At 37.0% G+C, this 60,948-nt stretch overlaps 2 protein-coding genes and 1 long non-coding RNA gene across 3 annotated transcripts; 1 reads left to right on the top strand and 2 right to left on the bottom strand.

Annotated features, from left to right (window-relative positions):
* Nucleotides 1-1,349: 1,349 nt before the first annotated feature.
* Nucleotides 1,350-5,462, bottom strand: NUDT7 (nudix hydrolase 7). Its single transcript, XM_062586423.1, has 4 exons — nt 5,405-5,462; nt 4,968-5,121; nt 3,814-3,972; nt 1,350-2,258 (listed from the first exon to the last, which is right to left on the bottom strand). The coding sequence occupies exons 1-4, from the start codon at nt 5,437-5,439 to the stop codon at nt 1,875-1,877; spliced, it is 732 nt and encodes a 243-aa protein (XP_062442407.1). The 5' UTR covers nt 5,440-5,462; the 3' UTR covers nt 1,350-1,874.
* Nucleotides 5,463-5,676: 214 nt separating this feature from the next.
* Nucleotides 5,677-50,198, top strand: LOC134146069 (uncharacterized). Its single transcript, XR_009959773.1, has 4 exons — nt 5,677-5,769; nt 7,690-7,789; nt 30,648-30,793; nt 49,271-50,198. It is a non-coding gene; the product is annotated as an uncharacterized LOC134146069 (long non-coding RNA).
* Nucleotides 9,359-14,261, bottom strand: LOC134146127 (hypoxanthine-guanine phosphoribosyltransferase-like). The gene is given in 7 exon segments (XM_062586334.1): nt 9,359-9,433; nt 10,194-10,235; nt 10,237-10,254; nt 11,134-11,316; nt 11,784-11,891; nt 13,666-13,685; nt 14,120-14,261. Coding segments are annotated over 7 exon segments (588 nt in total).
* Nucleotides 50,199-60,948: the final 10,750 nt, after the last annotated feature.

The following is a 60,948-nucleotide window of genomic DNA, read 5'->3' as shown; positions in this document are numbered from 1 at the left end:
GTGTATTCTCTATTCTACTAAATAAGTCTTCCTTGCTGCAAATAATGTCTGTTAAGTTAGACAAATTTTGTAAAGTTAAAAATATTTAAAGGACTAGAACAGATTGTCTAGGGAACCTTAAGAAAAGGTTAGGTATTTATTGTAATATCATATAGCTAATCCCATCTTTAGGTGGCAAGATACTAGGCTATTTCCTGAGGCCTCTTCCAACCCAGTTTTGGGATTGCCAGTCTTACAAGTTTTTTAATGCCACAGCATAAAGAATATTTCAGATAAAATAATGTGGTAGGATACCTACCATTTAATTACCTCTGGGAAGAGGCAAATAGTAAGATCTACAATCTTGGGAAAAGAGGCAAAAGGAAAACTCAGTCCTTGCAAGGTTTGCATTGATTTTAGTCTTAAATTCTTTTGGTACATTTCCCTCAGCTGAGCATAACTCCAAAAATCTTTTTCTTCCTTAAAGGTCACCTTGCATTTATCAGCAAGACAAGTTGACGTTTCAGTGCCTGAAGGCTACTGCCCTAGCACAGTAGCCAAAGCATGCTATAGATGCAATACTGGAAACCATAAATCAGTCTTAGAATTCAATTTTCTAGAAAACAATAATTAGCTGTACAAGCCATACCTAGGAAACATTTATTTGTTAAAAAAAAAAAAAAAAAAAAAAAAAAAAAAGCCTTTTGCTAAATTTGCTAACAACCTCAAGTATACTATGAAAACTGCTTAATACAAATTTTATTTCTCCTTAACTACAAACAATTCACAAGAAGTGGCTGTAACTTATTTTATCATAAGAGAATAAAATATAGCTATCAAGATAGAACAGAGGCAACTTTTATTCTGGAAAAACAGCTTTCAACATTATCAAACATGATCAAATAAAGACAATAGAGATTCTGAATGCTTTAAACTCACACTTGCTACTTAAAAAGATTAGCTCTGATAACCCCTTCCCTTCTAAACTACATCTCAAATATAGCCTAAATCATTTGTGCTTCTAAAAATGGAATCATCTGGCCACAATATGAAGACCACTATGAATAAGCTGCTAGTCCACCAGCAACTACTAAACCAGGTTTTAACAGCATGAAGACTGTGTATCTGACACTGCCAGGGTGACTGGTAAAAGGTTCAGTAAGCACTTCAGTCTTTATGAATACTGAACTCCACTCATTCAGCTCGTAGAAGGGGCAATTTTAAAGAGAAAAGTAGTGATACAAAATGCTGAGGCAGTTCAGTATCATTGCCGATACGCTAAGCTTCCCATTAGCTGAGCAATAGGAATAAAACTCATTAAATCACCATCTTCCCTCCAAAACCCCACAAAAAACAAGACTGAAAGTACCTGCCATCTTCTGTATTTTTTATTGTGCGTTTCATAATGGTGCTTAAAGATACTAAACAAGACTATATGTATTATGCCATATGTGGTACTTCACAGAGTAAGAGATAGATAGAATATAAAAATCTTGGAGGATCTAATTCAAACAGATAAAAGGCAGAGAAAAGGAGGAGTATTATTTCACTATGCAAAAGAAAGGCAAAACAGAAAGAAAAGTCTTTGGTCACACAAGACAAAGGCAGAAATAGAATCTCTATCTTCCAAGTCAGTATACGAATATTTTATCAAAAATACTGTGTGCTTTTGACAACCCTGATATAGATACAGTAATTACATTAATCTAATTAAGATACAGTAATTACATTAATCTCATTAGTACTTCTTAACTTATTAGAACTTTTTAAAATTCAAGGTTCCCAATTCTGAAAAATGCAAATGTGAAATTAAATCAAATAGCAGGTACAAAGAGAATAAAGCAAAACTTTTTTCACCGATTTCATTAAATTTCATTAACTGACAGTCCAATATCTCATAGATTACTTTTCTTCGTTTCATATATTGATGCATATAAATTCATGAAGTTCTGCACTGCAGATGAAACTAAGTTGTCAAGATCATACTCAACTTCAAAGGTAGGTCTCCTTCCAAAAATTACAAGAGCAAGAAATACAGCAAAGTGTGCAGTAAGTCCCCATATCTTGAATGACATTTTATGCTCATGGTCATCATATGTAAAGCAGTGCATCCGACCTAAGTAACCAGATGAAGTTTTATAAGGCAAGGTCTTGTAATTTAAGGGCTGGATGAAGTATTCCAATGGCACCAAAAAAACATCGCTCACTTCATCTGGATTAGGAGTGGCCTGGAATGTATCCTCTATAAATCCTACAACTGGTGTTACCAAGTGATTCATCTAAAAGAAAAACAGACAAACAAGAAAAACACAAACACTAATTTTGTTTCAAATAAAGTTCCTTATTTTAAAAGCATTTCATATGACAAACCTGTGAAATACTCACACTTGTAACGCAATTTTAGTGCCTCAAAGGGCATGATATTTATATTTTCTTTTAAATATACTCTCAACCTTTAAATTCTGTTTTTATATTAATTAAGCATTGTTTTTACTAATATTCTGCTCATGCAGCATGATCATACAGCTGTTAAAAAGGTTTGTCAATCTGCTAGAGAAAAAAAAAAAAAAAAAAAAAAACAGAAGCATGTTCTGACATATCTCCTTGACTTATTTTGGGGAGTTCTGATTTTAATTCAAATTTTTCAAGTCACTTTATATATCATACGTGTATGCACATGTATATATATGAAATAAAAGTATATATGCACTGTACATATGATAAAATTATATATACACACAACACATATACTCTTTTAGAACTGCTAGTTTATGAATATTTTTAAAGATGATCTCTTCTTCCTTAGGAAAGTAAAATCTATTGAAATAGTCACTTGCATAACCAAAAGACTATAAGTGTCCTCTTCATCCTACTAATTCCAATTTTTAGTAACAATAAGAATTAATGGCATAGTACAAATGTTGAGCTTTTAGTGTGATGCAAGTCTGGAGGGACTCCATCTAAGTCAAAAATCACTTTGAATGTACATACAGTGTTGGACCATAAATTTTACCTGTCACATTCTGCTTTGTTTCCCATGTACCAAGTTCAACAATTTGTACTGTTTTAAGTAACTTTTGAATTCTCAATTTATTTTAATTTTTTTTGAGAAAATAGCTTCAAAAATAGAGAGTGCTTTACCAGGGTATTAAGAATTCAGTGTTTCCTGTATATTCAAAAGGTGCACAAAGAGTTCAATCAAAGTATGTTCTTCCCTATTGACTGGGGAAATTCACTGGAAAACACTGAAAACAGTCATAGAGGCTGAATTTATCCTTTTCACCTACAGCCTCTGAAGTGCGTAGGTCTGATGTTACCTATACAAAATAATAACTGAAAGAAATAATCATGTTTACAATGCAATTTTAAGACCAATCCTGTCTTTTTAATGTGGCAAGGATATTAACAACAGTAAGGAGCTAACAGATACAAAACCAAAGGGTAGTAGTAAACTGTTACATCAAAAATCCCCAATATCAAAAATAAAGTCTCTTACAACTTAATATTCTGTAATTCTATGTAAAAGGAGAAAACCAATTCCATATAAAATATTGTTAGAAACTAACAGTCTGTGAACCTTTGGGCTCTCAGGAGCCCATAACTGGTCACAGTACTCAGATGTTGTCTCACAAATGCCAAATGGAGAGAATCTCTTCTCTCATTTTGCTGAAGCAGTTTTTTCTCTCGCTTTAAGAAGCAGTTCTTAAGAACCTATTCACAGTAATAGGTTTGAAAAGATCATTATTAACCTTACAAAAGGAATATATAAGAGACAACAATATGATTTTAAGCTCTTCTCCAATGATATGCTGATTTGTTCAGTATATTGCTTACTTTATCAATTCCAGGCACAAGCCTACAGATGACTTCCACCTCCTCTGGTTGGAGTCCTACTTCTTCTTTGGCTTCTCTGAGAGCAGTATCAATTTCATCTTTATCTGCTGCTTCACTTTTACCCCCTGGAAAACACACTTCCCCTGGTGATCTTCTCAGCTAGAATTTAAAGGAGTATCACTGTTTAGTATAACACATCTAGTATTTCTTCTTAGATCTACACAGGCACTGGTTCACATTGCAAAACTACTTCATGTTTCATTTACCCTTCCAGTCAAATAAGCTGGGAACCCTAATAAGGGAAGATCTGCAGATCAGAAGAAAAGTGCTTTAACAAGAGCTACACAGGAAAACATTTAGAATTTTCTCCTCTCAAACTAGGCCTGTATCTTGCCCTCACTGTCAGAAATACATACTATTCTGTGTACTGCACAAATTGTGTGGGTTTTTTTTCCAAATCCACATTTTATGTATTCTTACTCGCATATGAGATTGACAGATGAATCTAGACAGGCAACTGGAACACCAACATTTAAATGCATAAGGCAGGAACAAGAATAGTTAAAATATACATTGAAATAATGCTACCTTTTTTGCACATTATGGGAATAGGCCTATACAAAGATTAATAAAAAGCTCATTTACTATGAATTTATTAGCTAAGTAACTAATCATCAGGGTATAGAATTTCTAAGCACGACAAAAAAGTCTCCTTTATTTTTCAGTAACAATAAGAAGTCATAACTAAATGAACTCTGAATAAAAGCAGATGTTTTGGGGCAGGGAGTGAAGGGGATTTTTAACGAAAACAAAACGCTGACAGAAAAGCCGCGGGGGATTTAGAGTGCTGCCTTTCCTATCTGAAAGCAAGGCAAGCAAAACTAAAAGCAGGTTCAAAAGCCACCTTCGTAATAACTAATTTCTTATTCACGCCGCAGCAAACAGAGTCCAGACTTCCTTTCCTGACCCGGAAGCCGCCTTTTCCCGTCACACGGATTTCCATGAATGCGGCGCTTTCCCGCCCTAGCAGCGGCACAACCGTCGCCGCCGCGCCCGTCTGCAGCCCGCCGCGCGCGCTGGAGCGGCGGGCCGGGGCCGGGGCCGGGGCGCGGGCAAGCGCCGGGCCGGCACCTCGGGCCGCGGCGGGCGCCTACCTGCGCGGCGCGCACGGTCAGCAGCAGGCACAGCTCGCCGCCCCTCACCACCAGCGGCAGCAGCACGGACGCTTTGGGCAGCGGCAGCCCGGAGAACTTCCCGCCGACGTCGTGCTCCCTCAGGCGGGCTCTGGCCGCTTCTTTTATGCTTCTCCTAGAGGCAACGAGACAGGGAAAAAGCGCCGCGACGCTCAGCGGCTGCCGGCGGCCCCCGGCGCGGCCCCCGCCGCCTCCCGCCGGCGCTGAGGGGAGAAGGCGCGGCGCGGCGCCGCCCACCCCTCCCGCAAGGACCCCGCTCTCCCGCGCCGCAGCCACCTTCCTCTCGCTGCAGGCGCGGGCGGAGAGGAGGGCGAGGGCGAGGGCGAGGGCCAGGGCGAGGGCGAGGGCCAGGGCCAGGGCCAGGGCCAGGGCCAGGGCCAGGGCCAGGGCGCAGCTACCTTCCCGCCGAGCCCTCCCGCTCCGCAGCCGCCATCTCGAACACCCCGTCCCTGCAGCCGGCTTCGCCCCACTTCCCCCACCCTCCCCTTACTGACTGGCAGGGCGGGCTCTCCAATCAACGCGCGATCTTGCCCGCAGCCGCCCCCTGATTGGCGGCGGCGGCGGGCGGGTCCGGCGCCGCGCCGTCACGTGGCGACCGCTTCGCCGGGGCCGCGTGAGGGCGAGGGGCGGGTCGCGCGCTCGAGGCGGGCGCTGAGGCGGCCCGGGCCGGCGCGCTGGGCGCTCGGGGACGCGAGGCCCGGGCCGGGCGGGCCCGCAGCCGCCGCGCCCTTTGCTTTTTATTTTATTTTATTTTATTTTTGAGGTAAGAGGCGCTCTTCGCTCCCACGGGGAAAGAGCAGGTTCTTGGAGCCGGTCCTAATGATCTGGTGGCGGCAGGAAGCAGTGGGGTGGCGGCGGCTGCCGTCCCGCAGGAGCGCTCGTCCTTCCTGGCGACCCTCGCGGGGTCGGTGCCGGTTCTGCCGACGGGATCCCGCGGGGGCGGTATCTCTAACAACAACATCGTTGCAGGTTCACTTCGATAAACAAGTTCGGTTGCTTAACTAGGAGCTCTGTGTTAGTGATCCCTCGGTCTAAATATACGTTGAACGTTTGAGTCTCTCCTGACCGTTGCAACGGTTGTCCCAGCGTTTACTCATCAAAATGAATTTCAAAACAAAACTAATGATCTTATTAAGCAAAGTTAGGGGTGTATGTTTTTTTTAAGCAGACTGATTGCCTAAGTTGCTCTTGCTCAAAGGCAGCAGAGAGTATTTAAGTTCCACAAAAATCCTTTCAACTCTTAGAAAGTTATGGCAAATTTACCCTTAAGTTAGCTGCAGTTTCTAGATGGAACTAGCTGTGGATTCTGATTAAGAGCATGCAGACAACTAGCTGAAGTATTTTCTTGGTATAATGGTTTATCACGCAGTCTTTACAGCTAATAATGAGTATGCAGGGGCACCTGTGTTTCTAGTAACGTCTCTCACAAAGGTAGGATCAATATGAACCCTCACCCCAACAACAACAACAAAAAGTTGCATGGAATATAAAGTACTGATATAGCTTTAATTACCTTGATGTTTACTTTTTTTCATTGTGTTAAGTAAACTAGAATGTCAGGATCTATTCTGCATATAGTAAGCACTCTGTAGAGTAAACTCAATTAACCTTGGGTCCTTAAAATACTCGTGCAGCCTATTTATTATATAAAGTACATATTTACCTACCTATTTATGTATTTATGCACACATGCAGAAATAACTACAGTTTATATACAATACACAATGATTTGTTACTTTATACAATAACTAGAAGCCAAGCATTGCTGTATACACATATGTGTTCTGGCTCTGGTCCCCTGTGATTCCAGTAGGATACAATACACAGTTAATACAAATTTTATAGCCAGTTGTCTGTTCTGGTTTCACTAAAACTTGAAGTCATTTGCCTTTGTTTTACTATTTTACAAAATATTATTTTCATCATTATAAGAAAAAATATACTGTCTTTAAAATGTTGCAGTTTGGCAGTGAAATAAATATGATTAATAGGAAATTACTTCTCATCATTCATCCGCACAGCTGTACGTGACACTGTTAATCCAGAGAACTGATGTGATCAGTTTTTATATTTCTCATTGGCTTTCTCTTTCAGAATGCAGATATGCTAAACAAACAAACAAACAAAATTTTAGTGAATATTTACCTTCAAAGATAATGCAAGAATGATTTTCAGTAGTGTTCCTAGGATTAGAAAGAGCACACACCAAAATATCACTACTTTGTCAGTTTTACTACTTGCAGTGAAATTGAGCTGTTAATACTTCTTACAACCTCATCTAAAATTTACAGAGAAGGTGTATAGTCTAGAAGGTTTACTCATTTGTCATGCCCTTCTTTACATTGCTTTGCAGTAGCACAGGTCAAGTTTGTCTTTTACAGAACAGTTTTGTCATGCTAAAGGTAGATTTGAGAGAGAAATTTTTCACTTAGCCAGGTCCTTTTTTAGAACTGGAGCAAAAAAAAGTCTTTCTATCACATAGGATCTCTCTGGGCAAGTCTAATATTCACTTCAGCCTAAAGTGGCTATAAAGGAGCAAAAGGAGAAAGGGTAGAGAAAAACCTTCGCACACTGTCCAGTATAGAGGCCTTTTAAAAACACTACCAGAAAAGAGCAGCATAGGATTTTGTTAAGATGGGTGAACGTGGAGTCAAAGACAAATTACAAATGAATTTCATTTCAGCTGGGGCCAGCAGATTATGTCCTGCCAGCTCTCCTGGAGGATTTGGAATACTGTACAGCAAGGCTGAGCGACGGTGCTTTTGGAATAGATTCATGAAAAGGTAAGGCAAATTGTTATGCATGTACATTAAATTATTAGCACATTAATAATATTTTTCCCATTTTAAAAGAAATCTTTAGTCAGATTTAAAGTTTTGTTACCAAAGCTCCCTAGGATAAGCTTATATTCTTGCTGCTTACTTGTGATAATAGTCATGTATGTAACAGTTAAGGCACACGTGCATATCCAACCACAAATTTATCTGGAATTTCAAAGCCTGTGTCTGTAACAAAATCCAATTCTCTTTGTACTTGAAAGATGTAAACAGTTTTTAAAACATGGGTTGTCTTCAACTACATCAAAGAAAATGCTTAACAGATGCTCATCTGCTTTCAAGTATTTAGCATGCCTAGCACCTTTAAGGCGGATTAAAATCCACACCATTCCTATCAGTTAATAATATAATTAAACTGTTAGTGACCTTTTAAGAGAGTTGTTTTATTTCTTAAAAATACATCAATTAAACCTACTTATGAGATAGCCTGGGGAGAAGGGAGGAAAGGGGGAAGTTTTACTTGTGAAGTAATGTAGCCACGTTAAAAATCTTACCTTCTGCCGTCCCTTTCAGGAGAGACGTCCAAAAGTTAGGCCACTACTCTAAGTTAATGTCAATATTGCATTTGTTTTTGAGAACGGGTTAGTTTTGAATCTGAAATTGAGTTCAAATTGAATTACAATCTTCTCTTTTTGGAGTAAATCTGAATCAAAATGGGATTTACAGTTTGAAAATAAGTTATATTTAAACCAGAGTCAAAACAAATGCCTTCTAGGGTCAAAGCCAAGCAATCAGAAGTTAAAAAGTTTGATTCTAATTCAGGAATCCAAATAGCTACACTCAGAACGAATAAAAAGAAGGTGGTTGTGAGGTTTCAGTATGGGCTAGCTGATGGTTTACAAGTTTTTACATATTTTCTCCCCATTTCTCCACATTTCTTTTGGCCTTCCTGATGTGCATATCTTAATGTGCAGACTTACTGCGTGAAATGAAATTCTGTAATCTTATTTTGGACAATGAGAAAAATGGAATACTTAGTCTTGTCTATAACCTGAGCTTTGATGTGTCCTTTTAATGAGCAGGCTGTAAGACAGAGGGGAGATAATCATGATTCTTGCTCCAAGCTGTAGATTTTGCTTCTCCCATCCCTCCCCTTAAGCTTCTAGAATCATGCAGTTACAGTAATCTCATTGTTTTAATTTACCAGAAAGAGAAGTAGTTCTTGCCTTTATAATTGAGAAAAAAACTAAGGGTCTGATCTAGGTACGTTCTGAAGCTCCATGTGACTCTTTTTATTGTCTTAGAGTTAAATCTCTTCAATTCTGTATCCCAAATCATTATTTTTTCAGGTAGTGCTGTATCAGTAAACTAACATAGCACATATAGGCAGATAAACTCAAGTGGCACGTAAAGATTTGGGGGGAGTAGGAAGGGAGGAGGTATTGTTTCCTGCTTTTACTTTCTCTTCCCCTAGGCATTAAAAAAAAAAAAAGGCAGTATACTCTGACTATTTACCTGAATGATTCTGGTATCTTCTCATTACGATATGCTAGTCAGTGGCCGTGTAATCATACCTTACAGCTTTTTTGGTTTGTAGTCTTTTAGTTTTGAAAGTAGCACCTTCATTGTTCTGCCAATCTGAATAATGTCCTCAAAGAGATTAAAAAATATGTATATAAGTCTGAAAGAAAAAAAAACAGACTGTCAGGGTAACTTAGAGTGTGTGATTGCACTACTGATGCCTCTGATTGCTTTATATGATATACATGCTTTGACATGATCAAGTGTTTTATGTACAAGAAGCGTTAACTTGCTAAGTGGTGAAAAAAAGTCAAGATCTTTACTCACCTCTACTACTAACATTCTGGAAAACATTATTCAGAGAGAGGAAGAAAAACATCTTAATGCCAACGTTCGCTGAATTACACAGCTAATAAAAAAAAGTTTGCTCTATAAAGTTCAGTTATAAATAAGTTGCAATTAATTTTCAAAGAAGTTTGTCACTTTACTACTTACATTACTTTAGTGCTTTCTGAAGAGTCTTTCTGAAAGTATTTATAGAAGCATAAAATATTATGAGAAAACCACTTATATCAGGTTTTATATAGTATTATGATATGTATAGCAATAGCATTTAAAAGAACGTGTTGCCTATGCCAGTTTAATATGGTTTATTTCTGGGGTTTCGAGGATAAAAGATAGAGTGGAATTCTTAGAAGCATTCAATACTGATTCCATTATGTTTTCACGGAGATCAGTGGGAATAATTTTCCATTTCAAGGCATGGTATTTTAGACCAGCTTTAAGTGACCGTAAATATGTAGAATCAAAATCCTAACACAGATGAACTTCCTGGAGGATGTGTAAGAACTGTTCTTTCCCTTTAAAAGCTGAAGATGCTACTTCATACCTTCCCATTTAATATAGACAGTTCTTCAATTATACTGATTTTTTTCTGTAGGTGAATCACTCTAGAAGGAGTGAAGTCGTACAAAATATCTTCATGAGTATTATCTTGAATAGTTGTTGCTATTCACATATGAAATGACACTTGCAACTTTATGCGGTATTCTTTCAGTGAAAGCTTTTAAGTAGTGGAAAGCAAGAAATACTATCCCAGTGAACTATCCCAGACAAATGTTTGAGCTGCTGAGCAAAAGTATAGTTGTATTTCTAGAATCAACTTTGTTGCTGTCAGCTATTTTTGTTACCACTGTTTCAGAATTCTATGATACTTTCATAGGATGTTGTAAACTGTTGTATTTAGCATGGGATAAATTTTGATCAATGCACAGAGCTTGAGTATTCAAAGAGTGGAGAAGCTAAAATATAGAAAACAAGATAACTATAAATCACAGAATTGCTTTGCAGTAGTTGGCTCAGGCCAGCTACAGTTAGCTCAGGTGAAAAATACCCTTTCTCCAACAAACAGATTACGGAAACAAATCTCACCAACATTATCTGTAAGAAAAAGAAATAATGCAGAGGAAGACTTTAGGCAAATCTCTAATGCCGAGCTCCTCTCCATACTCCCTCACATCAAAGAGTCCCATGGCAAGGACAGTTAGAGTAGAACCTGTAATGGAAGCTTTGAGCAAGACTTTGGAGACCTTAACCCCGCCCTTGCTTTCTCACTCTAAGTGTTAGGCTGTATATACATGCAGGTGAATATAAATACTCAACTGATCCTTTGAGCAGGGCAGTAAATTAGTTGCCTTTCAGTACATAATAGATTAACTTGTTTTGAACAGGATATAAACTCAATCTCATATGTTTTGCATGTAAACTAACAGGATTCAGAATGTCAATATACGGAGAGTCAATTTTCCAAGGAAAAGAAAGTTACTTACACAGTAGCTTTTTATTCTAACAAAATCCACAGTAATTGGCACAGACTTATCACCGTTTTGATTTAGTATGTTTATATGGTCCAGCAAATCGGCAAAGAATTTATATCCTCCTTTAAGGACACAGAGTGCAACAATGTGATGACATCCCATATCTTGCATGATATCGCTTGCCAAACTGGAAGAAAAAACAAATCACAAATTTTATAAAATATTTTGCATGTCATATTTGTTGGTCCATACAACAATGCCCAAGTTAAAATTCTGATCCTGCTGTTGAATTTTTTAACCAGCAACTTGTGACCACGTGAAGACACAGGAAAGTTAGTTACATATTGGCAGCTAAGTTCACAGGATGACGCTTACCCACTTGGTTTGAATAATATGTCTAAACAATTCAGGATAGAAAGGCTTAAAACTCTTTCAAATGACTTGGAAACCTAACTAGGGTTGTAGAGAGGTTCACTTCGTATAAGTTCTCTTGCATTAAACTCCCGAGCAAAACTTAAGTTTTATAGCTACAGGGTTTCCCTGTTCCTCCAAGCTTCCATCAGGGAGATTTTGCTCAATGTGTAGTGTATCAGTCTTTTTCTTTGGAAGGCAACTGGGGCCATTGGCATCACTGCCACTGCTCTTTGTTTAGTACCTCCATACCTGTCCAGAATGAGTCCGTGAGGAATCAAGACTCTTTCTAGATCTTCTTTGTTATGCTTAGGAATGCAAAAGAGATTTTTATTACAACCATTCTCTTCATCTTTTATCTGAAAGTGAAAAGGAAATAGCTCTTCAAGAACAAAGACAGAGACACACAGGGAAAAAAAAAAGCTTTCAGCTTTTGACACTGTGGAGCAAGAGAAAAACTGTGAACTCTGTATTAGTAAACTAGCTGTCAGTCACAACTTTGTCTCCTTCTCCACCTCCTCCACAGTAATGGCCATTACTGTGGCTTTGAAGGCCAAGCTTTGCCACAATAAGGAACTTAGAGGCGGAAAATAGTAAGAAAAAATTTTACTAAAGAGAAGTAATGAATGATATAGAACTATATTTTTGTTTTGACAGAGTATTTTACAAAACCAGGCTAAAACAAAGAAAATCTATGAGTTTCCCCACCTATAAATGTAACTGAGGTTTTGAGACCGCTACAATGAGCACACAGTAATGCTTTTCTGGGAATTTAATAAAAAGCTTTTGTGGCAGAGTATTAATTGTGGAAATAAACAAGACTCCATTCTTTCCACCCCCTCAAAGAAACAGAAAGTGTGTAAAATATATCTATTTCAGAGTTTTAGAACTTTCTGGTATGATGTTTTATAAATTCATTTTTTTCATTCTAGAGAAACACAGAAGAAATTTTAATTATTTCTTTACGAATAGGGACTACGTGTGAGAGTGGGAAATGTGACCTTTGATGACCACTTTCTTTGATACAGTCAGAAGATCTTTAAGAGACTTTTTCTTTCTTTCTTTTCTTTTTTTCTTTTTCTTTTTTTTACTGCTGGATCATTCGCAATTTTTGATAATCCTATTTTCTTCACCCTTGTAGCAGATTCCTCTTCAATACATTGGCAAATGCTTACTATATCAGAAACTGGGAATGTACAGCCTTTGTGCAGAAGCCCTTGCAGAGCACTCAGTTTAGTCACAGAGAAGGAAATCTCAACTGGTATGCAGTGTTGACAAAGCTATTCTCTCCATTCCTTCACCCTATTCATTCAGTTCTCCATCCCACAAAGGGAGAAGTAGAACCAAGATTATAAATGATCCTAATTAAACTTTTCCAGCCTGTTACTTCTTCTGTCATAGTGCAAATTAGGAGCTCAGCACTTCCAACTCTGATTACTAAAGCTGAATGTAAACAGGAAGCTTGGAACCTCTCAATGTATATGTGCATCAGTAAACAGCTACACTGCAGGCAGAGATGCCCAGTAATTACTTGGACTAAGAAATGGATTTGAAATTGATCTCCTTGCAAATACAAGTAGGAGAATTAATGTATTCCTGGAAGCAGAGAAATAAGGGCCCAACAGGTTATCTTCCTGAACTATCAGGAATATTATAAAGTATCAACAGTGAAGCTGTCAGTAGCCAAAGTTAATAATCCTTAAGATTAATAACATATTTTAAAATAAAACTTACTTTAACATGCTAAACTACACCTCACATGAAACAGGCTGCTAGATTGCATAATTGATGAACTCATCTTTTTCAGACACTTCAGGGAAGCATATGTTCATAGTGATATAAAGCATTAATAAAACTTGTTTTCCAGACTCTTGCATACCTTTTAGTTTTTGCTGGGGCAGTAAAGTTCCCACATCATAACAATCGCAAACCTGTTTTAACTGTTACAGGATCACATTTAGTACATGTCCTGGGAGAGAAACAACTATGTTCTTTAGGTAGGTGAATGTAGTATAATTAAAACATCTCACAGTGCTACAGAACAACTTGGTTCTTAAGCTGCAGGATGACTACAGTCTAGGTATGTCCTAGCAGAGTCTCTGACAAAACAAGTTTTAGAGAATGTGCTATTACAATGCCCAGTTTCTCCTCTTCTGAAACGGAAACAAGAAGGCAAAAGCAAAAAGCAAATAAGATGTATCTTCTACTATTATGCTGAATAATTCAGTAACTAGTATGCTTTTCTGAAATGAGAAGGGATATGTTCCTGTTCCACTCCAGTTATCATAGAAGAAAGCTTCAGCCACCATCATCCAGTTAAAATTAAAAGGGTGCTTATATTCTCCATTTCCCTTTTGCAGAAAAAAGTTTCTTGCTCAAGTAGTAGGCTTGGATTTTAATTTCTACGTGTCAGGTAAATTTAGATGAGGGCTGGTTCTGTAATCAGTAGATGAATTTAGGATGCAGCACTACCTTGGTCATCATTTTCATTGTGTAAAAGAGATAGCTGTGTTCTCCAAGTGTTGAACACTGGAGGCAGAGGCAGGATTCACAACTGAACTTTTGACAGTGGTGAGCACATACCTACCATCAACTGCCCCCAGAGGACAGGGGAGAAGACTGACTCCAAAAGAGCAACTTTGATATGGTAGTGTGAAGAGGGAACGCTGCAGAGTGTGAATCTGGGTGGGAGCCAGGGGCCTGCTGAGCTGCAGTCCGGTGCCTTCCATTGTGCTATATGCTCTGCTAGCAGATCACCCCTCAGCCTGGGGTGGATAAGCCATAGCTACTTTCCCCAGATCAGGACCTTAACCCTTTTGCCATCAGGGTTTAGGATTATAGGTCTTTTCTAAACATGCCGACTCCAGGCTGTTGGACTCAGAAATGTCAGGATATCTGGAAGTTATGTATTTCCATTTTGGATTCTCTTCAGACTCGTCTGTTGGCCCCAAACAAATCTGTTTAAAGGAAGCTGTGTCTTGGGATTCTACCACCCTTCAGGAAGATAATGGATGCTTCCTTCCTTGTTCCTTTGTGAAATGGTGGAACAAAAGCAGCCAAGGAAAATATAATCCAGAAGAAACGGTTGTGAATGAGAATGTTGACGTGTAGGTATTAGAAATAATTAGGAAACACCTGAAATTCATCGCTGAGATCTCTTCACATCTGTTATTATCCTGGTATTGTTAAAGAAATATGAGAGTAACTGAAAGAAAAAAATAAAAAAACGAATCTGGCTCACATCTTCACTAGTGCAAAATAGTTAACTGCAAACCAGTTAGAATTCAACAGAACTTAGTTCAGTATAATTCAAAATACAAGAGAGCTTATGAATTAGGAAAAATCTGTTCAGTGTGCTGCACTATGCAGGTTTCTTTGGTGGAGGAATACTTGGAGAAGCAGTATGAATAGAGTTAACTTCAAGACAAGCAAATTCAGAATTGCCTATGTTCCTAATATCATATAGTCTGTTTATTTAGCAACAAAATAGACTACTGCAGCAGAAGACAAAGTTTTAATGGTTTATTTGTGTTTAGCATTCTAGCAGAGATCCTATCTTTCTCTTCAGACTTGGCAAGCATAACACCTTCCTACCGAGAAGCACCCTTTGATTTACTAAACAAGCTCCAGAACCAAGCATTTCATGGCTTAGTAATGGACAGCATGGTGCTCTGAGTAAGGCAGTAATGGCATGAAGTATTCTGAGGGGGAAAAAAAATGGGGAAAAAAATTAACACCTACAAACTCTTTAGATAGATGAATTGTTTTTAATTCTGCCTTTTTGGCATAGGAGAGATGACTGCTTAGGAAAAAGGGAAAAATGGACCTTAGGGAACAGGAGTAAGATATTACTTGCAAAACTCACAGCAGCTATGAAGTGAGATAATTAATGCATTTTATTTTAAATTGGGTAAAAATTGGCTAGACTTCATTTGAGGATAAAACTAGACAAACAAGTGTTATCAAGAATTTCAAAAAAAGAAACAGAAGACTGTTGTACAAGGCACTGCAGACAAGATGAAATTCTATCTGTATTCTGCAGGTGGACAATACTGATAGGGCTTAATGATCCAAGGAAGACTTGGAGAGTATTCTTGCAGCTGAGCACTGTACAGTGTATCAAGAGTGCTATTTTTCCTGTTTTAGTTACTATTTTCTTCCTGGCTGAAGTCAATAAAGAAGTGAACTGAAAGCTCAGGTGAAAGGTTATTTTCAGATTAAGTTTGTTTGTCCTTTATTAATCTTGCAAGAGATACTGGCACTTACAGTGGTATCAGCTGAAGCTCAGGCTAGACAATAGCATTTATGAGCAAATTTTAGTGCATGCAGAATTGCTTATTGGAGTTTTTGAATATTGTATTAAACAACTTGATTAGCTTGAAATGGACTAATTTCTGCCTGTCTAAGGTAGCTGGTGGTGACAGAACACACATAGAGGTTATGAGATCTGACCAACAAGAAACAGTGACAATAATTCGTTAGAAGCATTGCTTGAAGTTAAAAGACAGTTTTTATTTAAGACTACTCAAACATGTAGGCATCCTATTTCATTTGGAGTGTAGGAAAAGCCTTTAGGAATAATCAGTTTACATGGTAAACAGTAGTTAAACAAATGCTGTGTATTTTCTACACTCTGTTTCTTTTTCATGCAGAGTTTATGCAGAGTTACTCAGAGAGCCAACGTGCACACAGGATATATGCAGAGTTACTCAGAGAGCCTACGTGCACACAGGATAGAGACCTAGCTTCTTCATGTTGATGATAAAATTAATGCAGGAGATATTTTTTTGCAAGACTCCCATCTGTATTGCATTCTACGTAACTACAGTTTAAATTCAATGCGTTACCATCGATTTGTGCAATTTATTTTATTCCAGTCTTGATACTGTTTTTCCAACTTTCTTTTTAATGCATTTCAGCGTTATAGTTCGCTTTTTCAGTTACAGTTTGGGATTTCGTTGGCACAGCAAGTTAAAGGTCAGCTGTGTTGCAAAAAAATTTAACTTCCTAATGGATTTGATGAGCGGTCAGCTTAAGTGAGGGCCAAGCTTTGATGATGTTAATACAGCTGTTGAACACAACTAATCAAAAATCTTGAAGTATACTGATAGCGTGGTGATTATTGATTATAGCTGTTCCAACACTACAGTTCAGTCCCTATTTTGGGTTAACTATGCTCATTCAGAATATTTTGTACAAACAAAATTTTCACTACTACATGAATATCTTGTTTGTTGCTATGTGTAAAGAATTTTGAAAGATTTACTGAGAGGTTCATAAACAGAACCTTAAGGGTTGCGTCAATTTGAGCACCACGTTACCATAGCAACATGCTGCCTATACCTTTCAGACTCATAAAAGTGTTTGTATCATGGCACATGCTAAATAATACAGCAGCATCCTATTATAATAAAGCAGTTTGACTACTAAACTATCACAGAGTCATTAAGTTTTTAAAACATGAGCTTACCATCTGAGGAATCAGTATTTTAAATTGAATTCATTCTCTGTTGCTCATTTACTGAAGCTAGCTTCTTAGTTTAAACTATCTTGTTGGGGTTTTCCCCTCCCTTTAAAACTACAGCAGTTATGTAGAATAAAGAGATACTTAAATAAGTATTGTTTCATTGGAACAGAATGAAAAAGTGTGGAAGTCTGATACATAATCTGTGATACATTAAGAAAGAACTAAGTATTTTAAGTTGTCTTGGCTTTGAAAGCAAGCTTTTCTCCTGAATATATAATAAGACTTTTTATTATTCAACTTTACTAAAGTTTAACTATTTTCTCTGAAACTACCTCCCCCCCAGAGCTCTGTGCAACAAAATAACCAACCAAACATAACTGTATTATGTTTTCTTATCTGCACAAGCCGTAATCTTACTTCGAAGTATATTATCTGAGAATGAGTTGATGTTATTACTATGGTCTCTCTAGCTCTATTTTCATCTTGCAGTCAGATCATGACCTGCTTCTAATAGATCAAATTTGCCGTTCTTCCTACAGGAAGCATTACTTCCTTATACTAATACACTGAAATCACAATCACAGGTTGTTACTTAAATCAGATTAACCAGAAATAAAGTAAGCATTAGCCCTACTGCAGCCAATCAGAATAACAATTATGGGGAACAAGGAAGGTGCAAAAACATGAATCAAATTATTAGGAAGGACTAGATAGAGTAGCAGTTTCTTTATTGAAAACAGAAATCAGGTACTTGCTTGTATAGATGGCAATTCCGTGATGTATTTATAGAATGTAGTTTTGTATATCAGTTTCTCACACAATATTTGCATGTGTGTTGTTGTGGTAAAGCTCCCAGCTTTTCAAAATTCTTGTGGTAACTTGCAGTCAGAAATCGATATTTGAATGAACAGAGTCATATTCTTAAAAATTACTTGAAGCAGAGGTCTGCAACTGTTGAGACACTGTAAACACTGCCTGGCATTCTTCCAATTCATGTTTTCATAGAAACAGAGGGTGATAATTCCAGTAATATGCTCTACATCATTTAGAATCAAATGACACTGACGTTCACTATAATCTGATTATGTTAGTGTTCCAAACTGCAGTATTATTCAGGATTAACGTTGAAGTCTTAGATTTCTAAAAATTAATCATACTAACTCAGTGAGTTAAGGCCAGGTTGCATACAACGTGTTACAGAATGCTCTTACCAGTTTGGGTACTTATTTTTAATTCAACCAGTTCAGTTTTCTGTTGTGGGGAGGACACATTACGAAAAGAAGGTTTTTCTCAGTTTCTTTGTATTCTCACAGGCACTTTTCAGATCATTGTTGTCAACACTTGAGATAATCCAGAAACACTTTTCAGAGTGGATTAATGAACATAGCCACGGCCTTCATTGATATGTTAAATAGTAATACTATTTGGAAGCTATTACTGCCTTGAGAACATTTAGGCTCTATTTTATGCAGTTAGCAATGGTTTCCTCCTCAGAATGTTCCCTCATATTCCCAACCTTACAAATGTGAGTTGCCTGTCGTGTGAAAAGAAGCCTCGCCAGGTAATTCCTAGCGTAAGGGATGCTTTTCTAGCAGGTAGCAATGTGGGTTCAAAACCCTGGAGAATTTCTCAAAAGAAGCACGACTTGAAAGGGAGCATGAACAGAAACAAACAAGCTAATAATGATGGCTCTTGCTGGAGCACAGATACTCTCTCCTCCTTATTCCTAAATGACAAAATACAAGTGAATAGCAGCACCCCTGAGGAGAGGTAGAAATTTCTTTTTTAAGCATTTGTGGAGAACATAGCAAAAAGTAGTGGCTCCCAGACTTGTTTTTATGCATTTCCTTTTGCTCACTTAGCCCTCTCCTGGGCTTTTCAGCACAGTGTAATTTAGCTGCCACACAATGATGCTGGTGCTTTAGAGAGCCCTGATAGACTGAACACACACTACGTAATTGGACTGCCCTTACCTGAATCCTTTTTGTGTAAATGAGAGCAGGATGTTGTCTAAGGGTAAACTGGTTTTTGTTGTTTTTTGAGCACAAGTTACTCCAATTACAGGGAATTAATATACATTGTGTGCATATCTGACATGATTTGTAGCACACCGCCTTGGTTGTGCTCTACCCTTGTTTAATATTCTTTTCTTCTTTGTATTACATCGTTTTTGGCATGCTTAATCTGTAAAGGGAAAACTTAATTGTAGATCACACTTACTAGGCAGCCTCCTCTTTAAAGAGACCACCTTAAAATACCCTTAAATGTAAGGAGCACACTTTGGCTCTGTCTTTATGCAAAGACAACCTCTGTTACGTAAATTACTTTTATAGGTCCTGGAAGTGGTCACTAGAGGCAGCTTTGATTCCTGTTTTGGACAATGCAAATCTTTGTCTACTTTAGACACCATAGTGTTTGATCTGATTTGAACTAGACCTAGTCCTGAAGTCCTGCTTAATCTTGTTTCAAAAAAAGATTGCAGAACTCCCCTCCCACTTCCTTTAATTATTTCTAAGCTTTTACTGCACTGAGATTATTGTCTGAGCTAGAAATGAGCAGTGCTTTATGAGCAGGGTCCATGTTAAGTCCATTCATAAAGGGCGTGTGCATATGTATGCCTTTTTTTATATACAGTAATATTTTTAGACTCACTTAGAAATACTAACTTCTCTTCAGAGAGACTGTCAATAAGTGACATTGTTTTGTGATTTTGACATCTGTTCTGCTGGAATGGAATTCCTGTAATTAAACTAAGTCTGGTCTGCTAAGATCCCAATAGACAGAAAATGTAGGACATGCTACGTTGTGGCCTCCAAAATTTCCTGAGAAATCAGACAGGTTCATGTCCCAAATGGGAAGTACATCTTGGAAGTTCTGTGAGAATGAGAATAGAGGTATGGTGTGGGGAAAACCATACACTTTCATTAAACTTGGCTGTTATGAGAAGCTTTTGCTTACTGTGTCTGAAGCATATTTCTTAGCTCATGTTTGTGTGAATGAGTTTAGGCTTCTCAGTGAACTCTGTAGAGCCTTAACAGTAACCTCATATCACTATCCCCTGAAGTTACTTGGAAGACCACAAGAATTGTGTTTGTGATCTCAGTTACTATTGGGCTGAGATTTGTGTTATGAAAGCTACTGCCACAATGAAAGCTTTCCTTGTCACTCTTTGAAGGAAGATGCTGGGATTTCACAGGTGAAAGGTGAGGAAGCAGTTCATGCTACTGAATAGCAACAGTTGTAAACTGCATCATCATCTTCCTACAGGAAAGTATGTAAACATAGTGTTTGTTCCCTGCAGAAACTATTTTTTAATTAGATATTTTGAGGAAACCAAAGGACTAAACAAATCAGCAGGTATCAATCTATTTCCCTCTTCTAAATAACAGGACACTGAAAGATCTAGTAAGTGTAGTCTGTACAAACAGACTGGAGATTCCTTAGATAAGCACTGATATATTGGTCAAACAGCAACTAGTTAACATTACTCCTATCCTTCAATCAATTCCCTGAACTATCGAGTCAGTAAATAGTTTTCCTAGGACATGATTTTGCTGTTTACACACCTCTAATAAAGTCCTACATTTTCTAAGTTTCAAGTAAATTATTTTGAGACTGCTGCAATAAGTTTAAAAGTCCTCACAAAATGCTGTAGAGGTACCAGTTATTAAATCACATCAAGCATTTCCTCTTAATTGCTTTCAATTAGAAGCCAACACATGCTGTTAGATATATTGTACAACTGTTCAAGTAAATTACTAAAACTTTACAAATAAAACAGATGAAGCGTCCACTAGATGGAAGCCTCTACCGCAGAAGATAATACTTGGAAGAAAAATACACTTTTTGTGGAGAAAAAAAAAATCTGGACTAAGAAACTTCTATTCACTTAGTAAGTGTATAGATCTCACTGAAATACAAATACAGTCAGGAGGTTTAAAGCACGCATCTTAAATATTTAGATCAGTTTCTGAACTTGTATAATCATGGATTACAGGAGAGCTGCTCTGATTTGCACCATTGAATACTCAACCCACACCCACATGGACTCCACGTTCTAAAAGACTGATAAAGTCTTAAATTAAACCTAAGTGCTTGTATCCAGTGATTGATTTGCTTTTAGGAAACTTGATTATGTGCTGTGAAAATGGCTTAAAAATCAGTAATTTGGAACCATCCTGGATGAGTTCTATTTTGCATTAAGTCATAGTTTTAATTACTCACTCTGCTAAAAAGTATTTTTGGGGAAAAAAGCCACATTGCATATCCTATGGTAAACAGTGCATATTCCAATTAGAAATTAGAAACAGTTTCACAGTGTTAAGGTCTTACCATACTTTTTATAGTCTACGCCTATAAACTACATAGCAAGTGGAAAGTTTCATGAGTTTGAACTTTCTTTTGTTTGCTATTTTCTGTTTGGTCTGTAGGTGCATTTTTTATTTTCACAAGAAATGGTCAAAGTCTTCACCAGTATTGGATAGTTATAAGTGTTGTTCTCAAAGAGGTCTTCTGCTTTTGCAACTTCTCTAATATTCCTTACAACATCTAGCAAACACATACTGATGGTAGAAATTGAAGGAAACACTCCAATAAAAGGAGACTCATTTAAATTTGAACATTTTTGGGAAATACCCCAACACCAATTCCTGAGTAGATGGAAGACAACTTATGCAGACTCAGACATTTTGGTTACTGATCTGGAAGAAGTGTGCAATACTTTTGAACAAACCTTTCCGAAGCAGAACTTAGTGTTGGAGGTGGCTTTGGGGAGGAAACCTTTATATATTTTCTACCGTATTTATTTTGTAGATAAGAACTGTTTCGGTCTCCTGGACTGTCTGTATTAGAAAGTGGTTTTGAGAGAGGATATTAGAGTAATAGAGCATTGAAGCAAGTAATCAGAACTTCTGGATTTTATTCACAGCTCTGGCACATGGTTTGTTTGCTGTATGACCCTGGCCAATTTATTTTCCTGACTACTCCTGTTGTACATCTGACCTTCCTCTACGCCTGCTTTTTCTCTCTCTCTCCACTCCCCCACCCGAGTTTTCTCCTGTAATCAGCCGACCTTCGTTTTCTGAGATTCTCTCCTTTGTGCTGAGGAGGTCATTGTTATTTTTGGGATAGTACCATTTAAGAAACACTGTTGCTGTCATTAGCTAATGATCAAAATAATTATTTAGAACAAAAACGATGTTGATTGCTGAATTCTGAATGTTAAAATATAGTTGTTCTGGTTTAATATGTCAGTGTGCAAAATGGAATTGTTTCAGATCCATCAAACTATCGACTGTGTCTGGTCAAGCAAGTTCCTGCCTCTTCCTTTCTGTCTTCCCCTCCTCCTTCTTCCCTCTCCCCCAAAAGATAAAGTTGGATACACTGTTTTACCTAGGGAGCAATGGGTGGTCCAAGAAGTGATCTGCGTTGCTCTTGGGGAGCTGGAGTCATTGCTACAGATACGCTTAATAAAAGTATTTGTTGAACAATGGCTTTATCTGAGTACACAGCTGTTTCATCTTAGCAATGTAACAGTAATAATAATTAAGTCCATATTCTTCCTTGGATATTTATTTTTTTGAATTAATTCTTACTGCATTGAAGGAATTTGGTGTGAATTACAAAGGAGTAAGTTAACAAAACTACATGTGTCTGATTCTAAGTTACTTATATTACTTCTATAGAATTATTCTATTTACTTGAGACCTTTCTAATTTACTTGAGACCTTAAAAAATTATAAAAAATTACATACCACAGAGAGGCAGTATTTTAAAATATTCTGTAATTTTTCCCTCTGTATTTTTTTTATAATCACAATGTTTGATATTAACAGTGTTTTGTTCTTCAAAGCCATGTTCAATTACTAAAAAAGCTGAGTGCCATCTTCCCATAACAGCATGCAAGAAAAATGTAAACTATGCATTTTGGTAAAATATAATACTGTTTTAAAACACCATGCAATTACCTTGTTCAAATAAATAAAGGAGCTAATCCCTAAATCTCAATTTTATAGAACTAGATATTTCAGTGTTGCAACTGGCTTTTGTTGAAATATTATTTCACAAAGATGACACTCTGTTTGACCTTGCATAGAAAGATTTTGCTGCTGATACTTCCGTTTACTTACAGGCAGTTTTGGTTGTTTGCCACTTGCAATGGAAACCACTGCTAGTACGTATTAGCTGTGCAGGTTTGCACAAAAAGGAAATTTAGTGCTGGTCCTTCTGTAAGGACATGGTTTCATTAGACAATGGAGGAAACAGAAAGCTTCTGTTATGATTCTGGTGCTTTCAGTTTTTTCCTCAGATCTCCATCGAAGTACTTCAATTACTGCATGTTGAATCTGGTGGGAAGGGTGAATCTTTGGAACCTATTTACATGGTTGCAAATGTGAATACCAGGGGGGACTTGCACTTTTACAAAGTCAGTCAATCTTATTAAAAGTGTTGTCTTTTTCATATTGCTGAAAATTTTCTGGTCGTCTTCCATTTCCAGCGCTGAGATTTTACACCTTCACTCTCTTTATAAGTTTCCTTGTAGTCTAGCAATAAGAAATTTCCTTGCCCTTGTCACCTTACTCACTAAACCCATTTCCACCTGGTTCTTGCATCTCACAACACATTTTCTATCCTAAAAGCATACTCAATTTCCCTCTAATCAGTGCCATATCTTTCTGTTCTTCCCATCACATCACCTCTAGTTTCTCCTCATTCACCAAGTTATCTTCTTGGGCAAATGTTAGGGCTCTCACCTACTAATTTCACGTGGTGGCTTTTGTCCTGGTTAACGTCTTCCTTCTTGAATGCTTGTCCTTGTTTTGCTTCTAATTTCATTAGCTCCTTCCTCTCAACATCTTCTGTTTTTTAGATGTTTTATTTTCTCTCTCACTTTCTGAGAGTTTCTGGTGTAACAGAAAAATGAACATTGTGCATTTTCAACGCAATTTCCTTGCATCTCCATTAAAGATCATGGAAAGGTCTCCTTTAATTGGAATCAGTGAATTATGCCCTTAATGCTTATCACACTAAGTAATTTGCTCTACCACTTTTATTTCATCTCTGATTTGTGCTGCAGCGTATGGTATGAAATGCAGCTTGTGGAATTACTGTATTCAGTTACTTCAGCTAGAGTCCCCTTTAAGCAAAAGCCTAAAATGACTCAGTAGTTCAGGGTCATCACATTTCTGTTCTGTACATGTACTCTAATACAAGTAGTTGCTTTTTCTTTTAGTCTTGTATGACCTATATCCCAGACTGACCGTTTTTATTTTATTCATTTATATATATTTAATATTTATATTTTGCCAGCCTAAAAAGTAAACATGGCTTGCTCATTATACTTGACAGCTACTATTGAAAAACAACAGAAAGTTGGAAATACGTTGTGCTAGAGGCTTCTTATGTTTAGTTTTGGATTATTTTCAAGTAAATCCTTCCATATTAATAAAATAATTTAGATTTCTCATGAAGCCTCCTTAGGCAGTTTCTTTAAAAGCAATAATTCTGAAAAACGATAAGTTGTCAGCACTGTATTTCTGAAATTGTTTTTTTTGCACCCTTTTAAACACTAACAAAAGGTTGTTGAAAGGGCAAATAAATCAGTCAGCATCAATGCAACGAAACGTTGTCTTCAGCTCTGCTTTCCTTTTTTAGGAAAAGTTGTCATCATTACGCAACGCGAAGTCCAGTATTGCTTCTATAGTATGTATAAAACATAAGTAAAAATTTTCTGTTATGCAAAATCACAAGTGAAATACCAATTTATGAAAAACTACATGTTTTCTCATAGAACCAAATCTGAAATTTTGTTAGAAACCACCTCTATGGTTTTTAAAGGTATTTAAGCAACTCCTGCCATCTATGAAGATGCTAGTTTTCCACTTACAGCCAGCTTCTATTCCCAGTTCATTATGCCTCAGATTTTTCAAGCCTAGGTACTTGAATTATTTATCTGTCATCTTTATTCTGAGCAGAATTTGGACATTAAGTGTTTAGTTTCATGGCTACGCAGATATTACTGAGAGAAATAAAAAAATATTTAATGCAACACATTGTTTCATGGTTTCCTTAGGCTGTTATGGTGGCTTTGGTCTGATAAAATTGGAATCTAAATTTTTGAAAAGTACTACAGTTCTACTGTAGTTAATTTACATTTGCTTTAAGAAATCTATATACTAATGATCAAACCTGTGGAATAGTCTATTTAAAATTAATTAGGAATTTGTAGTTAATTTTTAACTGCAAAATACATATATTAAAAATGTAATAGCTCAAACTGTTAGATATAAACAATTACAAACATGTATTTGAAAGCAATCAATAACATTATTCATTAATAAACAATCTTGTTTAATCTAGAAGTGCTTATATAACTAAAGTTTTGACATATTGTAGGACTGGTAGTGTGATACTCTTATGCCCCAAACTCCCAATGGGATTAATTTCCTATTCACTTGCCTAGTAACAATGAAAGTGTTGACTATACGAGTGTACCCAGAAAGAAGAACAAGTCAGGTTTGTTTCAACTGTCCTAGAAGCACCTTGGCTAAGAGCAAAGATTTTGTATGTCAGTAAAAGCAAGTCTACAAGCCTATTAATAGGGAACACCCATGCATATGTCTTTATGGCACGGTGGGCACAGCAAGAGTTTGTAGTTGTGTTCAGCCATTCACAAGAGTATGCTATAATGAAACTAAATCTCATGGCTAAATATTACTGAAGGCCAACAGCATTCTTTGCTCCTTAACTAGTCTTTTCCATGTTTCATTTGAGTATAGGCCAAAACTGATGTAAAACTAATAGTAAACATTGTGATGCCCTTGTGTGACATGGCAGCTTTGATTAGTTGCTATTAATTTACATTTCAGAAAGTGCCATACAGCACTGACCAACAGAGAGATGACTTTGTAGAACAAAGATACAATGCAGTGGTAGTCGAGAGAAAGCAGAATATCAGACTGTGGGCTCAGATGTTGGCTGAAGATCGTTCAATCTAGCCACAAATCTGAAAATGCACCACTGTATGGTAGAGCTGGAAAGTCTCTAGCATCTTGTCTTTTACTAACAAAACAAAGTAAAAAAGTTAAACTTGTGGAAGACAACTGTGATAGTTTTGGTCATTTCCAGATTTGTTAAGTTTTCATTTTAGCAATGATTCTTTCAATTATCTTCTAAAACAACTTTTATTTTAAAACATTTATTGTGATTGGCTCATTGAAAATTGATTTTAATCAGTAGGGATCCAATTTAGCAAAGCACATAAGCATGCAGTTAGTACTATCCCTATTGAAGGCAGTAGCTAAAACCATTCTTAACTTCAGGCATGTTTTAAAGGCTTCAATCTGGCTTCAATCATAGAACTAATGAAGTTAGAATGATTCAGGCTTAGGGTAAACTCAAACTCTTTCTCTCTCCCGCAAAAAGAAGTTGGTGGAACTTTACAGCTTTTAATCTTCTTTTACTTCTGAGAGAACTTCTGACAGCTGCATTGTGGAGGGGCAGAGGGAGGGTTGTCTGCATGTCATAGGTAGAGACTGAGAAATGTAAATCTTCAAGTTTCACATTGTCAGTTCAAGAAATTCCATAGTTTTCCTCCTCCATTGCTATTTTAACATGCTGATTTATCATCCACTTAAAGTAGTGAAAATAGCATACCTTCTTGCTAGACTCCTGTAACTTTCATATGCCATCCTCTTGTTTTTCAGTTGCCTTCACATAACACTGTCAACACAAAAACATTGTGTAAAAACTATCCAATCTTTGCAGATATTTCATAGCTGACCATTACTTTTTTTGTAAGCTCATTCTGTCAAGATTATTAAAGGCTTTTTCAAAAGTCAGTGAAATTGATGGCATGTGGCATCTTCCTTCCTAGTGCCTTTTCTGAAATTCTTTTCACGTTCTTTGCTATTTCTGTACCTTTGATTTCATGCACCACTGTCATCTCTTTATAAGCCTTTTTGTATTGACAGTGCTACCATGCAACACCATTTGTTTCAGTCTTTCAAGTCCCCTTTGTTTGGCAATTAGGAACTTAAGTGTTTGCCAGTTGTTCAATATTCTCCTGTGATTCTGTGCACAGTTGGAGGTACTGAGTAGCTACTCATTCCATTTGTGTGAGCAGTTCAGTATCTGGGGATATAATGCTGGGTTTTGATGCATCATGATTGTTGTGAACAGATTTTTCCCATTTTATAGTATTTCATTCTCAACTTTTAATGTCTTTTTCGGTCTTTCATCTCAAGAATTTTGGATCTTCAGTAATGCTCTGAGGGAAATGGGTTGTTTCCATAACCAGTCATCCAGAAATAGATTTAAAGTAGGAAGCCAATTGTGTCCCAAGCAATCATCTTGCATTTTGTCACAGCTTTTTTGCATTTGCTTTCCATGATGCATAAACATCCTTATGATGCTGAGCCAAATTAACACATGGGACCAGATGAGATTTCAAATCCATCCAAGAGAACTAAGCCATAAATCCCATTATTTCCTCTCAATTACTTTGTGGAGATGATTATCCTGTGTGCTTGCCTCCTGAACTCACTACATCTTTTTTCCAGATTTTTTTCTAGCATGAGGAATAGCCTGTTAATACTCTTAGAAAACCTCTTCCTTGGATCCTATACTAAGTTGTTTTCTGAAACCTGGTATGAAATTTTAAATTTGCAGTGGCTAAAGGCAGATGGAAGAAAGCCAGTAGATAGCTTCCAATTCCTTTACGCTCCGTAGAATAGAGCAGCTTCTTTGGTGTACCAGGTTTAATGGCCAAAGAAATTGACTTCTCTTGCAATCAGATTAGAGCTCTGTTACGCAAAACAGCCATGTGCGCATCAGATACATTCATAACCAATTCTTAAAGAAATTGCACTTGCAGATTTATGAAGCCATAGCCAGATTGAAGACAGGGCTTTTATGAGCTCTTGATGAAGCTTAATTAGATTGTATGATGCAGATAAGTTTAAAAAACCTAGAGGTTCAGTATCTGGAAAAAAACCTTAAAAATAAGTGATCTATGAACAATATAACTGTGCTCCATGTTTTTCTAAACCATAAGGAAACTGTTCACCAGGAGTTCAGTTTACAAACAAGTTAATTTAGTAACAACTTTTATGTCATATTCACTGAATAAATACTACTTTTTCTGCATATGGTATACCTGCAGAAGGACACAAGAGCTTAAGCACTCCAGAACAAAATGAATTATCAGAGCTCCTGTGTATCAGTATGCTTTATGCTTTGAAACATGAAGAAATAAAATCAGCTCTATTTGTTAGCTAATATTTGCAACATGGCTGTTCATTTTTTAAAATAATGTAAAAATTTGTTAGATGCCATGCAAAGAGTGTGGATGTTATAGCTAGGATGAAACATTAGCATAATAATATGTAAACTAGCGAGTATTAGAAGAAAGAGCTTGTGAAACTAGGAGAGATCTGTGAGCATGCTTCTCAGTGAGGCTTTTCACTTACTAATAGTATTTGGTCCTAACAGGATCGTTTCAGATGTCTTTTAAGGGACATTTGACTTTATAATCTTTGTGAGTCTGTGTTCAGAAATGAGTAGGGAAGTCCAGCTGAAATGACGTAATTATCATAAACTAAACAACACTAGTAAGAGCTTGTAGCAGTGGAGATTTTGTATGAATAACATGGTGCAAATAGTCTACCTAGAGAACACCAAACAAGCTATTAAACAGCATTAAGTTGCAAACAGTTAGGAGGTATGATAGGACTCACGTACGTACGTCAGTGGACTCAAAGCACAGGCTTCCGCATGGAGTGAAGATACACACAGCATGTTGCTATGCTCAAGTGTATTGAAAAATATTCATGATCTCAAGCTGTGTTTTCTAGCTGGGAAAGACTGAGGAATAAGCTATCAAGGAGCAGTAAGGGCCAGCTGCTCCCTAAGGGAAAGGGAGCTGAGCATATTAACACAGCTGTAGGGCAGGGATCTGTCCAGGCAGGGCCCAGTCCCACAGTACCTGGGTGACATGAGAGGGCAGGCCTGCAGACAGCAGCTAGGATCAGCTGCGAGTCCAGATTGCCAGACGAGTTGTGGAGATGAGGCAGATCCAAGCTCAAGCCAGGAAGTCAATCCACAGGTCAGGTCCAGTGATGTTAACCAGGGATAACATCGGTCCAGTCCAGCTGGTCAAGTCCATAGTGTCAAGGCAGGTCCATGGTCACCTTGTGGGTCATGGTCTGGATCAACAGTGTCTATGGTCAGGCATAGCTGGCCTTGAGCTAAAGATAAGCACCTCTGTGTAACTGAAGGCCTAGGTCTGATCTGTGTGTGTTTGAAATGGGTATTTGAAAGACTAGAAAAGAATGGTGAAAAAAGTTTTATTTACTTTAGCAAGAGAGATGTTCTTTGTGAGAGATCACACAGAATCCATTCAAACTGTAGAGGAAATATTCCTTTCCAAAAACTCACATATTACATTAAATATTCAGGTCTAGCACTGAAGCTTTGAATTGGGTAATAACAAGCTAATTCATTTATGTCAAATACTTCCATCTGTACATCTTAGGAGGAGGTGAGAAAATAAATGGCATGATGTAGAATAGGGCAGCTCTTTTGGATCCTTGTCCCTATACACTGAAGGAGCATCTGAACAATTATTACTGTAAGCAACTCATCGTGATAGCATTAAAAGAAAGTATATCTATCTCACTGGTATCTAGTGGATTACATACCTCCCAAGCATTGTCAGAGACGTCATTTGTATTCCTATCCCATGATTTTTTCTTTAATCATTGTTCAGAAAAACTGTGAAGAAGACAAACATAGTCTTTCATTACCATAAGTCTTCCCTGCTGTTGACTGCGATTTTGGACACAACATAGTATTTTTTGTCTATGCATCCTAAATCTGTGTAAAGCTGCATTTGAAAATAATTTATATTTATATAAATTATATAATTTATATAATTTCCATTTTTATGACTTTAATGGAGTAATGTGTTATATTCGTGCGCATCCAGGTGTGTTATTCAGGATATTGGGGAACTGGTATGCATCAGGTAATTGGAAACAGGCATAATATTGTGGGATATACTGAGGATGTCAGTGCAGAGATATGCCAAAAGCTCTGCGCAGTTAGTTCAGTTTCAGAACAGTTCAGCAATGACCCTGTTAGAACTGGGCCTTATGGAAGCTCTTGGTGAATCTCCATACTATGCCCCTGCTTCTAAGAACTCTTACTAGCGCAGGCACAGAGTACAGAACTTCCAAGAAATCCTTTTCCTTTCATTGGATTCCAAGCCCAGAGACAAGCCATATGGGAAAAATGGTTAATTACAGAAATCATTTCAGTTAGCGGTTGGGCGGCAGGTTTCCGGTGGCTCCTGTGACTAACGAGAATGGTGCAAATTTCAGAGTTATTATAGTCCTATATGGGAAACTGTGTGTAGCACCTTCTGAGTATGTAAGATAATATATACAAAAGGGAGTTTCAAAAGTTATGTTTAAGGAACAGGAATGAAAGAGAATATCCAACAATAATTTGTATGTTATATTCTGTTACTGATTCTGTCAGTTCTAAATGTAACTTGTTGCATTGTTTTACATTATTTGTCTTATTTTTCTTCCATAGTTTTCTTCAGTGCTGATTTGAAGGTAATAAAAGGTTTTTCTTTCTCTCTCAGGCATGTCTGATCCTCAGCTTTTATGAATAAATATTCATCTGTGCATCTTCTCGAACATTTGTGGATAAATTGCCATGTTGCTATGCAAAGAGAAGAAGGCTCTGAGCACTACAAATCATCTCTGACAAGCCGATACTGTAACACAGGTATTGACCCTATCTGTCTTAGTACAATCAGTGATAACTTTGGGCCACAGGCTAATATAACCTTTATTCAACTAATACCACAGACAGCTACATTTTTCTTAATATTTATATTCATTGAATAAGAAATTAATCTGCCTATGTGACAATGTCTATACATAGACACTGTAACTAGTCTTATAAGATAGATCACAAGTCCTGTCTGAGGAGTAGTTTATGACTGCACTATCCAGAAGATACCATAGGAGATGTGTGCCAAAGACTGATCATGTTTCCTGTGTATTTTTTGGTCAACCTCTGAATGTTCTGAATGCTTCCTTCTCCCCATGGGCCCAGATAGCTCACCTCTTGAGCACAGTAACATTTTTGTTCCTTTCCTAGTTTGTTCTGTCCCTTCCCTATGCACCCAGGCTGCACTCTCTGAGTTACCTGAGGTGCAGACACAAATTTGGAGCTATCTTCATACTGTTAGGCAGGAAGTCAGTGTCTTATTTTCTTTGCTCTCACACTGTTTTGGAACAAGCAGTATAAGCAACAAACTAATGTACTTAAATCAAAAGGAGTAACTGCCAACTTAGTATTACGCAGATGAACAGATACAGAAGAGAAAGTGGATAAATCTAGGCAGTCTAGGCTGATGGCTGTCTGCTCACAAGATGCAAGAGTGACAGTTATGAATTCATCTTCTCATGTGTACTGTGAAGGCTGGGCTTACTAATACAAGGTTGAGTTTTCAAAGGGGTGCGTGTGTGCCAGGCTCTCTGATCTCTCCTGAGTACTTCTGAAAATTTGATCTTTATGCTTTTTTTTTTTTTTTTTTTTTTTTTTTTTTTTTTTTTTTTTTTTTTAACGAGAAACCTCTTTTCCCACCTCTCAGGTGTGAACTCCTCAGGATGGGGACTGTCTTTGGCTAGTGCTAGTCGATAGATGAGCTTAGTGCAAGGTGATCTTATCTTATAATGCAAAGAATTAATGGTAAAACTGCTGCATCAATTACAGCTCAAAGTAAAAACAAGAAACAAGTTGTCAAAGTGTCAGTAAAAAGCATGGAGACTGCTTTCTACATCCACTATCTTTTCCGTGTTTGGAATGCTTAGAGAAGAAGAAAATTAAGCTGTATTTATTTTTATAGTGATATACTATGAATGCCGTTAATTAGCATGGAGAAAACAAATGATCCTAAAAATAATGTTGCAAATGAATAGTGGTTAGAGAGATGATAATGCTTTTGCTGGCTGTGTGACAAGCTCCAATACAAGATGTCTAGTCTAAAGTTTCCACCACAGAAAGACTCGTTGCTGTAATTTATGTAAAACAATATATTTTATCATTCTTCTAATAAAATTAACTACAATCTGGGCTTGTAGTGCAGCATTTATATGCTGGCCTGTCTGCCCAAAGGTCATTGTATTGTCCGTGTAAAATGTTTGAATCAGTCGTGAAAGAAGAGTAATGGGGTGGAAACGTCTTAATAGGAAGTGTTTGCCTCCCAGGAATGTAGGAGTTCTCAGTATTTAACCATAGTAGTAGGTGGTTAGCAGCCAAGCCACTATAATAGGATGAGAACTTCTAATGTCAGCATTGGCCCCAGGGATGAAAAGCACGCAGTTTTTTTATAAATAAAGGGCTTACTTCCTTCTGCAATTTAACAATAGGTATTCAGCTTCATTTTAACTAAATGATTTTATTTCCTAAAGCAAATACAATGTCTGTGTTAGGATAATAAGAACTGCTATCGTTGTGCATAAAAATCTGGTTCTACTGATTGGCAAGTGGCAGGACTACTTCATTTCAATGGAACCTGGTTCTACCCTTCCATATAAATATCAAATCACAGTAGAAGCCTTCCGTGCTTTGAGTAGTATCTAGAGCATTCTGGATATTCAATGTTGGCACTGACAGATAGCAACAAAATTAGATCCCATTGTGCATGACAGTATGTGAACCCTCAACAAATGGTTATCTTTGTGCCTAATAGTTTACATTTTAAAAGTAGATCACAGCAATTCTATGAAAAAAAAAATAATTCTTATGCCTGAATCTATGCAAATAGTGCGGGAACAAACTTTCTCCCCCCCCCCCCAGGATAAACTAGGCTAGAGGAGACAAGCTTCTGCTGAGCGCTCATTCTACCATTTATAGAAGAAAGATGAAGTAGAATTCATGTAAAAATATCATGAAAGTGGAAGCAGGCTCCACTACAGGCTAGTCTTGCTTCCTACTAACCCAAACAGGAAGCATCGTAATCACTTCAACAAGGAGCCTCTTGACTAGCTGGGTCAGCTGAGTGCAGGGCAGCTGCTATCCTCTCTGTAGGACGCTGTGGGCATGAGACTTTGGCCCTGATTCAGTGCAACACAACATGGTTTTCTGAACACTTTAGCTGTGCAGTTAACAGAATTCACCTGCTATGCATCTTAGGATAGCAGCCCTCAGAGCATGTGGTATGAGTAACAGTGACCTCTAACTCAGAAAATAGTCTGTCATCAATACCTACTATTTTGCTTTTTGCCCATCAATCTAAGTTGCTGTTCGCAGACTACAATAAAACGTTTTATTCCTGTTTGCAGCAGAAATACCTGCATTCCCACATCCTGTCACATACACACATGCTTTCACTGCTACCTTATTAGTTTAAGTCAAGGAATGAAACTCATTAGCATTAATATACTCACAGCAACCCAAAACTTATTAATAAGAAAATAATTCTTTCTGTGCAAAGTTTGTGTGTGTTTATGTGTGCACATGTTAACCAGCAAAATCAGATTTTGCCTTAATTTTTGAGATGTTGGGAAAAGAAATTATGCCTGCTAGAGGAAATCTGAACTGGTGCGATTTTACTCTGACTGAGCTGGGAGTCACAGGACTGAAATGACTAGGTCAGGAGAGGAGAGACCATTCTGCTTTGGCCTGAAAGAAGAGAGAGAGAAAAATCTGAGGGACATGGAAAATATCAAGATGTCTTAATAAACAAATGGGCCAGACCCACGGCCTATTCAGCTGTAGTAAGTCTGAGAAGATGCAATGAATACAGTCAATCTATGCTGGTTCACACTAGGCCTGCAGACTTTCCAGGGTTTGAATGAAATAAGTCATGTAGTAATTCTTTTAAAGTTTACTGGGATATCTAAAGGACTGACTTTCACTTGTGAGGCTTTTTACGAATGTAATTTTAGCAAGAAGCCACAGGATTCAGGGTAGCATTTTTTAGACTGGTTGGTGTTCAGTGGTATATTTTTTCCCTTTGAGGTTTACTTTGTTCCACAGCTGTGACTTTATTGGAAAAAGTCTTCACTTAGTATCTGTTTTTTCATTGTCTGTTCTTGGTGGTGTTTGCTGGAAACAGTATATAACATTTTCAAGTTACCAATGAAAAGAGGGTGTCTTATTAGGAACCTTCTTCCTGGCCTTGTTAGATTGCAAATATGCTACTCAAATCCTACTCATAACTCTGATTTTATAAATAGTAATGAAAGTACAAAAGACAAAAACTATACAAACTTGAACATAAGTCCGAAAAGTTATAATCCCAAACAGTCCATAAATCAAATGATAAGATTACACCAGATGAAGAAGTCATGAATAACAAGCATGTAAGCTCACTTGGTGCTATGTTGGAAGTGTGCCATCTCCTAGAACTACTAATCAAATCCACCTAAACTAGTGGGTTTTAACTTAAATAATGTGAAATATTTTCCGTCTACTATATTAGACAGTAGATTACAGAAATCAGAGAGAAAGGTTTAACAACTAAAGAAAATAAAAGGAGAAAGTTGTATTTTCAAAGACATTTCCTTTGCAGTAAATCATCTTTTGCCTCCTCACTTATGGGAGAGGAGGTTACCTTTCATTTAGTTAGAATTTGCTTAAAGCCTTTCTCAGAGGCAGCAAGATACTTGGCTCTTGGAAATGTTCCCATGAACTAGATGTGTCTAAAATGGCGTCTGATTTCTCATAACCTTCCTAACCTTTTAACCTTTGTTGTTTCCAAAATGAAGAATTTTGAAATATAAGTTCAGAAGCGAACTCCATCCTTTCAACAAACCTTCTTATTAGGTCAGATAAGACCATCTGTGCAGTTTTAGTGAAACCTTCCAAAGTGTTAGTGATCCATTGACTTTTTCTTCAGTTGGCAATTAACATAAATAAATGGAGATTTGCCCCAAATGTTGTTTGTTTGAAGCTTATCTTTAGTTTGTAAATGGTTGATTGTTGTTTAAAGATAGAAAGATATCCTAAAGAAATACATCTTATGGCTTAACTTTATTGTTATGCAAAACTGGATGAAGTGCTCTTAACATAACAGAGATAGGATGATAGGATGCTGAGCAAAGCTCCTTCAGAGAATTTGCAAGTCTCCAAAAGAAGGTACCAGTGTTGTTCTTCAAATCCATTGCCCTTACAAGTCAGTTAATTAGTCACCTGAATGAAAGCACAGTATATTGTTTGCCATATTCAGGAAGCAGAGTTGAACCCATACTAAAAAGCCCCATCATGACAGCAAAATTAAGAGTTGATGTTGATGTTGTAAGCTCCAAACCAGGTCAGCCTCTGAGAGTTAGGAACAGACAGTAATTGTCTCAGAAAACTGTAAGAAAACATGTGGTATCACAGACATCAATGTGTACCAAATATGGTATCAAATTTTATTGCTGATTTTTCACTTGCATTGGCAATTTACTTAGCTATTGACATTTTACTTAGCTAATTGTTCAAAATAGCTGATTTAAGTAAACTCTTTAATTAGTAGCTCAGGAGATAGCTATACTTTTACATAGTGATAGCAGAAAGTATTACTAAGCATTATTCCTGGTGTGTAAAGAACTGCTCATTTTGGGAGAAAAATCTTTCATGGGAAAATGGGAAAAAAAGAACCTGTGTTGTGTCTGCTATGAACATAAATAAAGATCAATCATGTAAATTGTTCTTTACAACAGAGTAAGAACTAGTAATGTAAATAAAGATTCTCATTATTAAACCTTTAAGTTAAAACAAGAAAATAAGGCTTTGTCTGAGACCTCAAAATCTTAAAAAATAAGAAGGCAATACCCACACTTCTTTATCAGCTGCTTGCTGTTGTACATGCTTTGCCTTTATATATTTTGTGAGGCATTGCAATGTATTGTTTTGAAAATATTGGCAAAAATAAAATATTTGTCCTGCAAATACCCCAGATAAGGAACATGCAGCAAAGAGCTTTAAGTACTGTTGCTTCACTGTTTTCTTAGACCTCATACAATATTCGGTAGGGGAAAGGAGAGGGAGCAATTTACTGGAAAATAGTTACAGTCACTCCAGATCTGAAGTAATAGTTAAACTGAGCAGAAGACCTGTAAAATATAGTCTGTTTTAGTATTATTATGTTCATTATTATTGGTTTTAGTATTCAGTGACTATCAACTGTCTTTGGAAAATGACAGGAATTAAAAGATGATATAATACAAAGTAAATTTGTAAAAATTAATTTTTAGTAAAAAAAAAGCTCTGCATAAAACAGACCTCACAGCAATGAAAATTGGCTTCATCTTTACCATGCCAAGTGCTCAATCCAAGCCTAAACTGTTGTTTCATTTTGTTGCGTTCTGCAGACATATTTCCCAACCATAATTTATATCATTAAGTACTGACTACCGTATAAAAACAGTACACAACCTTGTACTATGTAATTGGGGCATGCTATCACTTTTCCTTGCAATTCTTATTTAAATTTTGTGGTTGTTTGTACTTGTTTTGTAGAATAGTGCTGCTGAGTCAGATTTGTTCAAGGATAAATATTTTACAGGGAAACATTTCCTGAGAAAGCAAGGTTCCAGTAATAAAGGAGCTGTTTTGAGCTCATGAACTGTGAAGTTTGGTGTAAAAAAGAGTTGTAATCTCAGGCCTGATTTTTTTCTTGGAAGTTGATTTTACATATTTTGTTCAGCAGTTCTCTGCAATGATGGATGATGGATGGCAATCATTAATCCTGTTCCAACTTCACCAGTGTAACTGTTCCATAGCTGTTACTACAGCCTAAAACTGCATTCATATGTGATGTCCTCAAGATCCTTATCCTAAAAACATTAGCAAATGGATCTATGTATTTTTTGGAAACCTCTTACCACCTATATTCATTTCTGTTCTTTGCTGAAAATACTTTCTATGTTGGTCTCCAGAGCGCTTCTCTCTAGCTTTTGAAGGAGTCGAGTTCCCCTGCACAATCTGCTTCACTGCTGATTGTAACATCCTATCTTATGTATAGCTTGCTTTATATTTCTACAGTCCCAACCATCAATCTTTCCAAAATTTTAGCTCCTTATTTGGGTGATGGTGTAACGGACCCAGACCAGGTTGGACCAAAAGACTAGTAGGCTTCATTTGCTTTTGTCCTCTAGAGGGGTATATCTCTTGCTTTTACCACTTTCTAAACATAGAAGACCAAGCTTGGTCTAAACCATTGTGTTGTGAGCTGGTCAGTCAGAAAGTTGTCTTATTCTCCCCAGCTCTGCCCATCATTTCAGTAAATTTAAAATGCTCTCAGCATCTTCAGAGCCCCCTTGCTGAATCACCATGCCACCAAAACAGGAAACACAAGCAAAAATGTAGAGACAAGGAATTCTTTGTCCTGGCCTCTGATACCCAGAAATGTCTTTGAATAAGTCCGGAGTTTGCAAACCTGTCTTTTCTGCTACAGACCAAGCTCTTAAATGGATATCCTGTCCTTTTAGCCTCCTCAGACTCTCAGGGAGCTCGATTTTTTTTTTCACCTACAAAGGCCCCTAAACTCAGAGTGAAAGGAGCACAAATGTAATTCCAATTTTCACTTTTAAATGTTTTTTAATCAGTCTATGAATGAAAAACTGGCACAACAGAAAGATAATAGCTTGTGGCAGATGCTTAAGAATAGAACAAAGATACGGTGATACATTCCCAGAATATTCAGCTACCAAAATTATCTTATATTCAGGAACTTTACAAGGTAGAGGATCATCTTTGTGTTTAAAAGCCTTCATTGGATGTTTCTTCAATGAATTTGTCCAGTCCCTTACAAGACCTTATAATCTTCTAGCATTCACAACATTCTTTGTAAGAAATTTCCATGAGGCAATCTGTTAATCTGATGATTGTGAAGCGATTTCAACAATGCAGGGAAATTAGCAACTCTTTGATACTTTCTGCCCTTTATCTTAACATAGGAAATTACTCAGATATTGCCCAAGCACTGAGCTGGGTCCTTGAGTGATACAAATTGAAATCAATGACACTAGGGTATTATATGAAATAATACGATGTCACTACTGTGCAAGAGTAGCCTTGAGTTTGGGCCTGAGGCCAGATCTTTTCCACACAATTTACCTTCAAAAATTCCTATTAGATTAGTTCTACAGAGACCATGATATACTCCCTGGAAGACAGAGTTGGGTGAGTCCTCTAGGTATAGGTAGAGAGTGCTCATGAGCAAACTGACCTGCTCATAGGGCCATGCCTGGCTTTGTGGTCTAATCTGTCTTGTCTGGCTTTGCAATGCTGTCAAAAGGCAAATGTACAGGATATAAGATGATACAAAATCCTTCTTAAAAAAAGACCCTGAATTTTTTTTACCCTAAGGACATACAACATCTGTAGAAAGTCTGCATTCTGATTGCCTGCAGGGGGGGAAAGAACACACGGAGCTGAGTCCTGGGAGCATTTTAGGCTCCAGTATTCTTGGAATTCTTGGAATCTCTGAGCTCAGATAAGTATAGAAATGCATCCCATTTCACATGGATGCTAGGGTTTCCTTATGATAGAACTTCTCTTTCATTCTAAATACATACATTTAGGATGTAACTTTATGTGCAGGGATCTTAAAAGCCTTCAAAAGGCCCTTTGTCAGGGTAGGTGCTCTGGAAGGTATTTGTAAGGCTGTCCTCAAAAGATCTGATTCATGAGGACAATATAGCCTACCTAAGTTGAGTCAGGGACTGGAAGAGCATATCGTAATAGGTATCTTTTGAGCAACCACTGCTTCAAGGGTTTCATGTGGACTACGTAACTTTTGGATAGCTCTACAGGGAGTCACCACTGTGACTAATATAGAGCTACACACCACTGGCTGCAAGTAGTACTTTGGCTGCAGCAGCTATATGCTTGATGCTGGCCAGCTATTGAAGGATGAGCCCTTCTTTCTGTGCAAATTTTGCAGCCTGTGCTGCAAGGCCAAACATGTGTTGAAGCAGTTTGTGACCTGGGTTATAGCTGATATAAAGCTATCTTAACACTTTGCTCTTAGCCTGGAAGTTCGGCCTTCTGTCTTCTAGCAACTCAGCACGTGTCCTTCCTATTGTGTTCCCTCTCAGGTTTAATTCCTTTTAATTCTATATATCAGATCATCTTTTCCCCTTATTTTCTCAGCAGACAGTTGTTCATGGAAAAAAATGCTCTTAGTGTCTGACTGTTGGATGGATCGTATTACAAATACAAGGGACAACCTAACCGGGGTATGTGATGTGGCAGTTTTCCTCAACTCTGACCCTATTTCAGTAGGACTTAGCACCCTCACCTAACTCCTGCCCACAAACTGTTTCCCACTGTAGGAGTGCTCATTTTCAGTACAAAAATATCCCTAATGAAATGTCAGATTACCCACATTACTGCTTTTTAATGAATCAGACTCTCTAATGCAAAATAATCAGTGTGGTTTTTGGTTTGGCTCAGAGACAGCTTATAATAAAATACCGAGTAGTAAAATGTTAGGTTGGAGATGCCAGAATAATACCAATTTGTGCATGCCTATCACATTTTACTCATGTAATTATAGAGTTGTTCTGTTTTTGCTTACAGCAGGGACTGTTGTACCCCGTTGGCAGATGTCCACTTCAGATCCCCTCTGTGCTGATTTTCAGAGGACTGGAATCACTCTGGCTTGCTTCTCATTTGTGATCATTAGTTGGAATTTTTAGCTAAACTGGGCTGGTTGTACTTTCAGCTGTGGACACCTTCGGTACTACTTCCTGTGGCAGATTGGGGCTTTCACGCTGTTTTGGATGTCCTCATGAGCAGTAACTCCGGTGAAAGTCTTGTAAGACAACACGTACATGGTGGAATGCCAGTCACTGCTTCCTGGTGCACATGTGTGTCAGCAATCAGGATTTCTAAGAGCTTCTCCCTCTTGAACAAACATAGAACCCACCGTAGTGTTGGAGTAGGAGATGCAGTTACGGAGGCCAAAGAGTCACCAAAGAGTCATTGCCAACTGCCTAAACTGTTTCTGGTTTGAAAGCTTACTCCTTAAAAAATAGCTAGATTTGTAGTTTCATGTGTGGTCCTCTGAAGTGCCGTGGAGTACTTCTAGTGAGTACCTAAAATCCCTTCTGTTCTCTGTGTCTGCAGGCTAATGCAATTCAAATTACGCAGAAATTTGCAAAAGCAAGTCTTAAATTATGGCCTCCGCTCTTTAATGAGTATCTACTGCAAATGCGATGGTTGATATTCAGGGTGAAATTCCATCTTCTGTAGACAACAGCACCAAATCTATATACTTCCTCAGGTCTTCATAAGGCATGTTTTTCATTTGATTACTACTACAACTGGAAGTTTCAATCTTGCAGAGAAACAAAAAGATGTGTCTATTTCTTTTCGCAAAGCAATTAACAGGGTATCTTGTGTTAGCTGGCAGAGCTAATACTTCTAATTTTCCCAACTTCAATGGCCTATCCTAGATTAGTTGTAATGATAATGAGAAGCATGTTCTGAGGCTTGCCATCCAGGTGGCAGAGTAAATTCTTGTTTATTATGAGTTGATAAATCAGCTATTACTTAATTTATACAACAGCTGCAAAAGTAATTGCTTGGATATATTGAATGATTATGTCTAATGAAGGTGGATTTCTAATGACAGCTACATTCTGAAGTTGTTACTCACACAGCTATAACCAGAGCTTGGAAATTTAGGAGGACTTTAAAGGAATCATCCTGTGAAGGTTGACTTAAAGAATAAATCTTGTTCAAAGTTATTCAATGGGAAACACTAATCTTTTGCTTCTTCTTCAATCATATGTGCATCATTAAGTATAGGAAGGAGAAAAGTTAGGTTAGATTATTGTCCATAAGAGGATTAATATATTACACACATTGCTGAATCACATAAATGCAAGAAAATCAGTAGGATTTTAGTTATTCAAATGGGAAAAAAGCAAAATAATTGGAGTAGAGTGAAACTAGACACATTTGGACTGCAGGAAAGGAGCCAAAGTATGGATACTGGATGATTTGTAGAACTGCTCTCATCCTGTAGAAAGATGTGGAAAATGGCCTCAGACATTAATAAGCATTTGTATCCTGGAAGATGTAGCTGCACACCAGTGCACCACAAGCTTTCTTACATTGCTTCTTTCTCTGATGTTCAGTAAGATAGTATCATGGTAAAATACATGAGCCCTGTATCTTGCTCAGAATCACACCGGTGGAAGGGTGACTGAATAGAAGAACATTGTATGCATTCTGAACTCACTTCTTGGAAGGATGATAGAGTATCAAGGGAGCAGCAAAGAACTGGGTTGAAGAAACTGTCTTTTGGGAATTAGGGTAAGAAAATGTTACTAGCTGCAGGTAATGCAAATGGAGAAGGGGAAGTGCCTGAATAGATGGACGGATGAATGGGGACTTGAACTGTGAATGGATTAGGCCATGAACAAAGTGGGAGAGGAGGTAATAAGGAGTAAAGAGCCATACTAAGGCAGATTCAGTACCTATTTATTCTTGCTGGAATCTCAGAACTTGGGTATTCATCCCTTATCCCTCTCTTTTTTTTAATATAGATATATTTCTATAAATAACTCTTAGACTGCGGAACACCACTGATATCTGCAAAATCTTTCGATTGACCGCAGTGAAAGTGGGATTGTTCCATGCATTTTTAGTTTACAAGCACTGCAGAACTTGGTGGTTTAAATAGTTTTGTGTCTGAGCACACTGGCATTGAGCCATGTCATCTTGTTTTGTGATCATTGTGTGCATACTGTGTAGAAGATTAAATAGGCTGTCTTCTGCTTTTCAGACTGTTTCCAACTCTTTTCTTACTACAGAATATATTTATTTCCCTTAAGCCATGATATTCTTTTAAAGCATTATCTTTTGCATTCCACCTTATGCATTATTGTTCGAGAACTCCTTGCTTTTTATCAATTTATGATAAATGTGATTCTGTTGCTTCATAAAACTGATGGTTTCATATGATTAGCAATGTCAGAAATAACATTTATATCAGCACTGCTGCTGATCTCCAGCCATTCTGAGTGTCAGCGTCAGACTTTGTAGGGACTCTGAACTAGATAATTTTTATGCACCTCATAGTGGATCAGCAATGCATCACACGAGGAATTTGAGAAGGAGCACCAGTATCTGTGCATCCATTCCAGTATCCATGCTCAAGTCAAACCCTGACTGAAGCTGAGATCTGAGTGGTAATTCTCATAACTACTGTCGAAGAAAGGAAGCAGTGGTTGTCCATTGCTGTCAATACTGACAGTCAACTGTTTTTTTTTTGCTGCACTAATTTTGAGTATGAACTCCTATTTGGCTGTGAAGTTCAAATTTCACAAGGAATGTTTCCCCGGGCACAAGACAACAAATGTCTTGTTGACCTACCCTTGTTCCTTCCTGAATGCCTTGCTGCTCTCTTTTCCTCAGTAATGAACACAACTGTCATAGTTATGGAATATTTTTAATTCCATGGATATGGAACAACCTAAGTTAGAATGGGGCTCCATTATTATGTAAGAAATAAAACAAATATAGCAAAATACAGTACACAGTAATCCTTGCCTCAGTTAAAATCTCATTTTTTTTTAGAGGGATGAGTGTTGGGAAGATATACAGTCTGGTCACTGGACTAGGACACCAAGATTTATATTCTTGTTTCAGCTCAAATACTGACTGTCTATATGACTTCTGCCAGGATTTTTTATTTTGGCTTTTTAAGGTCCTTGAGGACTTAAAGATGTAGATAAAAAACATGATTTTATCTATACGGTGTAGATAAAAAGCATGATTTTCCCCTTCTGTCAAGCACTTACCTCCCTCTCTTTTTCCTACTTGCATCTGAAGGTACTTTGAAGTTTTTGAAAATGTGGTAGTTTAAATGGAATTTATCTTAACGCTTTAAATGCTAAGTTATTTGGGGAAGAATTAGCTTCAAATACCTTGATGTAAGCTTCTGAAAGTTGTATCATCTAAGTCTTAGACACGTAACTTAGTTCTGTACTGTGCGTTTAGTAGTGGAAAATAGGCACAAGCAAATGGCAGCATGGTCCCGTGATTTTTAAAGGAGCATAGGATGTGAGTTCAAGGTTTAATTTTTAAACATATAAAGATAAAATGAATCCAAACTTTTGCCTACATGTCTTTTACTGTACTCCCAATTGTTGCCTGTTGCCAGCCTTGCCAGTAGCCAAAATTGCTAGCTGCTTATGTAAGAGTGCCTAGTACTCAATAGTGTTGAGGCCCCTAAACTCTCCTATAGTACATGTTAATAAGGCCTCATTTCTCAGCACGATTTTTGTTATAAATGGTTGTTTGAACATCAGGCACATCTGCTGAAACCTCAGTCATCCAACCTGCAAATAGCTTTACTCAGCTGATGCATTTCACATCTCTGATTATTTGTATTCATTCTCTAAAAACTGAGCGATACAGCACTGTCTCTACTTCATTTCATTTTACTGATTGTGACAATTATATCCTTAACTGTGTTACCACTGTTCTTCCAGATAATTAGAGTATGTCATTGTGTAATTATTTGTGATTCTGTTATATTAGGTTTGTTAAGTCCTCATTTTTCCCTTACACAAGAACATGTGCATTTCCTGTGCTAATATTAATGTTCACAAAGATGCAACATTGAAAAAAAATCAATAGTAAGTTTTGTATGAGCATTTTGGTGCACATCCAAGCTAGATGCTAATAAAGCAGAGTAAGCCATGATGGTTGCACTGTATTTTGCTCTCTATGAATAATAATTTTCTAAGGCAGCGTATTTCAAATAGCTATTGAAATGCTTTGTAACTTAAAGAATGTATACATGAAATCATTAAAGTCACTTTCATCATCATAGTCATTAAATTATCTTTAAAGGTCCAGCCTTGCTGTCTTGACTTGGTGATGTCAGTAAGAGGTTTTCATGGCTGGGGCAAGCAACATTTGGCTGTAAGTCATTCTAACTAATAGGAGAGATTTGTGTAGGAGCTGTTGAAAAAAGCTCCACTTCTCTTAGTTTTATTACTCTGAGTTCAATGTCATGTTACTTGACTTCAACAGATACTTACTCAAAGGCCATTGAAATGGAAAGATTTCCCATTGGGGCCTTTGGGCATTTCTGGATTACAAATAATGGAGAGGATTTCAGTGGCTTAAGTGAGCTTTGTATATGCAAAATGTTTAGGTCTAAAGCTATGTTGATTTACAGTTGTATCTCACTTCATTTCATGCAAGCATCTTTTCAAAAAATAGCAATTTGTCATTTTTAGTTGAAAACTATAAAGAAATTTCTGACATGAAGTTCCTTTTTCTTAAAACAACACAGTATTTGTTGTGTGAAAAACACTATGATAGGCACATTTCGTGAGGTGAATGGTGTATATTCAATGTGTATGATTATACAGTGGTTCCATAGAAAACATTTTCTGTGGATGCAGCCTAACGAAACATGTGCTTCCTATTATATCAAATACATTTTTTACAATAATCATTTCAGCATTATGAAAATGTTTAGATGCTTGATTTATAATTTATATCCTTCTTTCAAGTGTCACCTCTTAAAACTCATAATCATTTTATGAAAAAATATTTCAGCTCTTTTAGCAAATACTGCTAAAAAGACTCAGAAAACAAAAGAAACCCAGTCACATGTATTCCATCTCGAACTGTTTGACCTCACTTAGAATTAATAGGATATTTTTATAAGATTAAAAAAAAAGCTTAATAACATTCATCTGCCAATCATTTCCATTATTCTCCTTTAATTGTCTTCTGCAGTCATTCTGTCTGTGTCTGCCATTCTGGCTCTCTCTTCTTGTAAAATACGCTAGCAGTCTATATGTGGAATGAAGGAGGACTGAAGAACAGAAAGAACTGAAGCACTCTGGCTTTCTTTTCCTATAAAGTACTTGAGCAATCTGTTACTCAGGGGAGGAGGGAAACACATGGTGGAGCCCTGTGTGAAACTCTGGACTTTTTGCTTTGTCTTTAGGAAGGACAACATAGAAGTAAACTGTGCTTTAGGATAAATATTAAAGGTTAGGAATTTCTGTTGCCTGGAATGAGTCTTCAGATTTTCAGATATGAGGTCTAGGAATATAAATTTTGGTCTGCTGTTTATCTTTCCTTGATTTCTTAGTCTTGTAAGGCTTAATTCCCATTTTGCTCAATGGGCAGTGGGTCAGGACTTCACCATTTCCTGTCTGCATTGGTTTTTGGTTTTTGCCTCTGTTACAGTTGATTGTAAAGCAATCTTAAGGGGGAGATTTTTTGAATGAAGAAGATTAAAACAAAATCAGTGATATTTTGCTAAGTTTGACCACATTCCTGGCTCGTCTTTTTTTTATTTTTTTTTAAGCACCTGGCTGAAACATGTTTTTCAAGGGCAAATCACTTGTCTTTCATTTACTTTAATATATCCAACTGGCAGTAAGCACATAGGCTTTGAAAAAGACAGAGATTACCAAAATGAAGTGCTATATTGTGGACCTACATTGCCTCTTTGTAAGATAATGAGGAAAAAAAGAGACGAATGGTCATGCGAAGGAAAGCAGAGCAGAGATTGTTTCTGTTGTTAAGCAGTATGTTTCTTTACAAGCAAATTGATGACAACAAGAGTATTCATGCAGTTTGTTAGTATTCCATGTGTCAGAGTTTAGTCCTAAGTTTGGAAAATAAAAAGAATCATCTTTATACTTCGCATTTCCTTGATATAAATGAAAGCATAAAGTATAACTGAAAATAGAAATGCAGCACAAAAAGCATTTGTCAGTATACCATAGGTGGGTGAGGAAGTTGAGACAGAATGTAAATTCTCTCTGAGCATAGAAATTTCACCAATATAAACAAAGATGCAATAGCTGTGGGCCTGTTTGGCAATACTAAACCAGTTAAGTGGATAAAGAAATAACTTGCTTTGCTAATAGAGGATGATAAATAGCATTACGAGTTCAGACATTATTTTGTATGATTGTTGGGGAAAATCCCCCTGAAACTTACTGGCTTAAATTTTTATCTTCCTGTAGACATATTAGGGATGCAAGGTAAAGAATGGGATATTTTTAGAAAAATAAAAGATACTGTGAAATAGATCCATTGTTATTTTTAAGTGACAGTTTATACCTACAAGCCTTTTTCACAAGAGAAATTCTTCCTTAGTAGTGCTGCAAAATCAGTAGGACTATATGTGTAATGCAAAGTGCTTACCTGAGCAAAGAATTCAGGATAAGGTACATGAATCTTTCCTTTGGCAAATAATAGAGGTAGTAGCTTATTTGAAAGGAATTTTAACCCACTTCTCTCTTGCTTTCCACAGTTGTTTACTCTTGTGAGTGCAACAGTAATGCATTTAGTATCCTGAGTACAGGATTAAAACAACCTCATGCTAAAACATACTACTGATTTGTAAGTGTTCCCCATTTCTGCTTTTACTCTAGCCTTATACATTCACTATGTATTTGTCCAGCTAGATGGGATTACATTTTCAGTTGAACCTTTGTTCAAGTACGGACAGCTACAGACAGTTTAGAGCACAGATAGTGACTTTTTCTTGAGAATGCATAAACTCAGTTTTAATTAAGCATTTGATCTGCTTACATAAATTTGGAAAGCACATTTGGTTTTCACTTGTCTCCCTGAGTGCCTAACCCCCACCAAAAATTGTCTGCGGGACATATTTGAAAATGAGACATAGAATGTGTATAGATATTCACAACCAGTCAAGTTACCAAGATTTAATAAGTTCTTAAACTGAAGTGATTTAAACTATCAAGTTTTACTTTAAGCTGAGGATGACTAGGAGTACACATGGTTTGTTTGTGAAACTCATTTGATGAGCAGAGACTTATTAAGGCATGTAGTTCAATCACTTGAAATCATCAGTTCATACCACAAAAGTAGTATTTCAGGCTCATGTATGTGCTGTGATAAAGCTATATGTAAAACACAGCATTTTTTCTTTACTACTGCAATTGCAACCCAGTGATCAGAAAATGAAAAAAAATGCTTCTTCAAAGTTGAAAAAAATACGAGCTTTAGAGGCTGGAAGATGCTATAATAGGAGTCAAGCCTTTTTCAATTTGCTATTCATGAAAATTCTAGAATGTTATTTTACACATTTATAAGTATTGATAGACTAACAAAGATTTTAGTTTCCGGATACCTTATTCTGATAGTGTTTGGAATATAATCACCTTAATAATTTTTCTGCCTTGGGTGAAGTGTAAACCTTGGCTGGCCTACACGTTTTCTACATATGACAAGTGATGCTAGGATGTATTCACACTTTCAAAGTTGTTGAGGTCCAAAGCCTTACAAAATCAATATATGTTTGCTTTCCCTTTTTACTTATAATTTCCAGACTTCGAAGCACCTTTCTCATCTTTTTTATTTACTTCACAAGATCCCTGCTGAATTGCTACTGTCTAGCCACTTCAGTTCTGGTATGAGGACCTTGATGTCCAAAGTATAAGTGATTTACTGTTAGGGATGCAGTGATACTCAGTGGCCTTGTGAGAACATGAATGTAGGAAATAAGAGCTGAAGGAATTTTCTGGATCAAGTCCAGTTACCTGTTAATGCAAACAATGACATTGTATCACTCTATCTGTGGCTTTTTCAAGTTTTTTTTTTTAACTAGTTAATCTGTTTGCCCACTGCTCCTTTAAGAAGGCTCCTGCCTAATTAATCCGAACTATTACCACTAAAGATCATCTGGGATAAGATTCAGCCTTCAGATGAGTGTCCGTTCTTATGGTGGGCAATAGGATGCATTAAGTAACAGCTATCTTGATTTTCAGACTAAACCTGTGCTCTCGCTAGGCCTGGTGATGCTCAGAACAGCTAAAAGGATAGGATAAGATCTTTAATGAACTATAAGCTAGTGAAAGATAGTTGTGGTTCTGCAGATCAGCATCTTCCTTCTCATAACTTGTCCTTTTTCTCTTCTGCAAGTCTTGACTGTGCCATCTTTACTTCAGGAGGGAGGTTGCTTTTGTTGGAACTCTTTAGGGCCTATTTACAGCCAAATCCCAATCCTGAATGTGACTGATTTCTAAAGATGTCTCTGAGAGATGAGGCAACAACAAGCATCAACTGCTGAACAATAGCAAACTCATTTTGGGAAAAGCAAGTATTTTTCAATTTCAGCCTGATTTAATGGGCAAATAAAAGATGACTGACAACTTTAGGAGTATATTTTTGCGTATTACCTAATAGAAAGCCAAGAATACGGGAGGATTCACCTTGCTGAGGTCTTCCAATGTTCTTCCTACCCCAAATCTTCCACCCTGTGACTGTTCCTTAGATTCTTTTCAATTTAAGAATCCCCAAATCTAATTTCAGCTTAAGCATCCTCAGTCTATTGCTCCAAGGCAATATGAAGAGGAATTGTGACATGCCTACTCTTAGAAAAGATGGATAGAATAAACAACCCAAATCAGTTTAATTGTTTACCCACTAAATTAACAAATATTTAACTATTTCATTTAGTCTGTGATTCTCATTAATTCTGTTATCTTCCTACCAAGATTCTATGTGATTTGTGTGCTTGTTATTTTCTAAAATATGTTCATTTTCCATCATTCTTGGGGAGTAGTTACTTTAGTCTTCATTCACAGTTCCTTTTGTATAATTAATTCATGATCAGTCCCCACAGCCCCAGTTTCGGATAGCCTTATAACTTTGTCATCATATGTCAGATATATGTCTTTGTTTATACCATATCTGAAATTTCTTTTGCCTCTGCCTTGCAGTTCGGTCAAAACTCTCTAGAACTGATGGTGATAATAGCAGAACCTGCATGTGTCTAAACAAAAAAGTTCAAGAGTGTTTCCACAATTTGGTCTGAATTACTCTGATTCATAGAAGTGAAATAGTATTTAAGTGGATTTGGAAAACAATGAAAGAAACTGGCTTCCAAACTCTTCATTATAAAAAGTTTGATTCACCTTGAAAAAGATGTTTTTATTTTTAGATTTTTTTTTGTATGATTTTTGCCATCATCTGAATGAGTTACTAGATGCTACACAATGATATCTGCAAAAGAGTGTTCTAATCCTTCTGTGCTTTAATGGATAGTGCGAAGGGCTACATGTTTGAAGATGTCTTCCTTGAAGAATTAAAAAAAAAAGATTATCTTTGAACAAAGTAAGGGCTTGTGAATCCTCTGAAAAAACAACTTAAATAGCTATCTGAAATTTCATTGTTTTGAAAATGTATTTTTTCAGAGCAATGTGCTTTGTATGTTGTAAATTTATTATCCATCAGGCTTGTGAGACTAGACACACACAGTAGAGAGTCTTCGTGAACTCCAAAGGAACAGTCAAGGCCTGTGAAAAAGGATGAAATGACGAAGAATGTACTATCCTGTGACCTTGAAGATAGATGTTCAAGTCTTCTCCCTACCATAGACTTCCTCTATCTAAGCAATATTGTGTTATACAAGTTGACAAGTGGATTAGACTGGAAAGAAGAAGCAATTATATTCAGAAGCGTACTTAAATTGACCAAGCTCCCATGGACTTCAGTACAAGTCTTTCTGTTATAAAAGGAACTACTCTGGGTCTATAGGGAATATGTGTTTGCTACAAATGGTTTTGAGAAGGGAATTAGACATTTCCCATTAGTTCCTTATACTTAATGCCCATCAAGCTTCAGGCCTGTTTAAACAGTTCACACAACTTCTTCCTTGACTCAAGTCCTTAGCCAGATGTCTAAGCAGTGATAAAGTGTACATTTTTATCCAGGATTATGAAAAGTCAGATGCCACTTCTGCATGTGTATAGGTGCTGATACTGAGTAGTGCTTATTTACTATGTCAGTGTTTCTGTAACTTCACCAGTCCATTATAACAGTTTAATGCAGGTGAAACCCATTTTATTATAACAGTTTCACGCTAGTGTGAATCTATTAAATTAGTGTAAAACTCAACAATCAGTAGAGGTAAAAAAAGGTACATCAGGTTCAGGAAGGAGTACATTTTATACTGTATTTGTATAAAATTGGAGACATATATAGTCTCTGTGAAAATTGATATGAAAGGTAATCAAGAATAATATACAATGGTATTTCACTTTTCACTGAAAGACTGTAACATGTTTGGCAAATCTTATGAATGGCTCCCAATACTGTGAAAGAGATGGCCAGATTTATCCTCCACTGGAATTACATCAGAATAAAATTTGCTTTCGATTTATCCTTGTTTTTGGCTTGAAACTCTGGAAATGTTGAATTGCTGGAAATGTTTGCAAGTCTGACACTCAGCAATCACTTCTCTAATAATCAACACAAAAGAGAGAGTTTTATATGAAGACAGTTAAAACTCTTGCATAGATTAAACTTGTATAGAATTGGTCCAAAAAACACAGAGCTTTTAACTTATCAGTTAAGGATGACAATGTCGATTCCTGTATTTACCCAATATTCTAGCAAATATCTGCTCTGATAGGCATTGATAGATCTTATCATTTGACTTAAAAGAAGACTGGAAAATCAATCTACACAAAGGTATTTTCTTTAGAAATGTTCCTAAAATGGGTGAAATTCAGCAGCAGAGAAAAGAAAACAACTCTTCCATATTCTATTTTGTACATCCTATAGGAAGGCTTGTACTGCTGTAGAGGGTGAAAATTGTACCAGCAGGCAATGTTACACAGCCAGATTTTTCGTTATTTATCTATTGCCTAACATCTAATATTTAATGAATGAATTAACAGCAAAATACGATTCCTGGAGGTTTTTCAATGTTTCATGTGGTTAGGGCAGCTGTAGGCAATCTGTATAGGCTCCTGTGCTATTAGAAACTTATACTTGTTTAGGCAGTATATATTTCATTTATGATCTGCCAGAAAATATATTAAAATACAAGATCACTATATGAATATTCCTCAGTGAATGTTTACAGCACAAGAGGAATTTCCCTAGACTAGAAATAACTGCAGTCATCCTATTTGAACATCTCATAAAGATGAAATCTGTCTGTCTTGAATGTCTTCAACATACGCAGTTTATAACAAGAGAGGTCACTTGATACAGGTTGTGTCTACATCATACAGCTTAACCTACTGTTAAATTCCCCCTAAAGTCTTAAAATGTTTTGTGTTCTCATGTAAAATCTCTGGTTTTCTTAAAGCATTGATTCAAGGCCTTGAGTTTTAACCAATCAGAGATTATTCAACCAGCACTGAACATCACAGTTTCATCGCTCCACATGATGTGTTAAATGGACATAAAAGTAGCCTGAGGTCGAGTCACGTAACAGTCAAACACTCATGTGAAACTCAGTTCCAGAAATCAAACTCTTTTGTTTATTTTGCCCATCTTCCTCCAACTCTCTTTAAGAGGTTTTCCAGACTTATGTTGATTCTTTCAGTTCTGCCTCTCTCTAACTGTGCATCTGTTGTCAATTATTTTGTCTTTGTCAGCTATTCAAACAGAATCTAAAAATACACTAAAATATTTGCTTGCAAACCTTTCTGCACAGCGAGAGACAGACGATATTTGACAATGGTTAGGTCTTCATTTATTCCAAACCGAGGAATGAACCATCATCTTTCTCTCCTGTACAGGGATCCATATAAGTACAAACATAATCAGACAGACAGCCTGTAAGGTTTGGAATACATGAGAATACAAAGGGCTTCTGACTTACATGGATATCCAAAGGCAGAACAGTTTAATTCAAGAAAAGGCAGACTTCCCTACAGTTAAAGATTTAGCATAGTTGAAATGGCCTGAAATTTTAATGATTTGCAAGGGACAGAAAAAATGTTGGTTTGGCCCATTTTTGGTTAACTTCCAATTGAAGTAAAATATTATGCTGCTCTTGTCATAAAGCACTGTGAATAAATTACATTCTATCACATTATTTGCAAAAAACTGTTTCAAGATCCAGATAGTTCAGGATACCAGAAAACTTCATTCAAGCAGCCTCTGTTGCTTGAATTAATCTTGTCTGTTGTATGACTGAAGATGCCTACAGCTGGGTTACAAAGCAGGAAAGGAGCTGTAGGACACTCTTAAAGGCTTAGGAGCCACTTGCTGTGTCTAGTGTGCTGGCAGGAAAAGCAGCTGAAAGCAAGCTGGAAGGCCAAACCATTCTGTGGAGCAGATTTGGCTTGGAGACCATAGCTTAGTCACCTCTGTTCTATTTCATTTATTACCCCACAGATTTATACTCTTATCCATACTTTTATTCTTAACCTGATGCTTTTGAATTCAACTGCATGCTTAGGAAAAAAAATTGTATGGATCTACAGATTCTCTACATAAGAATCAGGTGCATTATTTGGTCCTTTTTCTTGGACCAAAAATTATTTCCTGGAATTCTGAATGGGTTCCCAGTTATTTTTACTTTCTTTCCAGGTGATCATCGTTATCACAAATTCATTTTATTCAAAGAATAATCCCCCTAGCCATAGAAATAGCTGGTGCAGCACTTATTGTAATTAGTGTCTTTCCAGTTATGCATGCATGAAATGTTTACACAGTTTGCTTCAAGAATTTCTTGTTTTGCACGTTCGCACAGAACACCAGAAATGGCTCACTTAAAATGTACATCAGAAGGGAAGCGGTGATAACAGACTAATGTTTTTATAAACCAAGCTGGGGACAAATTCTGCTAATGGCGGCTTGGAACAGAACAGATGCAGCTCAGATGGGAGTCTCTGAGCAAAGTTCACAGATGATATCTGCAGGAAGATAAGTTATGGACAGAGCTCAGTCCAGCAGAAGGCATGTGTGGAATGCTGAATGCAGGAACAACAGATGCTAGAATATATTGATCAGTACCTGGTGTGCTTACCCATTCAAACATTTATTAATGAGAATCCTGTTGGATGGCTACCAAATAACCCCACCTTCATATCAACGTAAGGTCCCCCTGTGAGGCGTGCAGCGTCTCCCTCTCCATCTCATTCCTTTTTGTGCTGTCAGACTTTAGAGGGTAGAATAAGATGTAACATGTTGCTCCAGTTAGAACAGAGACCACAAGCTTAGGGCTCTCCTGTTTCTAGAACTAGAGATTCAAAACACAACATTTTAAAAAATAGTTAGCAGCCCAATTTTAAAGGTCTTATTTTTAAAGGCAGTAAGAATTGCTGTTACAGTATTACTAGGCTTCTTAAAGCCACCCATGGTATCTAATATTCAGTAGAAATTAGGAGTCTGACTACTTCTGAGAATCTCACTACCTATATAACTGCAATTTCACGTACTTAAATCTCTTTGAACATCTGTCCTGAAGTGAACTGGGAATGAAAGTGATACTGGCTTTTACAAGAGTTTACACTCTTGAGATCATTTAAATGATGTCAGATGGCCATAAAAAAGATCAAAGAGAGAAAGAAGTACAGTTTGCAACATTCTTAGCAGAATATATTAAAAAGTCTGAAAAGAGTGATTATATTTGTGCTGAATTACTGCTCTGGTAGGTGCTGTGTAAAAGAAGTCTGAAGCATGCAGGCTATCTTACTTGTATTGTCTGTGTACTGCCTTTTGCTTTTTCACCTTCACTTTTTTGTTTTACTTTGAACTGAATTTATGTATAATATTTCAAAATTTCCAGTAGACTTTTAAGTGGGAGTTCAGTTATCCTGCACAAATCTCTCAGAACATATATATGTTCAGATAGAATATGAAAAATCAAATACTCTTTTTAGGTCACAGGATAGATCTTATCTATACCTAAGCCCAGTGGGAATCAAGCAGAAAGCTGTGTGGTGCTGGACTCCCTAATGGTACCTGTTTTTAGAGATGACTTAAATCTTGCAAAATCTATTCAGTTTGTACAAGAGTTCAACCGAAATACAGACTGTTATTATTTTCAGTCATCTGGAAAGGAAAATGCTCTTAGTGCAATCCCAGTAAAGGATATTCCCCTGAGTTTTCTTGTTCTGAGCTACTGTAGCTTATTTACATTCCCCAGTCAAGCTGTGTGAAATGTTTCACACACAAAGTCAAACCTTCAGAGAAGTTCAAGCTAGGACTTAAGTTATTAGAATATTTTGTTATGTTTTGCTAAATCTTAACATTTTAACAGTAAAAACTCCTCAATCCCACTTCCCTTTTCTCCTTCTTGTACTAATTACTGCAAGATGCATTAGACTCCTAAAGCATTTTTACTGAGAAAATCAAAAGGAAATTATCCAGCAGGTCAGAGCATGGACAATACTAACAGACACCTACTGCATAAGCATAGATTTTTCATGTAAATGGAAATAACTTAGCTGAAAATCAAAGCACTGACAGAAAACATATCAAAGTAGTTAAAACCAGAAGGACTCATACAAATGTTTTATGAAAAAGCATGTAGCTAAAAGTGTTGAACTTTCACAGATAAATGTGCAGAATTAGTTAGCTGTTTTGTCTCTTTCAGTTGCTAATCAATTTTCCCTACTACTAGCCTGTGACAACTAGTAGGCCTGCGTGTTTGATTCATACGGTCAAAGAATGTTTAACTCCCTACTGACCCTCTGGTGTTTGCTCTCCTTCCCTCAAGGCACAGAAGACTTTAAAGTAGAAAACTGTTGAATGAAAAGAATTAATCTCTGGGGGCCTTTTGTCAGGAACGCTGAAAGGGAATCAGAGCAGTCTGACGTGGTGACAGCTGAGGTCGAGAGGAAAATTATGATGTAACACAGCAAGTCAAAATGTTTTGTGCCATCGTACCCGAAAGGCAAGCAGGGTACACGTATTACACGTAACCTGAGTAAATTTTGTATTGGATTCACCAGTCCTGGCTCACAGAAGCAATCCCTTGAAAAAGATGAAGGGAATTCATGACTGCTTTTTAAGAATAAGCTGTTAAGCTTCTCAACCATGGTTATAAAATATAAATGGGTTTCTTCTGAACCTTGTGTCTTTTCCTTTTTGCAGTCTATAATGGATGTGTGGTTGCTGTTGCTACTCTGGGCAGTTTTGTTCATACTTTTCTGCTAGTTGGCTTACTTTGTTTCGAAGTTGTGAAGCCTCGATTTGAGAAATTTTGAATTTATTCCTGGACAGAGTTGGCAAGCTTCCTATGACAACTGTGATATGTTTCGCTGTATGAGCTTGCTTTTTAAATGTATTCTTGCTCAAATACATTTTCAGCTATTGTTATTATTAATTTGAATTAATTATTTGCCTAACAACCCTAAAAATGATCAGGTGTTCTTTTTAACTTGCGTAGTAAGAGAGATACAGTGGAGATATAGAGATAGAGTCACTTGCAATCACAAGTGACAGCCATGTTCTTTACCTTTTTTTCATGTTGCTTTATTCTAGACTCTTGGAACGGCTATTACAGTGGGTTGGAGGTATGGATAAATTACCTCAAAAGTATACATTTTCAGTCCTGTGTTTATTCCTTCGCATTCTGCTCAGTAGCAGGGCATAGCCACAGCTATGCTCAACAGCTACTGGCCAGTGATCCCAAACCTAGATATATTTTCACATAAGGTGCTATGTTAAATCTGTGGCTGGATTTCTGGTTAGTGTAATTTTAGGATTCTCCTGAGTTCCCAGCTAGCTTTGCCAGCTACAGCAGAATGAGAGGCATTGCTTTGAGTTTCCAAATCACAGTAAGCCAAAGAGAGTTTTTGCTTATGGTTCTGTTGAAGGACTTTCTATTTGCAGCAGCAGATGTGAGAACAGAGCCTATGTTTTATTAACAATAGGGCAGGCTGGTTGCACAGTGAACTGTGGAGGCTGTGAATTCGCATCCCGCATGGTATGGCAAGGACCATACATGCCACAGCAGATGGAGGCAATAGTGGATACTGTATGTGTGTGTGTGACAGGGAGGGAGGTTATAGGCCTATTACTTCATCCTTCAAATCTGCTTCTCAACTTTAAATTGTTGCATATTATTGCTGGATTTCAGAATATGAAATAATTATCAGGAATGTGCAGTGTTGCTGTTGTAAATCCAAGGTAAGTTCTGAGCTGTCTGAAAAACAATGGAAAATATTGCCCTTTTTCATTTTCAAATACTTCTTTCTTTTTTTCCTTGAGCATAAATGTATATTTGGTGTGGGAGGGGCTGTGATATCTGCTTGCTGTGGTACTCCTGCTTTCGAAAGTATGGTAGCAATGGTAGTGTGGTGTATACATTTTTTGGAAATCTGGGGTTTACAGGACTGTTTGTCTTACTGGCCGGCAGATGTCCTCATTGTCTCAAGCAAACTGAGCTGCTGTTGCATTTAACTTAATGTAATTAAGTTAAAACCATATTCATATTAGTAGCTAAGCAGCTGACTGTGAAAGAAAAAGTTACAAGTGCTCACATTTCTGCTTAAACAGTTACGCCTATAAATGACACTGGGTATTTTACCAAACAAAGCAATGATACAAATAGCTGACGAAGGGAAGTACCTTGGAAACGAGAGAAATGGATAGTGAACAGTGAAATTCCCAATCCAATACTAGGTCAAATATGAAAACTAAACATCCTTGAACACACACATACGTACACGTTACAGAGAAAAACTGAAGGAAAGCAAAATGGGATAAGCTTTTGACTTTTCATTTAATAAAGCAGCTGAGTAGAGTTTGGCAGTTGAAATCTAATCTTTGAATCTTTTCTCTAGAAATTGAGAGTTTTTCCCTTCTAAAAGCTATCAAAGAGATACTACTTATCTGCTTTTGAAGTACAGTTTAATGTCAGTTTTCTAAATTGACTTTCTTGTGAAACAAATCATGAAGAACTAAATTGTAACCCTGCAGTCATCATGAAGAAAGGGGCAACAAACATCTCTATTGCCTTATAAACTAAGTTCATGCTAAACATAATGTCTAATTAGCTCCCCTCACAGGGTGCAGTAATGTTGGTAACTCATACCACAGTGAATAAAACTGTTTTGTAGCCTCAGTCTTCTGTGTGGGTACAGAGCAGACTTTCAGCCAAACCCTTGAATGTTTACTGACCTCACACTTGATCACAATTGCTAAAATGACACACTTCTGATTTTTCCGATGTGTCCAAAAGAAATGTCTCCAAAACCAGGGCAGGTGATATTAGCAAACTGGAGTTTGCCAAAATGAGTCCCATACCTTCAGGCCTATCATGAATTTCGACATTCTGTGACTCTTTACAAATGTGATATTCCCACGTTTGAAAATGATGTCCAATAAATATGAATACTGGGATTAAAACTAAAAAAAAAGGGGGGGGGGGAGAAAAAAAAAAAGAACCATGTGTAGAAGACTAAGAGAGCAAAATCAAAATGATAGCCTTATAAAGAGCAGAAAAAACCTCCCTGCTAGCTGCTAACTATGGCAAGACTTGTTAGCAGTACAGCACTTTGTATAAATCTCCCAATATACCAGACAGCATTTGCAAGAACTGTAGCAAAATTGATTGTTAAGTTGTATGGAGGCAAGACAGCATCTTCATGGAACCACCTAGCTTATACAGAGTGAGCTTGGAAGATTTCCGAGGAGTCCTGAATCCCAAACCTGATTCTGTCTAAGCCATTAGTCTACTTTTCTATTCTGAGGACTGCAGAGTATGCAGCAGCAGGGCTTCATACCCACTGTGTTCTGCTCAGTGTAAGGTGCAGTTGCAATATGACCTACAAAGTCCAGCTATATAAAACATTTTTTTGAAGCCAGTTTAAAGCTCTTGCCAAAGGGAAGATGAACAATAACTCAAATTTAGCCTATTCTCTGAAGGCTGGATGATTGAATGCAATTAATCCATTTAAAGAGCAAATGTTATATGCTGAAATATGGGAGTACTACCAAAACCCATACAAAATTAATTAGTTATTATTGACTCAAGCACCTACTATGCTATGCTTGCAAAGATTTTCCAGAGCTTGCAACTCTTTTTCTTTCAACTAAGAATTAAACTATCCAGAGAAAGATGGTGACAACTTTTGGCTTTTTTTAGCCCGTTTTTTGGAGCATGACCTGATGCTTATTTGGGTCTGGTCCTATTTCAGGAAACTCCACTGAGAATACTGGGAATAGCTCACAAGAAGGGACTGCAGGAAGAAAAGGGCCTGAAAGTTACGTGGAGCTTAATGTATTAAAAAAGTTATATCAACAAAAGCTAGTGCGATCTGTTCAGCTATCTGTAGTTGTTCATATCATCGTCTTGCCATAGTTAGTAGCTGGCAGGGAGTTCTTTCCTGTTCTTTATAATGTTTAATGTTATCATATCATTCCAGTATCATACAGTCTAAGTGTAAGAAGCAATAAGAGGTAGACAGTTATTTTGTTTATTTGGATTTTTGCTGCTTGAAGATAAAAATTATGTCTCAGAGTACCCTGAGTGACTGATAAAGCCAGTTGTTTATTCTTAGTCCCTATAATTTGTTCATGATCTATCTGTTCAGAGAGGCACTCCAACAGATCTTACAATGAGAAGTCCTAGAATTAGAATTATGAAAATAAGATACTAACTAGCCAAATTCTGCTCTACAATATTGCTGTTAGCTTTTGCTAAGTTTTATAAGTATTCCAAGTTTTATCTGAGCTATAATGTTGCCTAAAATAGTTTAAAAACAAACATTTACATCTGAAAAATATCTGTACTGTGAGAAAAAGAGAAAAGGCACAATCATATGCTTAAAGTTGGTTCTTATAACACAGGGCTTTGTCCAACCCCTGTTTAAATTACTATCAGTCCTCAACTAAATTTAATGTGAGTTGGATAGGGCCTGGAATGATGGGTTTTCATATAGCTGCAGTACAAAAAATGCCAACCTGAGGTTTTTGAAAACTTGTTTTAGAACATATTTAAAAATGAAATGTAAATGTGCTGACTAAAAATGAATACAAATATCTTGAGTTTCCTCCTTTCAACTTTCAACTTTCACAGACAGAATCCCAGAATAGGTTGGAAGGAATCTCTAGTCCTTTCTAGGGTCGGTTAGAGCAGGTTGCCCAGGACCATGTCCAGTTGGGTTTTGAATATCAGGATAAATGTTTCTTATGATGAAAGATCCTTAAAAGCCTGGGGATTCAGTGGAAATTTTTGAGGTTCAATGGAGCATAAATTTGTGTTCTAAACTGATCCTACATTGCATTCATTTAAGTTTCCTTAATGACTCAAAGTGATTCAGCTTTTGTTTAAGGCTGGTTACATGTGAACAAAAAAACACATACTGATATTTACATTTTTATAAGCAAGAATCATATTTGTGCAATTTGATTAGGACATTAACATTTGCCCCAATTTAGGTAAGAACACTGTGATCAGGCTGGAGCCAATGGAATCAGATAATCTGTACAGAATATTTGGCTTCAGTATTTGGTGACAAGATTAAAATGATAAATCTATTTATATTAGCTTTAACTAAGCCAGTTAGCTACGTATGAACTGAGTTGACATTTACTGATATTTTAGGATAGTTGAAGTATAATTTATTAATACCAAATGCTAAAAATACCTAGCTGATTGTGGTACTATTCCTGAAAAAGTAGTACACGTATCTGCATGGAAGGTATATCACACAAATGTAAGTAGTACTATTAGTTTCTTGTATCAGCACTAAAATGATACTGACAAGTGCTGTTTTCCTGTCAAAATTACTTAATGTGTCTCTTCTTGACTGATTGCACTACAGATGAGTCACATACTCTGGTCCCTGACTTTTAGAACTCAGGCCACCATCTGTGGCAAATAAAATGAGCACTGAATGTAAGAAAGTGATCAGTTTTCTTTTTCCACTATACTGGTCTCAACTTCAGCTGTATCCTTCTCATTCTGTCAGGTGAGGTCATTATTACATGTCTTGTCCTGGACAGATATTCTTATTTGGTGTGTGTAGGTTTTGAAGCAATCAATCAAAGGTCAGATTTGGTCAGAGTGGGACCCTTTCCAAATTACTCCTGGAAAAGATGGGACCAGTTCCTGAAGCAACATTCTGTAAATGGAAAAATTATTTGGTGAAAAGTTGTAATATTTCACTAATCTTTCATAAGGTAGCTCTGTGTAAGAAAGGCTGAGAAAAGACGTACTAAAAAGTAGAAAGTTAACAAATGTCTTAATACGAATCTAACACACCAGTGGTTCCAGAGCTTGGGTAGTTAACTTTTCATTTGAAATCTCTTTGTGGTTGTTCTGAATCTTTTCCCAGTACAGCAACTGTGTGATCACCATACAATGATCATGTGATCAGAATTATGACTGCATTATGGAGACTGTGTTAAATTATTCTTTACCAAGTGGGCCTAAGATGTTGTCCTCATTCTATCATTGCAGAAGCTTGACATCAAACCCAGCTCTGGATCTGACTTCTCCTGGAAATCCCATCTTGATCAATGGTCTTAACCTTAGTTACATAATGTAACTGAAATCCAAATTAAAACAATTCATCTTTCTTTGTCTTTATTATTTGCAGGACATAATATGCTGTTCTTAAGCAGCAAATACCAGTACAGATAGTAAGTGGAGGACATCTAAGTTTATAACAAGTGTAACCGTAAATAATGGATAATACACCTGTGTGCATGAAAGACAATTTTTAAGATTCAAGTTTTCTAATATAGGACAATTACTGAAATTATAACTCAAATGAGTGCACTTTAATTAGAGACTAGTAGTTACTAGTAGTTGTGTTACATATACACTTTAAATGTTGACCTCACATCTCAGATGTTCAGCACACCAAAAGCTTGGTTGCTTAGCAGTGAAGGCTATGTGACATGTTAACTTCAGTCAAATCTCAGGCATTTCAGTGATGTCATGTTGTCCAAAACTCATTAATTATAGTAACTGAAAATCTCAGATTATCTGCGTGAATTAATGGGAGCAGGATAATTGAATGATGGATCCCACACTGTTACTTTGTACTGTATGTACTTTACATACACATTTCATTAAGGAAATGAAGGTAGCAAATACTGGTTTTGGTTGATCTCTACTTACCTTAGAATCATTGCCAATTTTAATATCATCACTAAGACCAATGCCACTAATAATATGAAATGTGAAAGGCCATATTCCCCACAGTGCA

Source organism: Rhea pennata, chromosome 13, assembly GCF_028389875.1.
Source record: "Rhea pennata isolate bPtePen1 chromosome 13, bPtePen1.pri, whole genome shotgun sequence".
NCBI lineage: Eukaryota > Metazoa > Chordata > Aves > Rheiformes > Rheidae > Rhea > Rhea pennata.
Note: the sequence above shows the minus strand (reverse complement) of the source record. Positions and strands in the feature narration are given on the sequence as shown.

Excerpts from the sequence above, each read along its gene's own strand:
- NUDT7 (XM_062586423.1), bottom strand. The coding sequence starts at position 5,439 with ATGGCGGCTGCGGAGCGGGAGGGCTCGGCGGGAAG. Across the intron at positions 3,973-4,967 it reads TGACCGTGCGCGCCGCGCAG|CTGAGAAGATCACCAGGGGA; the intron begins GTAGGCGCCCGC and ends TTTAAATTCTAG. Across the intron at positions 2,259-3,813 it reads TTGTGCCTGGAATTGATAAA|ATGAATCACTTGGTAACACC; the intron begins GTAAGCAATATA and ends TTTTTCTTTTAG.